The sequence below is a fragment of the Rhinatrema bivittatum genome, chromosome 3 (genome assembly GCF_901001135.1).
Source record: "Rhinatrema bivittatum chromosome 3, aRhiBiv1.1, whole genome shotgun sequence".
Lineage (NCBI taxonomy): Eukaryota > Metazoa > Chordata > Amphibia > Gymnophiona > Rhinatrematidae > Rhinatrema > Rhinatrema bivittatum.
This window is the reverse complement of record NC_042617.1, coordinates 293921006-293993094: the sequence shown is the minus strand read 5'-3', so window position 1 is coordinate 293993094 and position 72089 is coordinate 293921006. Positions and strand designations below refer to the sequence as shown.

The 72089-nt window shown below is 46.8% G+C and overlaps 1 protein-coding gene and 1 long non-coding RNA gene across 5 annotated transcripts; one reads left to right on the top strand and one right to left on the bottom strand.

The window, feature by feature from the left end:
- The first annotated feature begins 2295 nt into the window (after window positions 1-2295).
- On the top strand, window positions 2296-9749 carry LOC115087596. 3 transcript variants are annotated; one of them, XR_003855551.1, is made up of 4 exons: window positions 2296-2449; window positions 6002-6202; window positions 7593-7755; window positions 9278-9749. It is a non-coding gene; the product is annotated as an uncharacterized LOC115087596 (long non-coding RNA). The 3 variants fall into 3 exon arrangements; XR_003855552.1 differs by lacking the exon at window positions 6002-6202; XR_003855550.1 differs by lacking the exon at window positions 2296-2449 and having other exon boundaries at window positions 5961-6202.
- A 17581-nt stretch (window positions 9750-27330) lies between these two features.
- LOC115087595 (methyltransferase-like protein 7A) lies at window positions 27331-55732 on the bottom strand. 2 transcript variants are annotated; one of them, XM_029594975.1, is made up of 3 exons: window positions 55229-55732; window positions 43591-43604; window positions 27331-27882 (listed from the first exon to the last, which is right to left on the bottom strand). In XM_029594975.1, the coding sequence occupies exons 1-3, from the start codon at window positions 55710-55712 to the stop codon at window positions 27649-27651; spliced, it is 732 nt and encodes a 243-aa protein (XP_029450835.1). In that variant the 5' UTR covers window positions 55713-55732; the 3' UTR covers window positions 27331-27648. The 2 variants fall into 2 exon arrangements, 1 of the variants encoding a protein (XP_029450835.1); XR_003855549.1 differs by lacking the exons at window positions 43591-43604; window positions 55229-55732 and adding an exon at window positions 34170-34268 and having other exon boundaries at window positions 27751-27882.
- Window positions 55733-72089: the final 16357 nt, after the last annotated feature.

Below are 72089 nucleotides of genomic sequence, written 5' to 3'. Positions count from 1 at the left end.
CTTCTCTGCATGCACGAGGGTCTTGCGATATATAATGCTGAAGTGACACTACAAATCGATATATTACATTAAACCGCAACAGGACATCAGTAACACATCAACCCTTTGCTTCCTTCCTGATGTAATCCTCTGTTTATTTCTGTTTTCATACTCCATTGTCCTTCTGCTTCTCCCCATCTCATGCTGCTCTTTGCAAGTCCATCCAGTAACTTGCACATGCCAGTTTACGCCACAATTACAAGTGCTTCCAGAAACAATTTCTGGATACATTTTTCAGATGGTCCGTAGGTCAATCAGGCCTACCCTACATAATTTTTCAGATGGTCCGTAGGTCAATCAGGCCTACTCTACATAATGCACCAAAGCCATATGCTATTATTGGGCTCATAGAATGGATGTGTCGACTTTTTCTGGGATGCAAGATAAAAAAAAATTCTAGGAACAAAGTTTGCAATATACTGCAATGCAAACTTTAGCCAGTCATTTTAATTATTTCCCTTCTTCCCTTTATAAGCCAGTGCAAGATCCTGCTGTGTGTCAGGTAATGCAATCTTGAAATACTTTTCAAAAACCAAACCAAAACCCAGATGATATTCTTGCTGTGGCAGTTGGTGGTTAGTGAGCTGACAGGGCAGCAGTCTCCAATACTTTCATTTTTTTTCCAGTGATCTGGAAGCGAGCAGCAAGAACCAAAAAGCAAGAGCCGTGAAGCTGGCTAAAACTGCATCCTTTCCCAAGCAACAAACTACCAAATGTTGCGATCCCCCCTGCTGCTGCGCTGCAGGAGGTCTCTTACCTTCTTCCAGAGGCCGCCTTGAAGCCAGGGCCTCGCCTGTGTTCCATCCGGGACTTGTTCCAGGGCCTGAGAGGCCTAGCTGTGCCGGTGGCTTGCAGCCTCAGTGTTTGGACTTCCTGTTGGGCGACGCCCTTCCCTAGGGGCTGGCCCGCAGCTCTCTACCCTAGTTATAGGACCAGCGGTGGGCGGTCCTGGCAAGCTCCTCCCAGGGAGTTGCCCTCTACCTCCAGTATTTAAGGACTTTCTGTTCACTGTGTCTTGGCCTTCGGATCGGGCTCTACAGTAGTCTGTAACCCTGCTGATCCAGGTCCTCCGTGGCGCCGACTCCTGCTTGTTGTCAGCCTGCCTTGACTCCGGTCCGTGACTCCAACTCCTGCTTGTCTTCAGCCTGCCTTGACTCCGGTCTGTGACTCCGACTCCTGCTTGTCTTCAGCCTGCCTTGACTCCGGTCCGTGACTCCGACTCCTGCTTGTCTTCAGCCTGCCTTGACTCCGGTCCGTGACTCCGACTCCTGCTTGTCTTCAGCCTGCCTTGATTCCGGTCCGTGACTCCGACTCCTGCTTGTCTTCGGCCTGCGGATCAGGTCCTACAGTCGTCTGTATCCTTGCTGATCCAGGTCTTCCGTGATCACTTATGCTTTGATGTTCCTGATGTCCAGTGTCTCTGCCTTGATGCCTGTCTCTGACCCTGCCTAGATGTTTGTTCCTGTGCCTGCCAGCCGTAAGGGCTTCGGATGTGAGTTTCCCAGCATCGGAGTCCTGTTCGCCTGGGTCTTCCCCGCGCCCTCCTTCTCAGCGTGGTCCGTGACCAGCCTCCCAGGGCTGTGTAGGGCGCGTCTGGGACAGGGTGGTCCGTGACTCAGTCCCACGGGTGGGCTGAGTAGGGCGCCCTGATGGACAGTGCAATGTTCCCGTCCAGCCTTGTCTCCAGTGTCTGCTTCAGCCCTTGCCCGGATGTCTTCCTGTCTCTACCTTGACCTGGTTCCTGAGCCTTCTGTCCTGTTGGGCCCTGGAGTGGCCAACAGGAGGGATTCGTCCCACGGGCTCTTGAGCTTCTGCCAGCCGAGGGGGCTTCGGATGTGAGTATCCCAGCATCAGAGTTCCTGCTCGCCTGGGCCTTTCCTGTGTCTCGCTTCAGCCCTTGTCCTGATGTCTTCGTCTTGCTTCTGCCCCGTCTGATGTCTTCAGTTTAAGGACTCTGTCTGCCCTCGCCTCTGTCCGGCCTGCTGCCCATTGCCGTTCCCTGCGGCAGGTCCAAAAGGGCCGGGAACAGTCGGAGGACCGTTCACTAGTCAACTTCCCCGTGTTGGCTACCATGGGCATGCAGGTCCGGCTGAGGGCCGGACTCCCTGCTTCTGTTCCTGCCTGCCTGGCTCACCATGCCTGCTCAGCTCACCTCCTACGGTGTGGCCTTGGGCTCCTCCTGGGGTCCTGCCGTGGCCCAAGGGCTCACCACCCGCCCGAGACGACCGCGCCCGCGCGCGCTCGTAACACCAAAGGAGTGAATCCAGGAGAGGAAAGGCCCACCTGCTCGGACAAGGAGCTGCAACAGGGGTGCATGTTGATGCCCTAAGTTGCAGAGATAGCATGTCAAGAGGTCAGCTGACAAATCGGTCAGCGGGGCACCGTAGCATTTAAAGGCAGTGAAAGGCAGGTATGTCAAACCAAGGTGGTCGACTGGCAGTTGGCCAGTAAATGAAGTAGCATTATTTGGCGACATGTTTACTCTCCCACAGGACAGTGTCCAGTGGAAACCAATGACTGAGTCTTTCCATTTCAAGAAATATCTAAGAGCACTGACTGTACAATCAGTCAAGGGAGTTTCTTAATTTGGGGACTGGGAGTGTTACTTTGAACATTAGGATTTTTTCGTCACTTGAATGTTTAATTTTGTTAATTAGATCTGATTATTTAATTCAATTGATTCTTTGACTGACAATTTCATTGGCCACTTACTGGATCCTGGATAAAACTAATTACAGTGAATTCTTTGCAATTGTTCTTAGCCAGTTCGTTACAATATTTCACAAGTCTGAAATGGTAGTCAGTCACAGGTATCGAGATTAGAACATAAGAACATAAATTGCCATACTGGGTTAGATCAAGGGTCCATCAAGCCCAGCATCCTGTTTCTAACAGTGACCAATCCAGGCTATAAGTACCTGGCAAATACCCAAAAACTAAGAATATCCCACGCTATTGATGCCAGTAATAGTAGTGGCTATTTTCTAAGTCCACTTAATTAATAGCAGGTAATGGACTTCTCCTCCAAGAACTTATCCAAACCTTTTTTAAAACCCAGCTACATTAACTGCACTAACCACATCCCCTGGCAACAAATTCCAGAGTTTAATTGTGCGTTGAGTGAAAAAAAGAATTTTCTTCTATTAGTTTTAAATGTGCCACATGCTACCTTCATGGAGTGCCACCTAGTTTTTCTATTATCCGAAAGACTAAATAACAGATTCACATTTACCCGTTCTAGACCTCTCATGATTTTAAAGATCTAGATCATATCCCTCCTCAGCCGTCTCTTCTCCAAGCTGAAAATTCCTAACCTCTTTAGTCTTTCCTCATAGGGGAGCTGTTCCATCCCCTTTATCATTTTGGTCTCCCTTCTCTATACCTTCTCCATCAAAACTATATCTTTCTTGAGATGCAGCAACCAGAATTGTACATAGTATTCATGGTGTGGTCTCACCATGGAGCGATAAAGAGGCATTATGACATCCTCCATTTTATTCACCATTCCCTTCCTAATAATTCCTAACATTCTGTTTGCTTTCTTGACTGCCACAGCACACAGAGCCAACAATTTCAAAGTATTATCCACTATGATGCCTAGATCTCTTTCCTGGATGGTAGCTCCTAATATGGAACCAAACATCGTGTAACTACAGCAATGGTTATTTTTCCCTATATGCATCACCTTGCATTTGTCCACATTAAATTTCATCTGCCATTTGGATGCCCAATTTTCCAGTCTCACAAAGTTCTCCTGCAATTTATCACAATCTGCTTGTGATTCAACTACTCTGAATAATTTTGTATCATCTGCAAAATTTGATTACCTCACTCGTCGTATTCTTTTCCAGATCATTTTATAAATATATTGAAAAGAACGGGTCCTAGTACAGATCCCTGAGGCACACCACTGTATACCCTTTTCCACTGAGAAAATTGACCATTTAATCCTACTCTCTGTTTACTGTCTTTTAACCAGTTTGTAATCCATGAAAGGACATCGCCACCTATTCCATGACTTTTTACTTTTCTTAGAAGCCTCTCATGAGGAACTTTGTCAAATGCCTTCTGAAAATCCAAATACACTACATCCATTATATACTATATCTATATGTTGTTTAACCCCTTCAAAAAAGTGAAGATTTGTGAGGCAAGACTTGCCTTGGGTAAAGCCATGCTGACTCTGTTCCATTAAACCATGTCTTTCTAGATGTTCTGTGATTTTGATCTTTAGAACACTTTCCACTATTTTTCCTGGCACTGAAGTCAGGCTAACTGGTCTGTAGTTTCCCGGATCGCCCCTGGAGCCCTTTTTAAATATTGGGGTTTCATTAGCCACCCTCCAGTCTTCAGGTACAATGGATGATTTTAATGATAGGTTACAAATTTTTACTAATACGTCTGAAATTTCATTTTTGAGTTCCTTCAGAACCCTGGGGTGTATACCATCCACTCCAGGTGATTTACTACTCTTCAGTTTCTCAATCAGGCCTACCACATCTTCTAGGTTCACCGTGATTTGGCATCTCCCTAACATCCTCTTTAGTAAACACCAAAGCAAAGAAATAGTTTAATCTTTCCGCTATGGCCTTATCTTCTCTAAGTGCCCCTTTAATCCCTCGATCATTTAACGGTCCAACTGACTCCCTTGCAGGCTTTCTGCTTCGGATATATTTTTTTAAGGTTTTTACTGTGAGATTTTGCTTCTACGGCCAACTTCTTTTCAAATTCTCTCTTAACCTGTCTTATCAATGTCTTACATTTAACTTGCCAGCGCTTATGCTTTATCCTATTTTCTTCTGTCGGATCCTTCTTCCAATTTTTGAATAAAGATCTTTTGGCTAAAATAGCTTCTTTCATCTCACCTTTTAACCATGCTGGGAATCATTTTGCCTTCCTTCCACCTTTCTTAATGTGTGGAATACATCTGGACTGTGCTTCTAGGATGGTTTGGTTTTTTTTAAACCATGTCCATGCCTCTTGCACACTTTTTACCTTTGTAGCTGTTCCTTTCAGTTTTTTTCTATTTTTCTCATTTTCAGTTTCCCTTTTGAAAGTTTAGCGCTAGAGCCGTAGATTTACTTACTGTCCCCCTTCCTGTCATTAATTCAAATTTGATCATATTATAATTACTATTGCCAACCGGCCCCAGCACCATTACCTCTCTCACCAAATCCTGTGCTCCATTAAGAATTAGATCTAAAATTGCTCCCTCTCTCATCAGTTCCAGAACCAATTGCTCCATAATATTGCCATTTATTCCATCCAGGAACTTTCTCTCTCTAGCATGTCCTGATGTTACATTTACCCAGTCAATATTGGGGTAATTGAAATCTCCCATTATTACTGCACTACCAATTTGGTTAGATTAGAGATGACAGAAAACTTGAAGGTTGTCTGGCAGGCCAAGTGTTAATTTCCACTGATTTATCCACCCCCTTAAACTTGTACATTAGAACAATTGGAATAGTTTCTGATGCATTACAAAAAAAAAATCTGCACAGCTATGAAGAGAACACATTAGGTATCCTATTTAAAAGGGAAATCCAGATTTCAACATATCAAAATATGGAAAAGAAATTCTGAATTCTTCAGACTTGGAAGCCAAAAAACATACCAATCTGTACAAACTTTCAGTCAATGTTTCGAAATAAAATCTAATTATTTAAGCATTTCCCCCCTTGCTTGAATGATCTCAGGATCACAGTGTCCAGCCTTTTCAAAAACTGCTGCACTTTTAACTCCTACTGTCATAATGTAATGCCTTAAATTTGATATTGCTTTATGATGTTTACGCTATGTAAATCTGAGGTTTCTTTTTTTTTGTGATCCACTTATGACAAATGTTGAAGTTGGTAAAATATTTAGTCAGATGATATGCTGTCTATAGTTGGTAAAGGAGCTTCAACGTCTGTCAGCCTGCTGGAGTGAAATTTCACTAACAGTGATCTGCATATTCTAGAGCACAGAATTCAGAATTTGTGACTATTAGTTGGTGCCCAGAATTCCAAGCAGGACGTCAGAAGAGCTTTTTGCCAGTGTGGATAGAAGAAAGAAGGTGTTTAACATTTGAAAAAGTAAAAGAAGCAGCTCTGCTTTTAGGTGGCAGAAAATACCTCGGGTCGCTGTCAGCTCTCAGCAGTTTCAGTGTACGACTAAAATGGTAATTTATCAAGTTTTCTAGGCTTTTTGTACAATTCTGGTCGCCGCATCTCAAAAAAGATATAATTGCGATGGAGAAGGTACAGAGAAGGGCAACCAAAATGATAAGGGGAATGGAACAGCTCCCCTATGAGGAAAGACTAAAGAGGTTAGGGCTGTTCACCTTGGAAAAGAGACGACTGAGGGGGGATATGATAGAGGTCTTTAAGATCATGAGAGGTCTAGAACGAGTAGATGTGAATCAGTTATTTACACTTTCGGATAATAGGAGGACTAGGGGGCATTTCATGAAGTTAGCAAGTAGCACATTTAAAACTAATTGGAGAAAGTAATTTTTTACTCAACGCACAATTAAACTCTGGAATTTGTTGCCAGAGGATGTGGTTAGTGCAGTTAGTATAACTGTGTTTAAAAAAGGATTGGATAAGTTCTTGGAGGAGAAGTCCATTACCTGCTATTAAGTTCACTTAGAGAATAGCCACTGCCATTAGCAATGGTAACATGGAATAGACTTAGTTTTTGGGTACTTGCCAGGTTCTTATGGCCTGGATTGGCCAATGTTGGAAACAGGATGCTGGGCTTGATGGACCCTTGGTCTGACCCAGTATGGCATTTTCTTATGTTCTTAACCCTGGATATGGGGAACACCCACTGCTTCAATGTTAGTGATCTTCTGGGCTTCGAAAACTTGAGGACGTTCTGAGTGCTTGCTACAGGGAGACTGAATACTAACAGCACATGGTTTGCTATCTCCCATGACTGCAATGTGGGATTTACATTTTTTGTTGGCCTACATACTTTATCTTTCTTTAAGCATTAAGATATCCTAGGGAGGAGGGAAGGGAGATAACATTCATACACACACATATGACGAGAATATTTAGTGGTATTTGTGTGTCTGTACATGTGTTAATTTCAAGATGTGTATACAAACGAATGAAGTGCTTGTCTGTGGGGAAGAAGGGCAGGTGAGTGAAGTGGTGTCAGAAGCACAGTGTTGATATCATTAAGGCATTCTGATTTAAGGACCACGATGACGGACAAATCAACCAATTCGTGTTTAGTGATGGTTTAGCACATTTTTGTGATCGCAATCTGAGTTTTGAAACAAGATCCTTACTCACCATTTTTGCATAGAAAATGATATGAGAACAAACCCTCTCCCCCCAGGAGTCTCTTTCTTGTGAGGGTAGCTTGCATTTCAAAAAGGAGACTGCAGTCACAAAAAAGGGGCATAAGCCATGGCCCAGGATGTGGATTGCTAGGACAGAATAAAACTGGTCCATTTCAATTCAACAACCTATTCATGTACCTAAATGTTCTTCATGCAACCATTATAGCAGCAATTAAATATGTAGTACAAATCACCCTCTCTCTCTTTTCTTCTTTAGAATAATAAAATACAAGATTTGGTAAGCAGGATAGAAATGGCTTCCCAAAACCTGTCCCAAGACCTGAAGACGATTGGACAGAAATTCCTGAGTAAGATTCAGGAACTCCCTCAGTCAGGGTTCTTCAACATTATTGCGTTTACCGTTCTTCTTCTGTTCATTGGTAAGTAGTGCTCCAGATACTAAGGAAAGGGTTTAAAGGGGCACATGCCACCTACAGGCCAAGGACCAGATATTAAATATACTTAATTTCAAAGAAACAGTTCAAAGAACATGTTCTCATAGATCAGTGAGGTCTGCTGTTTAGATGATATCTTGGATTTTGATACGATTTGGTATTTTGTCTGCATGGATGAATATGTTCTTGGGAAATAACAGTCAAACTAGTTCTAGGTGAAAACATTTTAATGGACTAACTCAGTACATCTGGGGCTAATTCAGTAGCCTGGAGAGCATAGCTCAGGAAAGCTAGTCACAGACGTAATGAGTTAGTTCAATATTTTGTTGACCTAATTTCTACATATTCACATGAATTAACATTGCGACCACAAGATTTTGCTAGGGAAATAAGTAAAGGCCTCCATACACATCATGCTTATGCCACATTACAATTTTGTCTAGACTTTATTTAATGAACTCCTTTTTCTTATTAAACTCTAAACCAAAGCTCCCCCGCTGAATAATGCTATGAGCTTCCTGGGATATTAAGTTCCACATTTAGCCTCCCAGGAACTTTAGTGATCTTGCCCCTCTTCCAGCGGAGTGGAACTTGGCTGTTACTAGCATGGAAGAAAAAATTATCCCCTCTCCCCCCACCACAATTCAGACAAAGGGATTGTGGAACTGGCTACCAGCAGCAGGTGTGATATAAGGAGAAATGGATGGTAGATCCACAATACAATGGGCACTGCCCAAATTTTATGCCCGAGGTTCAGTGGGAATGGCACAAAAGAAAGAGAAAGGAAAAGCTGCCCTGAAGAGCACCAGAGTGTATTACACGCTGCCGACACCACTCTGTGTGTTTTAGAGGGCAACTTTCAAAGCCATTTATGCAGACTAATAGTGATTGCCACGTGTACACTGGTTATCTGCAAGTTGCCCTACTTCAATTAAGGCCAACAGAACAAGGAGTGTTCCACAATGCTTGTACCATTAGCCTCATTTAGGGGAGGTGTTCTGGAGGGGTAGGGGAGGAGAATGTTTGGGACAGGATAGAAAACTAGCATGTTTAGATTATATTTTCAAGTCTACGTGCAATATTTTGCGAAGATGTTCTTACCTGGCACCAAGAGCAGTTGCAAGTGTCTGAGTACTTGATATCCATGACAAATTTCAAAATGACTATCACTTGCCCACAAACTTAAAGGTGATGCAGAGTCCTTGAGTAAAAAAGGCATCTACAGATTTGGCTCATGTGGAGAGTGTGAAAACTGCCCCCTTCCTCCCCCCACCCACCCACCAGCCCTTTCAGCTTGAGTTTATTGAACAGAGACAGCAGTAATGAAATTAGCCTCTCACATTTCTGTCTCTAGATGCCCCAATATGAAGTTAACACAGGCAGCAGCATCTTCTTCTTGCTGCTTTGATGGCAATTAACCTCTGTTTGTTTCCAGTAAACCAGAGTTTCTCTTTGCATGTTAAACAGAAGCTGATCAATTGCTCTCTTCTCCCATTCCTCTTCCTAGTTGCCGTGCTGCTGATGGTTGTAATCGCCTGCAGCTACTACTGTTGCGGGGTTAATAAGAAACACAGGCTCATCAAGGTTGAGCCAACCCCAGATGTATGAAGACCCACAGAAGATGTTCCGAGGAAGCAGCTGGTCCTACCTGCGTGGGCTGGCACTCAAAAGAACCAGCTCCCTACCACCGTCCTCCAATCACCACCGTTATGTCAGCTCATTCAAAGTCACCTTAGTAACACCATTCAACAGAAACAACTGGTGAAAGGGAAAAAAAAAAAAAAAAACCCAAAAAAACAGAGTCTCGTTGGGATGTCTGCCACAGTCCGTCTTTAGACCCCCCAAAAAAGAGACTGCTACTTTCTAAATGACTATGCGCAAAACAAAAAACAAACATTAACTTAGCATCCAAATAAAGAACTATAAAAAAAAAATGTTAAAGATACTGGAATAACTGCAAATAAAACCATATTTACATTTTCTTTGACAGCTAAAGAAAAGAACAAGCAGACACAAACTGTGTGGAGGAACCAAGGATGAATTTTATATCTCTGTCTTCCACTAGTTACATTTTTCACTTTACTATTTCAATCCCTTATCATCGGATTTTTTTTTAATTATTTAAAGAGACTGGAAATACATTTTATGGACATGACAACTAAAAACAGGATCACCTCTTTCAGTTCTGATTGTGGGGAGAAAAACTACTTTTTTCAGGAGATTGCAAACTGAATATTTCTTTTGAGATTTGTTTTATGAGGAATTCCACAATTTATTGTTCCTACTGTGTACTGTACATTTGGCAGTACTTATATTTTTATTGGTAAAATGGAAGAATTTTAAAAATATAAACAAGTTATGGATGCTAAGATCATCCTGACAATGTCATTTACTATTTCAATCCCTTATCGGATTTTTTTTTTAATTATTTAAAGAGACTGGAAATACATTTTGGGGTAGATTTTTAAAAAGAGCGCGTTCGCGTACTTTTGTTTGCGCACCAGGCGCAAACAAAAGTACGCTGGATTTTAGAAGATATGCCGGCCCATAGGCCGCCGGTGCGCGCAGAGCCCCGGAACGTGTGTAGGTCCCGGGGTTTTTGGAAGGGGGCGTGTCAGGGGGCGGGACCCGATGACGCAGCGTTTCGGGGGCGGGGCGTTTCGGGGGCGGGACCGTAGGCATGGCGCCGGCCCGGGGGCGTGGTCCAGGCCTTCGGACCAGCCCCCCGGGTCGGAGCACGGGGCGCGCGTAGATTTACATCTGCTTCTCGCAGGCGTAAATCTACGGACAAAGGTAAGGGGGGGGTTTAGATAGGGCCGGGGGGGTGGGTTAGGTAGAGGAAGGGAGGGGAAGGTGAGGGGAGGGCGAAAGAGAGTTCCCTCTGAGGCCGCTCCAATTTCGGAGCGGCCTCGGAGGGAACGGTGACAGGCTGCGCGGCTCGGCGCGCGCCAGCTGCCCAAAATCGGCAGCCTTGCGCGCGCCGATCCAGGATTTTAGAAGATACGCGTGGCGTATCTTCTAAAATCTTTGTTTTAGAAGATACGCCACCTACGCGTGGCATATCTTCTAAAATCCTGGATCGGCGCGCGCAAGGCTGCCGATTTTGGGCAGCTGGCGCGCGCCAAGCCGCGCAGCCTGTCACCTTTCCCTCCGAGGCCGCTCCGAAATCGGAGCGGCCTCAGAGGGAACTCTCTTTCGCCCTCCTCTCACCTTCCCCTCCCTTCCTCTACCTAACCCACCCCCCGGCCCTATCTAAACCCCTCCCTTACCTTTGTCCGTAGATTTACGCCTGCGAGAAGCAGACGTAAATCTACGCGCGCCCCGTGCTCCGACCCGGGGGCTGGTCCGAAGGCCTGGACCACGCCCCCGTGCCGGCGCCACGCCCACGCTCCCGCCCCCGAAACACCACGCCCTCTCCCGAAACGCCACGTCATCGGGTCCCGCCCCCCGACACGCCCCTTCCAAAAACCTCGGGACCTATGCGCGTCTCGGGGCTCTGCGCGCGCCGGCGGCCTATGGAAAATAGGCGCGCCGGCACGCAAGGCCCTGCTCGCGTAAATCCGGGCAGATTTACGTGAGCAGGGCTTTTAAAATCCGCCCGTTTATGGACATGACAACTAAAAACAGGATCACCTCTTTCAGTTCTGATTGTGGGGAGAAAAACTACTTTTTTCAGGAGATTGCAAACTAAATATTTTTTGAGATTTGTTTTATGAGGACTTCCACAATTTATTGTTCCTTCTGTGTACTGTACATTTGGCAGTACATGAAAATGAAGAATTTGACTGTTTTCATACTACCTGTTTGATGAATGTAAATATTCTGAACTGTTTTGTATTGTGATAGAGATAAGATTGTATATAATAAATATCTGAAATGTTGATGCTATCTGTTCAATTGTATTTTCCTGACTATTCTTTCTGGCTGTCAATAGCTTACTGAACTCAAGTCCTTTTAATGGCAGTATGTAGTATGGTAAAAGTGTTTTTATCTGATAATTTTCTTTCCTCGTGTCCTGCTAGACCAATCCATTACCCTTTGGATTTCCTCATTCCTCAGCTGCCAGTCACAGAGATCACACACCCCTTATGCAATCAGTCTTTTGCATAAAAGGGGGAGTAGTCAGTGGCCCTGGTCAGCAGCCTCAGTCAGAGCAATCAGACAAGAAATCTCAAGTATGCCCTTTCTTTCAGTTCTTATTACATTTTTTATGATCGCTTGAGATCATCCCCTCCTCAGGGGAGGGCAAAGAGGGAGCATGGAGAGAGAAAGAGAATTGAGGGCTAGGCCCTTGTCCAAGCCTTTCTGTAGAAGGTCCAAGATTTGCAATACATCCATTTTCCATGATCAGATTCCATTCTCTTGACAGTCCACCTCAAACAACCTCCAGATTCTGACATAGGCTAAGGAGATTAAGTTTTTACATGCTTTCAGCATTGTGGCTAGTATGGATATTTCTTGTGAGTATCCTGTTTTGAAGTCGTACCTTCTCAAGAGCCAGACCATATCCCAAAGATGGAGAAGGTTCTCCTGTCTGTACCAGGCCCTGTCCTGGCTACCCCTGTTCTCAGGGTTGCCACACACTGTCTTATCAGGCCTTCTTCTTGGTCAGACCAGTGTTGCCGCCATCATTTTTATAGGTGGCCTTATCTTCTTTATCCTTCCTTACGTATCAGTCACCAAGATGAGAATATTAACCGAAGACTGACCTTGTGTATCAGATGGAAGCAGGTCACTGTATCCTTGGATTCCACATTGCAATGACTGACTTCTAGGTCTGGCCTGCACCTCCTGACAAGATCCTTACAAATATCTTCTCTTCCTACCAGATGTCATACTGCTAACTGGGACCCAGACTGGGTTAACACATGTCTATTCTTGGGCCACTCATAGTCTTTAATCTTGGCCAGAGAATCCTCTGTAGTATTCTGATGACCCTCGATTGTGCTTTGTTCAATAGTTCTAGTGCTGCCTCTTTTAGCCCAGCTTAGATGGGCCAGTATGGCCAGAGATCAGAGTGTCCCTTGGGCGGTCATTACTCTGCTTTCCCTATGGGGTGATGCTCTGATACCAGGTAACCTCTTTTTCTCCCCATCCTGACTACTTAACAGTGTATATTAGGGTGCTTTGAAAAGGTTTTTTCTATGAAACCAAACTAATTGAGTAGAAAAATCATTACTGCACTGTGAAACTGCTCTAAATAGAGTTGTAAAACTATTCAAGATTGTTGGCATGCCAGAATAAGTTGAAATGCTAGAATGTAGGCCAAAAGCTAAAAAGTATGTTGAGTTCAATATGACATATCGTTCCTGCCTTTACATTTTATTTATTTAGCATTTTTTTATATATACTGAGGTATAGCAGAGTTGCCTTCACTTCGGTTTACATTTATAACAACCTGTTACATTAAAAAATTTAAAATGTAATTTTAACAATAAACTGAGAACTGGCATATAATGTAGTATAAACAAAACAAGATATACAAAAGGATAGGTACATTGAAATATCTGAGTTCAAATCATAAAAGGAGACATCTGTAGCTTGAAAGCAGGAGAGATTGTCATAGGGGGAGATTGAATGTTAGAAGGCTATGGGATTATATTTTAAGATCATTGTGCGTGCTGTCATTAATAGTTTGGCTGAGTAGCCAGGCTTTTAGGTCTTTTTTAAAAGATTTTATGTTTTCTTGAACGGTTAGGTAATGAGGTAACGAATTCCATAACTTTGGGCCAATGATGGAAATGGCTCTGTTTCTGGTGGAAGACAGTTTGGCATGTGGAAGTGATGGAATCACTAGTTGAAGTTTACTAGTTGTTCTTGTGCGTAGAGAACAATGGATATGTATGATGTCATCAAGGGCAGTGTAGTCTGCTTTATAAATTGCTTTATGAAGTATTGAGAGAACTTTAAATTCTATTTTTTCTCTATTGGGAGCCACTGTAATTGGTTGAGAACAGGTGTAATGTGTTCAGATTTTCTTTTACCAGTCATGAGATAAAATTATAATTCCAACCAATTAGGAAAATGTTATGCAAACAAACTAGCTTATTGGTGTGTAAATTGGATGTGGCTATCTATTTAATTTGGTGTGTATTTAATCTGGCAGTGCTCTCTGAGACTACTAGCAAGTCAATTCAAAACAATCTCACACTCTCCTGAAATATTACATATTTTATCTAAAATAAAGTTCTTTCTTAAGATGCCAGTGTTTAAGCATTTATTTATAGAACCATAACAAGGGTCCTCAGTCTGAAATGAGGCACCCTGAAGTCCCTGCTCATTCCTCTTAAATCTAGTATGGGTACATCATCTTTGCCCTTCCTTGGCCCCACAAAGTAAAGTGAACACACACTCTATCCCTTTCCTGGTGGCAGGATTGGAATTATTGCTTTAAGTCCTGTATCCTTTGCAGGGATGCTTCTACTACAAACACTCTGAACTGCCAAACATGGGGGAAAATAAAAAATAAATCTGGAGCTGGAGTGGCATCATTGTGCAAGTACACCTTTAAAGTTATATTTGGATAACATTGGCTCACTAAAATATGGGCCACTTCCAAGGAAAGTAGAGTTAAATTGCTGCCTTGACTTACTAGCGGAGGGGCTTAGAATATTTTATTGGGCAGAGTAGCTACCATCCACAGCTTCAGCTGGGTTGGACCTCAGCCTCTTGGCCCTACAAAAGGACTAGAATCTCCCTCTAGATACCTGTGACGTTACCGACCCAGCCTCCTTGCCCTTATGCTGGTACTTTTTTATTTTATTTTTATTTATTTATCGAGTTTTATATACCTTCGTTCGGTTTCGCCATCACAACGATTTACTGTTTTGATGTTTAACAGGATGTTTAAAAATTCACGTGCTTGTTAAAATATTTATTGTAGGCGTTATAAGATAGTTCGGTTGTTGAACTGTACAGGTTAAATTATGTGCTTTGGATTGGTTCTACATGTTTATATGGGTCGGTAGGGAGGAAGTTATAACAGAGTCATTGGCTGTTGGTAGGCTTTGGTGAACATCCTAGTTCTTTTTTGAAGGTTTTCTAAGTCCTCACATGTTCAAATGACCTCTTTCCTCTGCCTGCCTTTGTGGCTTGGTTTTGCCTAAGTCCTTTACTAGATTCTCTAACTTCACCAACAAGGAGCCCCCTCTCCGCTCCCAAATGGGAGCTTACACAGACATGCCTTAGATGCTGAGTCCGTTGCCCAATTATGGAGCCACAGTAGTCTTCTAATTGCCATCTCAAAGGCAATCGACCTTCAGGATAACTTGACCAGGTCATTCAATATATGTGCCAAAAAGGCTACCGCCAATTCTCTGGTATTGTTGAACACAGCTTAGGGTAGCTTGAGCTAATAACTCCAGAAAATAGAGTCCTGAATTGTCATGTCCACTGTGGCGAAGGCCTGCTTTAGAACCGCCTCTGTCTTCCTTCCTGGGGTCCCTCAAGGCCCCCAGGAAGGAAGGGCACCTTCCTCTATGGGATGGTGGTTTTGCAAGCCATAGCTGACATGAGCATGTCCACTCTTGGGACGCGCAGCAGCTAATTCTTCTCATCCTCAGGGAGAGGATATAATCACTCCATTATCCTGCCGCCTTTGAGCCACCCTGAGAGAAGTTCCATTCTGACAGTACCATCCATCTTAGGACCTCATTTAATGAAATAGTTCTTGTGGGCTTACTAATGACCTGTAAGATATAGGTTGCCCTCCGACATGTCCTCTGTTTTAGTGTTTGCTGTTTTCAAGGCTGTCTGAATGCTGGTGATGAAGTCTGCAAGTTCTTCCTCAAAGAGCACTGTCCTTCCTGAGAACTCCTGGGTACACGCGGCGCAGATCTGACTGCCAGCCATCCTTCTCCTGGAGTCTGGCGCGGTGGTCATACCAGGCAAATCCCTCCACTTCCACGTCTCCTGTGAGCAGTTAGGGGCTCCAGTTCTGTTCCCCAAAGATCCATGGTCTAGGGATTTTGCACTTGCCATAAAGCCCATCTTCTACATAGCACAGAAAGCCTGGTATATTATGAGGACAAAATCAGGGGAAAACCCTCTAGGGTGAACTCCTGCCGTATCCCTAAGCTGATTCTAGAACAAAGCCCTGCTATGAGTCTATCATACTGCTCCTTTGGGCTGCTTCAGTTTCCCCTTCCACAAGAGGAGCTACCAAGTCTACTTGTCCTGGAATGAGACCTTTTTTCCCTAGGGTAAGGGAAGCAGCATCCATCCATAGCTGATGTTTCACCCCTCCCGAAGCTCTTCCCCTACATGAGAAGAGATACAGTTATGCCCTTCCCAGGTGTCCACATCCGGTTTGCCATCACAAGATGGGCAGAAGGAGCCTACCTTACTGGGCACCTTCCAAGTGCCAAGGAGCTGCACCTGCAGCCACAGAGTATGTTTTCAGCTGTTAGCGTCTCACTGTATCCAGGTACAAATTGTACTTATATAGAGAATCCCCACAAATCCCAGCTCCAAATCCTCTGCCCAGATAGCTTTAGCATTTCTAAATAATTGTAGCAAGTTTTTCACTGTGCCAATAGTTAGCTATTCTAGCAACTGCATTTTTTTTTTTTGCACAATGCGGTGCTACCGCTGGTGTACAGGCCTGCCTTAACCCCTGCTGTGGCTCGGTGCGGCCTACACTCTCTTCCTTTTCATGTGCTTCACCCTCTGGCTTACTCACCACCTACCTAATACCGCTGCTCAATGCTGCTGTGCTTTAGACCACTGAAGTCCTCGCTCATATGGTGTAGAAAAACTCTTGCTTTTACTTAGTTGTATTCATCTCAGTCTGAGCAAAGCAGAACACTCAACAACCAAAAAACGGGGTGTCAGGGAGTCAGAGACAGCGAGCGTGAGAGAGCTCAAGCCCCAGAACAAAACTCTTTTTGATAAAGGCAAGTCCCTCAGGATCACCACTTACTAGGGAAGGAAGTCAACCTAGGAGGGATCCTCAGACCCTCGCAAACAAGGATCCAAGCCCTAGGTACCTACAGCCAGAAAGAAATCTCTGGGAGACAGCTGCACTGGGAAAATCAACCCTGAGAGGTTGTTATCCCAGAAGCTAGTAAACTCCACCAGCCAGGGTGCAACTGATGAATCTGGGAGTAAACAATGAGTTATTCTACCCATGTTTGCAGCTACCTCTGCCTACTTTCCCTTTTATGCAAAAGAGTAACATCATAAGTGGGGTGTGACCTCTGTCTCTGAAAGCTAAGGAATGGGGAAAACCCAAGCAGGTCTAGCAGGAAGAAAAGGGACTGCTGCTCAGCCACCAGGCTGACCCTGCAGGTACACTTTCAATATTAGTGCTCGGATAGAAACTTGGATTCTAACCTTCAAAAAAACATACATGAGCAGGCACGATTTTGAAAATCTAGAATCAAAAGTAAATATCATTGTGTAGTAAATAATGATTTCTCCTTTTTCAATGCAAAAATAAAAGAAAAAGAGGTTATTTGACTTTTCTTCACCTGCCAACCAATGGCAGTGCAAATGAGGTGCCACTTTCAGCCCATAAAAGGCTGACAGTTTCTCCAAAGCACGGGTGGGAGAAATCTTTTGGACCCAATGGCTGCACTGAGGGCCCAGTTCAGGTGTGTGGGGGAGGGGATGGAGCCAATGAAGGTCCCTCCTGAGTTTCATTCCAGTTTGAGGAGTTACAACTGCCCGAGAGTCAAGTGGCGACACCACTTCCAGATGTGGATGTCCCTTTCGGGCAGCAGGGACATGCTGTTGCCACTGTGTTTCAGGCGCAGTCTTGCTGTTGCAAGCCAGATCAAAGCCTCCCATGAACTGGATATGACCTGCTGGCTGTAGATTGCCCTCTTTAACATGCAGATTTTGTGCTTTTAGCTGTAAAGAATGTGAGTATAAAGTACTACTTGTAGATCCACAGTTAATTTTAAAATTGTCCCCAGTCTTAACATACCTGAAAAGAGTGATTAAAAATTCAAAGTGAGCATAAAGTCAGATGCGAATGGAGACTGCTCTGAAGGGCTGGGGGGAGCTGAGATTTTGTGCCAGGGATTTAAAAAATAATTCAAATGCATATTGGAGTTAATATTTCAGGTTTCAGACTTACGAGAAACCACCTATGTCTACAATCAGAATAAACCTACCCTTCATATCAACATCCTCACAGTTCCTCTCTGCTCCTCCTCCTGCATCAGGTCATGTGATGCACTCCAGTCCACCATCTGTCTTTCAAACACACACACACAAAACCTCCCCTAAATACAAAGGAGGCAGGAGAAATGGTAGGGATGAGGGCGAGACCAGAATCCAGCACACTGGGCATAAACCAAGCCTTTCAATAGCAACTATCGCACATAGGGCCTCTGACCTGCTAAGCCTCACCCACAATTCTGAAACAGTGTCGGCCCTGCAAGGTAATAATTGACTAGGGCACAGACAGAGATTTGTTTCTGGCATTAGGAACTTGCAGAGGCTTTGCATATTTTTAACCAACAATTCAGATAAAAGAATCCTCAGAAAGTCCGACTCTTCTGTGGAAAAAGAAAACAGCAGGAGCAAAAGATCACGAGCAAAGACAGTATCTTTAGGTAATAACAGAATGCTTCTTGTCTTTGATTGTTTTCAGTGGAATATGGCAGCTTTCCAAGCAGCTCCACCAGCCTGCAGTTGTCGTCTTTGACTCCTTGTGTTGTACTGCTAATATGGTTGCTGCCATCACTTTGGACATTTATAAATCGGGGATCTGTGTCCAGCCACCTCGGAGTGCGGGGAGGAATGCTAGTACAAGGGTCTGCCCATTCAGCCTGTGCTTAAGCGGTGTCTTACGAAGCTGGAGATTTCACTCTGCTTATCTTGGTTCTCCCTCCGTCTGGCACCACTGAGGATCCAAGGAATCCACGCAGTTCATTTCACGCTCACAAAGCTCCGCTGGTTTGGAATCCTTACAATGCATTTCATCGCCCCTGATTGATTCTACCCCCAAGCCCTGAACACAGTAACTGTTATTGCTCAGCTGCTGTAACTGAGCAGAACATTTAAATAAGAATCTAATAAACAACTTTCCTTTCCTGCACACATTGACTCCAGCTTGGGGACAAGGCAGGTCTCCTTTACTGCACCCATTGACTCCAGCTTGGGTACAAGGCAGGTCTCCTTTCCTGCACACATTGACTCCAGCTTGGGGAAAAGGCAGGTCTCCTTTACTGCACACATTGATTCCAGCTTGGGGATAAGGCAGGTCTCCTTTCCTGCACACATTGACTCCAGCTTGTGGACAAGGCAGATCTCCTTTACTGCACACACTGACTCCAGCTGGGGAAAAGGCAGGTCTCCTTTCCTGCACACATTGACTCCAGCTTGTGGAAAAGGCAGGTCTCCTTTACTGCACACACTGACTCCAGCTGGGGAAAAGGCAGGTCTCCTTTCCTGCACACATTGACTCCAGCTTGTGGAAAAGGCAGGTCTCCTTTACTGCACACATTGACTCCAGCTTGTGCCAGGGTTAGGGCAGTGTGTGCAGGAAGATCACAACACCCCTGGTATCATGGTTAGGGCACAAGTTCTAGTCACATTGACTGATCACATTACTTTTTTTGTCACGCTACCAACTGTTTCCATTTCCCATTCCCCATATACTGTCAGTGGGAACCTTGGTAACATGAATAAATAAGAGGGCAGCCAATAGGAATACATATTCATTCCTAAACTGACCTTAACTGACCTGAAAAGTGTCAAATTGTATCATTTTCTGTTAGTTTTTTCCGATTAGTGCGCACTAACTCCCGTTAGTGCGCACTAATCGGAAAAAACGATTTTTAACGATTTTTTAACTAAAAAATTGTGCCAAACACGATTTTCTTCTCCTGCCAGACGATTTCGATCGTTAAGACGATAGCGCACACGATTCACATCCCTAGAGATTTGTCATCTAGTTCTGGCTATGAACACAGCATACCCTGTCTATTCACTATCTATAGTCTTCTCTACAGCTCAGCAACCCTGGGATCGCTGTTCCTCTCGGGACTCCCTGCTGGGAGTGCTGTCATCTGTCATCAGCCCAAGGATTCACCTATTTTCTGTCTGTCCAGCTGAGCACCTTATCCAGTACTCCGCTGGTACAAATTGCCAACTCTGCAGTCTTCATCATATCATATTGCCATTCCTTAAATGACCCATAGGAGGCAGTTCACTACAGATTGCTACTCCTGCCCTTGGGGAGGGGATTCTATCAGACTGTTATTCTCATCTGCTAGCTCCTCCCATCCGCATAGCAGATCTACAACAGATTGCCAACCGCTAGCAGAAGCTGAACACTTCTCTTTTTGAAAAGCTTGTTTAAAGAGCCAGGTTTTTAAACTTTTTCTAAAGGTTTTGCTGTCTCTTTGTAATCTTAACTCCAAGGGCATGGAGTTCCATAGTATGGGTCCAGCCAAGGATAGCGCCACTTTGTTTGTGTATTTTCTTGCATGAGTAAGTGTCAAGGTTTGGGAATAGGGGCACTCATTCCAGAAAGCATGATGAAGACACCTTCATCTAGTGAAGCAAGGATATAGAGCAGTGATGCAAAAACATTCCTAACGGAATTGAAGAAAGCATGCAGGGGGGTCAACTTGCTGGTGCGGTGGTTACTACCCTTAGCTGAAGGCATTGAGATTACTACCATCCACCAATAAGCCTTGATGCTTTTAATGCAATTGCAACAATTGCTTCAATGGCAGGGGGAAAAGGGGAACTGGATTCACACAACAACAAGAGTGCCCTGACATACGTTCTGGGGTACTGATACACAGGCATAAGGGAGAAAACACTGGACTGCTTCTATGGCAAAGTTCATAAGCAAAGCACATCAAGCAGCATTGTCTGAATTTTCAAGGAAGCTTTTCACCCAGGAAAAAAATGTTGCTAGCTGCAATTTTATGGGTTATCATAAAGCTTGAGATCTGCACGGAGTGGTAGTTACTATCCTTAAGAGAAACATGGGAGTACCCTGCACAGAGCGGCAGTTACTGCCCTAAGTGACTTGCTGGGCAGACTGGATGGACCTTTGGTCTTTTTCTGCTGTCATTACTATATTATGTAATACAATATATAAATTGTAGGATTCCTGAAAAGTTCAATAGAAGAAGCATCAAGAAATTCCACCCAGAACTAATGGGAGTCTACATTTTTGGGTCTCACACACACATCCATGGTTTGTACATATGCATGGATCCAAAACCCCCAGCCCATCGGAATCCACATGTTATCTTGACCTATCTTCTAGATCAATTACCTATTTGTTGTATTTGGTGTTGTTTTGTGGAATTTTAATAATTATGTATGTAATAATAATTTTAATAATTATGTATGTAACATTGGTTACCTGCTGTGAACACAGGATTGTTAGGATCCATGGCTGTGGCCGCCCGCGGACGGGTCCCCTTACCTCTGCCAGGAGGCTCCCAGGCCTGGCTCTCCCCCATTGCCGCCTGCTGCGGCCACTGCCGACCATGCCAATGCGACCTGCCCTCGCTGCACGGCCCGCCATTTTCCCGGCCTCTGCACTTGCTCCCCTAGGTGCGCGCGCTGTCGCACTCAATTTAAAGGGCCCGTGGCGGGAATGTCCCCTGCGGCTCCTGAAGATGAAGTCAGCTAGGGCGGGTATATATACCCGGCCCTGACGCCAACACTTTGCCTTAGCAATGGGTCCTGCTCAGATATTGAGTGCGTAGTCTGCATTGTTCCAGCCTTGCCTTCCTGATCCTGTGCTCCTGCCTCAGTTCCGTTCCTGCTCCTGCCTTGGACTTCTGCCTGGTCCTTCGTCTACGCATGAGCTCCGCCTGCCCTGACCTCCAGCTTGTCTCTTCGTCCCTGCTACCTATCCTGATCTCTGGCCTGTTCCTGGTTTTGTCTGTCTGCTGCCTGCCTCATCCTTGCCTGCCTGACACCATGCTGCCTTCTCCTTGGACTCCTCGATGTGAGAGACCCGCACCTAAGTCCTGCCGGCCCCAGCACCCAAGGGCTCAACCTGCAGGGAACGTGGGCTGGTAAAGGTGAAGCTCCAGCTGGGTCTTCTCAGCCAGCAACACCTCCCAATGACAAGGGCCACTAGGGGCCTCCCCTTGGTGGCAGTATCAACCTCATCTCAGCTCAAGGGTCCACATACACAAGGATAGATGCAGGCTATACATATTTAAATGAATAAATAAATAAACTATTCTGAAAATTTGGTGAGGCTAGGACACCAGATATAAAAGTTAGTAGGGACACACAGACATCACAATTTAAGAAACCTTTTGTTTGGGAAAATAGGTTAAAAAGAGGAAAGAAGGATGGGTGAAAAGGAGAAAAAAGATGACGTATTTGGGAAGATGGGAGTTATAGAAATTGCTGGAAAGAGTTAAACAAGTTAAAATAAAGACTACAGTGTGAAGTGAAAAATGTAGTGTGATTGTTCAGTTAGCCCACGTGACAACGTGTAGAAATAAAGATCAAACAGTTGTGACATTTTTATCGACTAATTTAATACATTTGTGGCTAGCTTTCACACTTTGAAAAGTACAATTTTCATAATACAGTTAATTACATTTCTTTGTAGTTATAACTTAAAATATGTCATGAATCCTGCCCGCGGGCTTCCCCGCGAGCAGGCTCCTCACCTCCATGCTGCTGCCTTCCCGATGCGGCCGGACGCCGCCGACGTCGGGCCTTCTCCGCGGCTGGAGACGCGGACTCTGTTGCCTCTCGCGGCCTGGAGGCCGCCCATTGTGCTCCTTTTCCTCAGCGGCAGGGAGCCGCAGACTGTGCTTCATCTTCGCGGCCTGAGGCCGCAGTCCCCAGTCTCGTGTAGCGGCTGGAGCCGCCTTCAAGTCCTCCTGCAGCGGCAGGAGCCGCTGCCGATGTCGGGGCCTGCTCCTCGGCCCAGCCCTGCTTCGTCCTCTTCGGCATCTGTGCAGGACTGCTGACCATGGTCCTACACAGCTTCCTGTTCCTGCTCCTAGGCACGCGGCCGCGCATCTTTGCAAGATTTAAAGGGCCCACGGCCGGATATGCCCTGGGCCCCACCTAAGGACTGTTTCCTGTGCCAGCCCTATATAAGAGCTGCTCCTGCATTTCACCCTTGCCTTGTATCGGAGTTACTTCACTCCTGGAAGTTCCTGTCTTCCAGTGCTCCGTCAGGTCTCTGTTTATCGTTGGAGCTCCATGTCTCGTCTGCTTCCTGTGTTTCATGTCTTCGTCTCCTGAGGTCCCTCGTCCAGGCTTCCTGATGTTTCACTTCCCGATGTTCTTCTCCTGCGCCTGTAACTTCTCCTCACCTGCCGGCTCCTATGGTTCTCCGGATGACACTCGCTCCGTCATTGGAGTCTCCTCGCAGCTGGATCCATTTCCTGTGCTCCCAAGTCCTCCTCACCTGCCAGCCCCTGTGGTTCTCCAGATGACACCGGCTTCGTCATTGGAGTCTCGCCTTGGCTGGATTCCCTTCCTGCGCTCGTCCTGCTCTCTGCGTGGTCTGTGACTAGCCTCTTCAGGTTGTGTAGGGCGCGCAGTGGAACAGAATGGTCCGTGACCAGTCCCGCGGGTGGACTGTGTAGGTCGCCCTGAGAGACAGTGCCAATGTCTAATTTTCCCAGCTTCTTGTCTCGTCCAAGAGTCTTCCAAGTTCCCCGTCTCATTGAGAGTCTTCCAAGATCCTCATCCACTTCCAGTGTCTTCACGTCGTGAGTCTTCTGTGTCACAAGGCCTCTGTCTGCCCTCATCCTCAGTCTGGCCTGCTGCTTCATGCCGATACCAAGCGGCAGGTCCGAAAGGGCTGGGAACGGTTGGAGGACTGTTCATATACCAACATCAGCTTGTTGGCTCCGAAAGAATGCAGGTCTAGCAGAGGGTCAGCCCTTGTCTTCGTCCATGCTGGGACACGCCACCAACCCTCGGTTCGATCCTGGATTCGTCTGGGATCGGGCTGAGGCCCAAGGGCACACTAAAATCCCCTCAGCTGGGATCGCTCCCTAGCGTTCCCAAAATATAACAAAATGCAAGGCCTTCCTAGGCCATCCAAAACCTAACAAAATATGTGAGCTAAAGAAGTAGATACTAGCAAAGAAGGACCTTTTGCTTCACCCATTCTGCCCATTTATCTTTTCTTGCACTACTTTGCCAGTCATCATCTTCCCTTGTCTTCTCCATGGCCCTCCGTATCTGTAGCAAACATGCTTGAAGTCTGTTACAGTTTTGGTCGCTATCACTTCTGCTAGTAGGCTATTATAGGCATCCACCACCACCCTCTCAGTAAGAAAAGTATATCTGAGACTCCTTCTCTTCAGCATCTGCTCTGGGTTCAAATCTCAGACACTGGGATTTTAGCCAAGGGACTTCTACCTGCACGCCCACAGGACTTTGTACCTTGGGAGCCTATCCGAAACACATACACACACTCTGACTCAGTACATCACAGTTCCAGGACTTTACGATAGGTTTAATTCAACAATAAGATAACAGAGAAGAGTTAATTGCAGATAATATATATTTTATGTGGTGAATAAAATTGTTTTAATTAACTATAAGGTACTGGGATCCTGCCAGGTACTTGTGACCTGGCTTGGCCACTGTTGGAAACAGGATACTGGGCTTGATGGACCTTTGGTCTGACCCAATATGGCAAGTCTTATGTTCTAATTAACACAGTGCTTCATCTATATATTTATTTTATATACATAAGGTTGTGGAAGCATTTAAATTATAGGTTGTACACTGTCTATCATTTTCTCCATCAGGTTTGGAAAGTGATATAATTTCTTCTTGGTTTTCTCTATATTAAAAACTGGCACTTACATGGAAGTGATGATCCCTCCCTCGAGGTATTCTTGTCAGTTCAGAGCACATCTGTTAATACTCTCTTTGGCTTCGGGCCTGGTGCTGCCCAGTTGTTTACCTTCACACCTTGGAACTGCTGGCTCCAACTTTCATAAGCATTTTTTTAGCATTTCATAGTGCAAAGCTGTAAATATAAGTTTACTGAGAAGTTGGCCAAACTAGTCTCAGTTCCTAGTACACAGATACCTTCCATTTCAGCTTAATATCATGACCCCCTTGCCCTTAAGCTTCTTTTTCAATGGAAAATTATATCTTGTGCTTTATTGAAGCCTGATGGATATTTGATTGTTTCTGCTTAGCACATCTATCAGTGCAGGTGATTCTTATGATAGCTTTGGGCGCTATCACTTAAGAGGGTAACTTTCAAAGGATTTCTACAGGTAAAAACGGTCCTTTAACCACAGCAATGGCCTGCCCACCCGGTATGCAGGTAAACTTACATGCATATAACCTCTATATGTATACCTGTGAGCAGATTCATTCCTAGAAATAGGGATGAGGAGTTGTTTGCACTTAGACAGTTACTTTTGAAAATGGAAAAGTATGTGAGTACATCTCCCCCCAGAATATTTCTGTGCACAAATTAACAGGTGCAACTATTCGTAGGTAGTTTTTGTGGGATAATTCTCAAAGGTAAATTATGTGCATATTTTCTATTTGAAAATAACTCAAAAGTTAACTGGCTAAATTAATATTTGGGCACATAATTGGCTAAATTCTAGCTAGTTTTTTATCCAGCTAAAATTTGGCTAGATAAGTCAGGGCATTCTGGGGTCATAACTGGGAGGAGTTGAGTTAACCAGATAAGTTATCTAGCTAACTATGATATTCAGAATTAGCCAGGTAAGTTATTTCAGCTAAGTCTGGTCATCCCATAGACCTGTCCTTATCTGGCTAACTTTAGGATAGCTGGATAGATTCAGCGGCACAGCCGCATTGATGAATATGTAGGCTAAGTTTGTTCAGCTAACTTGTCATTCCACACAGTGGCAGAATATGGGGCACATATTCGGGAGAATCTAGCTGCCCAAATACAGAAAAATTATATAATTTTCAATATTAATTTTTACAAAAATGTATTTAAGCAAAATGCATATCAAAACCTATCTAGACAATTAAAACCTATCCCAAACATACAGCACCCTTAAAAATTTATTAACACTTGAATATATATTTTACATATTTCATCCCACTTTTTATAGTCCCTCTTCTTTTATATTCCACACTCTTTGTATTTTATTTGTGTTTTCTATTCTCAAAACTTCATTATTTCATCACGTCACATAATAATGTGATCCTCTCTCTTTATGGTCCAACAAAGATCTCTGTTTCACCCTCTCTCATAAGGGCTTCCTCAGGGACTAACCAAAACTATTCTTAGATGATAATTCTTCCAATCATGTCCTATAATAACAAATCTTAAATTATTCCTTAACCCAAGGGTTCTCTCCTAATGTCTCCAAAATATCCCAGCTTACCATATACCAATACTTCAAACACAAATCCGTCACTCAGTGTATATATGTTTTTTTACTCACAATGGCAACTCTCAACAATTTAAATCTCCTTCATCTCTTCAATTTATCACAAATACCAGTTTCTATAATCAAAAAACACACAAAGTTAAAATACCTTACCCACACTATATATCCGACTCTTGCTGCCATATTCCCCCTTACATTTTACCGAACCGATGTTCTCTATCGCTGTTTTCTGTACATCACCACAGACTATCTCCTACCTCCTCTTTATAAAGCTAGACTAATAAAAAAATCATTTGATGACAATATACACCTGAATCCCATTCATTCATATTCAAAATGTTGCTATATTGCAAAAAATTTACTAAACCAATCTTCACTACCTCAACCCATCAAAATACTATGTAGTAAACTTTTATATTGCCATACGACATCTGTATTTCAATATCTGCCATAGAATGCTGATCCACCTAATAAAATTACTTCATAGGAAGGCATTCCATTCAATAGGTCCATTAAGACCCTGAGGCACTGACGTGAGCCAATTAAAAATAAAACGTTCGATTTTCCTTAACAGCGATGATAAGTCTCCACCATTCTTTAAATGTAATTTTTTAATTACAAAGAATTTAATGTCCTCCAAAGTGTGATGTAATTCTACCCAATGTTCCACCAGTGGGGCATATGCCCTCATGGACTTTATACGACTTCTATGTTCAATGATTTGTAATCTAATCGATCTCACTGTTTGTCCCACTTATATTAAACCACACGGGCATAGTATAGTGTAAATAACTCCACTAGTATTACAAGTAAACAATTCTGGTAATCTATATGTCTGATCTAAATTTGGATGCTGAAAGTGTTTTAACGTCAAAACATGTGGACATACAGAATTAGGCAGCTAAATCCCACAAGGGAAAAATTCTGTCTTCACAGTGGCCAAATCTAACTGCTGAAAAGTGTGTTGCCCCCACAAGTGGTTGAGTGGAAGGGACTTAAGCCATCAACCAACGGCACACAAAAAGCAATCCTAAATCTAAGCAACCAAATTCTGGCAACCTAGATTTTGGCTAATTTTCAAATTTTGCGTTACTTAAATTAATCCTAAAATCACTGCTTAGGATTGTTAGCTGGTGATCTTAGGCACTTGGGATCAGCTCAAAATCAGCCCCTAGCTAATCAGAATTTTGGACACTCTTTCCACAAAGTGCCAGATAAGATATGGCCAAATCATATAAAGCACATAAAAATATTATTTATTTATTTATTTATTTGGAGCTTTTATATACCGAGGTTTAGCGAATGCCTTCACCCCGGTTTACATTGGAACAAACAATTATACATAGAACATGTCGTAAAACACAAATTTATGCATAGAACAGGTCATGGAACAGGTTGTAACAGGTTATAACTGAAACCAATTAAAGGGAACGAAAGTGAAACAAAGAAGGTAGCTAATAACTAATACAAAGAAGGTAGCTAATAACTAATACATGTTTTACCAATCCAATACATTTAAAGGAAGAAAAAGAAACATTACAACCTGCTTAACAATGCATTTAACCCAAAGTTATTTAATGGCATATCCAATAATATGAGGGCTAATGAGCTTCATTAATGGAGCCTCAATGTGACGTAGGTTCAACTTGGAAAACTTGGCCTTTTCAAGGTTCTTCCATATCTCTCTGGTCAGATCACACTCATCGAACAAACATTGCCAGTTTGGGCTGCACACTTGTTGAAAGTAGTAGTCCCAGCTGGCACGGTCTGCAGCCACATGTTCTATGAAATAATAAGCTCCACCCTAGGAGAAAAAAAGAAATTCATTAGGACATGTTTGGAATCCAGGATTCCATGGTGGGCACCCCTCCTTGGAAAGGGTATTCATTGTTACAAGAAGTACTACAAAGGGGGCTTTGGAGACACTAATCCATGAAAGATTGTTTAAACTGGGTTTATTTTCTTAAGAAACAGACAACTGAAGGAGGAATTTAATTATACTTAAAATATATCAGTGGGATGGATTATCTGGGAATTTTATAAAATTATGATTGGTCAGGTATGTTCCTCCCTAGGAAGAATGTATAAAGCTCTTTTAACAACTGTGGCATTTCCCTTAGTGGCTGTGTTAGCCCCTATAATAGTTCTACATAAACCAGGTCGGGACCCTTTACGATCTCAACACTTAAGAGGGGCATTTAACATTTTGCTTTAGGGTGTTATCGTGTGTATTAGTGCCCTAATGCACATGATAATATCCTGGCAACTGTGCTGTTCATACTTCTGTATATCTAAAACTGCTCCCCTAAAACCTACCCTACTCCCCAAACCTCACCCCAAGTTACTAGTTCCTTCTTTTACAGTGGTTTAGTTAATTTATGTGTGAGTCTCTCTCTCGCGATAGATTTCTCAGCTTGTGATGTCAAAATACAGTGTTGCAAAAAAAAAAAACCAAAACCAAACAAAAAACAAACCTTTGTTACACCCTCTTTAACACAGGCACTATTTCTGCTATATTTATAACGAAATAATGAATCTAGGGCTAAGTCTTATGTTAGAAATCACACTAAAAAACAAACTGATAACTTAAGAAAATCACTTTTATTTATTTTTTAAAAGCAGAATAAAATGTCCTTGCCTCCCTCCCCCATGGCTGTCCCTACAGTTTGAATCCTTCTCTTTTATTTAAATCCTTCCAAATCCAATTCTTCATCATTGGAATATCCGAATAAATCATGGATCTGTTCTTTGGGGATACCATCAACATAAATGTCTTCGCTGTCTCCATCTGTTGAATCAACATCCAATGCTGATTAGTCTTTGGCGTCATCTTCTGATTCATCCATAGCATTGCTAATGCCACATTTCAGGAATGACTTCTTAACCATTTCTGGTGGAATTGACTCCCAGCTTCCTTTACCCATTTCACTACCAAATCAATGTCTGGTTTCATCAGGTTGGCTCCTTTCGTTAATTTTGATTGACCAGAACACAAATGCCGCAATTGTTCCTTGAAAGGCTTGTTAAGACAGACATCTAACAGCTGGAGCATTGATGTCAGACCTCCTGGAATCTCTGCTAATGTGGTCGCCATTTTCTTTGCATTGTCCTTCACATCCTCTATTATATATGCGCAGAACATATCCCACACCAATAGTGACGGTTGTTTTCTTAGCCCCATGTCTGTTCGCCTACTCCACATATCACACAGCCACCATTTCATTCCCTCCTCATCCATCCAGCCATTAGGATGAACCCCAACAGTTACACCTGCTGGAATTTAGGGTCTTTGGCATCGTTTTCCTCTTGAATATTATCACCGGACGCAGTTTTATGCCATCTGCCAGGCAAGACCGGACCATCTTGAAATGGGGTCTTTTCATGACCAGTTGTTTTTACAAGTATGGTACAAGTACTTCTCACCAACGCCAGCTACGGTGTGATTGCCAGGCATATCAAATATCAGTGTTATTCATATTGAAATGATTCTTTAACCTCTGCTGAATAATTTTTGTGGAATGAACAGATCTTGTCATCAAGCTCTTTAGGAAGTTTGTGAAATCTTTGTGCACTGATGAAGGCACATTCCATATCGGTTCATGAACCACAAACACCAAACAGACAATGCTGTAAATTCTTTCAGACTTTTTCACTGAATATTTTTCTTCTTTTGTCATTTGAAGGGCATGAATGCTCAAGTTAGCCATTTTGTCTGCATTCCATTACCCAGTCATTCAAATCTTTTTCCATTCGTTCAAAAGGCACAATTTTGAAATGTAAGGGTCTCTTTGACTTTGGCATTTCTAGCAGCTTTTCTTCATTTTTTCTCCAATCTGACGTTTTTCACTAATATCAAATTCTCTTGTAGCTACACAATTATTGGCTTCCTTTGCATGTTCTATAACCTTCAGTTTCAGCGATGTGGTGTAAGATGCTCTCTTTTTCTTCTCAGTACTCATTTTCCTGAGGGTAAGATGTCATTATTCTAAATGGCTGCCCTCCTTGTTCAATCTTTCTTCCCCCCCCCCCCCCATGGCTGCCCTGTTTCAATCCTTCCCTCCATCCCCTCCATGGTTGCCCTCCCTGTTCAATCCTTCCCTCCCTCCCGACCCTCCCCCCATGCAGGAGCCTTCTTATGGATCCTCCTGGAAATACTTTCCTCCCCTCCAAAGCCTTGTTAAGCCACCATTTCAATTGCCATATAATCCACTGCAGTAGCAATTTAAAGGACTGCCCACTGATTTCTAAGCAATCTACAATGATCAAAAACCTGGTCTTATAAAAGGAAGAAGACTTCAATTCCTCATAGGCTGCCCTCCCTGTTCAATCCTTCCCTCCCTCCTGACACCCCCCTCCCCCCCAAGATTCACCCCAAATCTCTGGTGGTCCAGCAGGGGGCCCAGGAGCAATCTCTCGCTCCCAGGCCATTGGCTGCCAGTAATCAAAATGGCACTGGAGGCCCTTTGCCCTTACCATGTGACCAGGGCTACTGGTGCCATTGGCCGGCTCCTGTCATATGGTAGAAGCAATGGACGGCCCCTTCTTTCTAGCCACATTTGAAGAGAGAAGATTTCAGCCAGGCCAAGTTACCTGTGTAAAATGTCTGTTCACCCAGGTAAATAACTTTAAAAACTGTCCTTCTGATGTTAAATCACCTTCCCCTCAATTACAATGTTAGGGACCTAAAAGAAACTTGGACTCCCATTACATTCCCACCAAATATGAAAGGTTCTTTAATCACCACATTGCCCCCAACAAGTCTCTGCCACATTAGAATAAATGTTATGAAGTCTATCTGGAGTAAGATGCAATCTGAATAAAAGTTTATATCCATTTTCTAGGATTAATGTTGAAACTGATGTTTTCACCATGAATGCAAAACAGCTGTTCCATTCAACTTCATCCAACTCTATATTTAGATTCCTCTCCCAAAGAACTAGTCAGCATGGTTCTTAGCCAGCTCTGGATTTAATAGTACATAAAGCTTAGATATAAGCCCTTTATCTTATCAAGCTTTCACACATTTTCAAAGGAAGAATTAATTCTTAATAACCCTGTATAACTTCTCTATTCTCAATAAAATGCTGAATTTGTAAACAAAATCTATCCTTATTTGATAGCTCAGAGGTAGGCAACCTTTTTGAAATAGTGTGCCAAAATTTAAATCGGGAGGCAGGCAACCTTGTTCCTCAAGTGCCACAAGCCGGTTAGGTATTCAGGATATCCACAATAAATATGCATGGGATGCATTAAGTGGAGGCAGTGCATGGAAATATATTTCATGCATATTCACATCTCTACACAGAAACTACACATTAGCTAGCAGAATACCTCACTTCAGTCACACATGCAGAAGAACCTCACCAAATACAGAATAAAGTGACTATAAAGTATAAATAAAAATATGCAGAGAAAAACTAAATATACTACAACAATAGAAAAACAGATTCATAAGACATCAAACAAGAAAATCAAGAAATATAAAACATCATTCATAATAGTAAAACCATACCATTAAAAACAAATATTTCAAAACATCCAGTAATTAAAACTCATATATACACTTTTTTAAATTTCCCAGACTCATCAAATAATACCCAATTAAAACTAATAAGGATTTTTTTAAATCCCCTGCTTTCTATACTTGGAAATTTTTGATTTCCAGTTACTCTAAGATTGTCATAGGTTGAGGTTCAGGTGGCTTTTTGGAACATTCTTATGAGAAGTTTAAGTATTTTGTTGTCTGGGCCCAATTACATACAGCCTACATCACTCAAGATTCATAATGCCTTCTACGTCTCATTACTTAAAGCTCTCATCTTATCAGAATTTTCCAAAAAGCCACCTGAACCTCAACCTATGATGTTGGAAGAGGACATCACCTATCAGGTACAGGACATCCTGGATATACAGAAATGAGGAAGACAATGGGAATATTTGATATCGTGGGAGGGCTTTGGGCCTGAAGAAATCAGCTGGAAGCCTGCGGCTAACATCCTCGATAAAGAATTGATCAAGCAATTTCATATGTCTCACCTGAGAAAACAAACCCCCGAGGAGGGGCCTTAAGAAGGGGGGTACTGTTACGCTCCATGGCTACGACCGCTACTGCTCACCTCTCTTTCTACTACTTTGGTTCCATTGGGCGAACTCGCAGCTTCTGCCAGCTACCACAGGCCTTACAGCCTCCATTCCCAGGCCTACCTGGGTAGGATGGATGCTACCAACCGCCATCTTGACCTCGGGATTCCCTAGGCACAGGCACGCTCTCCGACCTGCTTTAACCACATCATAGCGAGAACCTCAGGGGAGTCTCCATCAGATGATGTCATGCAACTCCGATATTTAAGCTCGCCAGCCCAGACAGCCGACGACTTGGCAACGAGTTCACTTGCTGTTCCTACCTACTCTCTTCAATGTTGTTTTGTTCCTGCTTCCGTGGTGTGAGACTATCGGGTACCCACTCCTCAGGGGCCCTTCCTTGTCTCTTGGTTATCCATTCCTCTGAGGGCCTTGCACCCGGATTCCTGCCTGCCTCGCTCCCCGAGGCTTTCTACAGAATTTTTACTTGTCTCCAGTCACTGTGAGTACCACGCTGTATGTGTTATCTATGTGGAATCCCTCTCCGGTGCAACCCGCTCTGCGGACCATTGCTGTGAGGAGCCACCTCTAGGTCTACCCTGCTCTAGGGACCCGCACCGTGACACCACTAAGAGGAACCCTCACCGGTGTACCCTGCTCTGCGGACCACTACCGTGATCTACCACCGAGGAACCCTCGTGTACCATCTCTACTAACCAGTGTACATCAGAGACTGTAACTACTTCCTGGCACCCCCACTCCTCGGGTTGTGCCGCAGCCTTTGCCTGACTCTAGTCATCTGCTGAGTCTGACTGTGCTGGCACTCCATGGCCCACCTCCTGGGGGTCACTCTGTCCTCTCCATACATAACTTCTGCTGTGTATCATCCCGCAGCCGAGGCTCCGCCTCCGATGGTGAGGCTCAACAGGGCTCCTCCCCTGGGCAGTACCACCTCTCACCTCAGCCGAAGGGCCCACATACTGACATTTCCTAACACTTTTCTTGCAGAATATCAAACCTGCGAGCCACCATAAAAAAATTGGCTCAAACACCTCAGCCCTTTATCCTTCTAACTCTTAAACTCTTTGAACTGCAACCACATACAAATTCATTAATTATAACCATTTGGTGATAGAAGAGAGTATTCTGTATCAAAATCTAATCTACAGCTAACTGAATCCCAAATTTTCATAGACAGCTGAGTGAATGGATTTCTTAGCATCCTAGGCAAACTCACTGCCCTAGGTAGTCACATATAATACCTCTATAGGACTGTACCCATAGACCATTGCTCTGTCTGAATCTATTACCTAAAAACTGGTTTAGCCTGCCATGTAATCAGAGCTTGAAGCTGTGCAGCCAAATAATAAAATTTAATATTCTTCATAGCCACTCCTACTTGAGGTTTCCTTTGAAAGAGTACATAAAGGGGAACTCTCGGTGGTCTATACTTATACGTCCAAATAAAGCTGAAGATTTTCCCCTTTAATGATTTAAGAACTTTAGCTGGAACCTCAATTGGTGGTGTTTGAGATAAATAACATAACTTTGGTAGCTAAATCATTTTTACAGCTGCAGAACATCCAAACCGCAATAAATGAAATTGTATTCAACTGTGAGGTTGGCTGAGCAATATCTTGTGGGCTGGAGCATTAAGCACGCTGACTCCAGCCTCTCTCTTATTGTGATGCGGTCCCAATGCCTCTCTCTCTCACTCTCTTCTGGAAGCTCACTTAACTGGTTTCGCAGCCCTCTTTGTGATCACAGATAATTATTTATTTGTCCATGGAAAGTCTCAAGTGTCCTCCCGACCCGGGTTTTGAATCCCCTCTCCACAGTAAGCCCCTTATCCATGGAGCCACCAGAAACCTGTGGCTTAACATACTCTTACCACCTGGTTGTTTCACAGGCTAGCAAATTTATAAGTCTTTTAGTCTCAGTCTACAATTTCAGAAAATCCAAACAGAAAAGGGAAGAACAAATCCCAAAGGAAAATAAATGTCAGCAAACCTTGTTCTTTTCTTTAGAGGATCAAGATTCTTGATCCAGCCAGTCTTTACTGCTCCAAGAGTTCTTTCCACAGGGAGACCTTGTTGCCTGCTGAGCCTCTCAAGGGAGACTGAAGCAGGTCTCCCAGAAGATCCCTTTCTATAGGCCCTCTGCCCCTCCCCTGAACTATCCTGATTGGCCCAGTTGTCCTGCCTGCCCCCTTCCCACAGCTGCAACTGCTTTCTGGACTCTCTTGGTGAAAGAAACCACTCTCCCCGAGAAAGGCTGGTTCTCTTCACCCTCCCTCTTGGGTTTTCCCCGATTGATTCTTTGGTTCTCACCCTGGGGACATACACTCCATCATACTTATACATTTTCACTTTATTAACTTAAACAGCAAATAATATCCACAATATCTACCTACCTTCGCAGAACTCTTTACAACTCGAAACATCCCAGAGAGGGTCAGGAGCTCCTTGGGTTGGAGACAAGAGGCCTCTCGATCCCAGCTGGACTGACAAACTAATTCCCGTCCATCTGGTCCTGCCCTCAGGACTCTCCTTGCCCAGCAGGGATCCACCCATACAGCAATCTCCCTCTATGGGCATTAAGGTGGACCAGGCATCTAGCTTAGTCCTGCACAGGCTTAAAGGAGGAAATAGGCGCAAACTGTCGCACCAGAGTTCTAAATCCCTTGACAAATTTGAAACCAATGGGGTATAGTTGAAATAGAAAAGCTTATTCCAATTAGATCCTATCTTTATTCCCAAGAAATTCAAATTCTTTTGCCCAATTAAAGGAGAATTTTTCTTTCAGACTATTCACCAGGGAAACACATACGTTTACTGCATATTCAGCACTTACAATGTTCCCATATTAACTTTAAAGCCAGACACTTTCCCAAAATCCTGCAATTCCCTAATCAAAACCAGAAAGGAAATTCTTGGACTACTGAAAGTAAACATAGTATCATCCACAAACAATGCACTTTTATGCTCTCTTGTCCCCACTGCAATGCTCCTAATATCCACATTGTGCTTAATTCTTTTTGCCATTGGTTCCATTATCAAAGCAAACAATATAGGTGATAAAGGATAACTCTGATTCCTCTATCAAAACAAAACAACTCAGAGTACCCATCCCCCCATTATTATTAATACATGCTTCAGGATATGAATATAATTTATGAACCCATATTGTTACACTCAGGCGGAGTCGTGGACCCTTGGGCTGGCCTGGAAGATGGTATAGGGAAGGCCGGTAGGCGGAATTGGTGAGGACTGGCAGGAGTCTTCACCCGCGCGGTGCGGTACCTCCCAGGAGGCGCACGTAGGGACCAACTGCGGGGACTTAGGCGAGGGACGTCGGAGGAGGCTGGTATAAACTGGAACAAGAGCAAGGGAGAACCAGCAACAGGAGTGCAGAGTCTATGATAATCCCTGGGAAGAGCAAGAGGGCGGATGGAGAGTCAGGCCCTGGCTGGCAACAGAGATAGGTGGGCGTGCCAAGCCTAGTGGTCAAGGTCCAAGCAAGGCCAGAGTAGGGGCCAAAGGCCAGCAGGGAAATCAGGAGCAATCTGAGGTCGAACCCCGGGGTCAGCAGCAAGGCAGGAGTCCAAGGTCAGCAGATAGACTGGGGTCGAAGCAGGCAGAAACCAGGAGCGTCAGGAACCAGCTGGAGTCAAAAGGCCAAGAGTCAATGACAGAACTAGAGTCCAAAGTTGGTAGCCGAACCGAGGTCGGGTCAGACGGCAAGCAGGAGCGTCTGGAACAAGCCGGGGTCAAAAGCCAAGAGTCCGCAGCAGAACTGGAGTCCAAAGTCAGTAGGCGAACTGAGGTCGAGGCAGGCAGCAAACAGGAGCGTTGGGAACAAGCTGGAGTCGAGAACCAGAGATCAAGAGCGAGACTGGAGTACAAACAGCAACTCAAGGCACAGAGGAACTGTGTGAACCTCGTTGCAAGGCAAAGTGAGGAAGTCTGGAGTCTGCTTATATACTCTAGCTGATGAGTGACCTCACCTCGGGGGCGGAGCAGCACTTCCGGGTACCGGGGCTGAAGTACCCAGCCCTCGCGCGTGCGCGAAGCCATCGAGGTGGGCGGAGTCTGGAGAGTCTTCGGTGGCGTTTTCGTGAGGCAAGGCCGGAGCCATGTGGCTGGACCCGGGCGGACCAAGGCGTCCTTCTCCGTGGACAGGGAGAAGGCAAGAGAATCCAGGCTGAAGTGGAGCGAGGCCAGAGCTGCACGGGGAGTCCTCACGGGGACATACAGGAGCCATGCGTTCCGGTAGTCTGGAAGCAGAATGTCCCCCTCCGCGGTCCCCGGGAAGGTAAGAGGCCCCGAGCCCGACGGGGGTGGAGGCGGTCGGGACCGCAACAGTACCCCCCCCTCTATGCCCCCTCTTTCGAGGTCCAGGTTTCCCGGGATGTTCCAGATAGAATTGTTGGAGGAGGGACTTGTCCAAAATGTTTCGGGCAGGTTCCCAGGTGTTCTCTTCATCTCCACAACCCTCCCAAGCTAGGAGGTACTCCCAACGTCGGTTGTAGAAGCGGACGTCTACAACCTCGCGGACTTGGAACGTTGTATCATCAGTCACCGCGGGGGAGGTGACTTCTGGAGGCTTACAATGGTATCGAGAGAGCAATAGTGGTTTCAGCAGCGAAACGTGGAAAACGTTATGGATACGCATAGTAGATGGAAGTCGTAGTCGATAGGATACTAGTTCCACTCTCTCGGCTACATGAAAAGGCCCACAAAACGTGGGAGCAAGCCTTCTAGAAGGCAGTTTGAGGTGGATATGTTTGATGCTGAGCCAGACACGATCTCCAGGCTGGAAGGTTGATGCTGGGCGTCGGTGCCAATCAGCAACTCGTTTAGTAGTGCGAGAAGCGGCAATCAGTTTATCTTGGATGGTTTTCCAAAGGCCTTGTAGGTGTTGGGCCGATCGGTGCTTACTCCCACAAGCTGGCGAGCTTGTGGGAGTAAGCAAAGGTAAGGGCGGCTTTAATTGTCGTCCATAAACAACTTGAAATGGAGAATCTCCTGTGGCTGTGTGGGCCTGATTGTTGTATGAGAACTCAGCCCAAGGCAAGAGCTCGGCCCAATTATTCTGCTTCTCGTTTGCGAAGGCTCGGAGGAAGGTTTTTAAGGAATGGTTCATCCGTTCGGCTTGGCTGTTACTTTGGGGATGGAAGGCCGTGGAGAAGCTAAGCTGGATCTTAAAGCACTTACACAAGGCTCTCCAATACAGGGCTGTAAATTGCGGCCCTCGGTCCGAGACGATATCCAGAGGCAGCCCATGCAGACGGAAGATGTGGCGAGCAAACAACAGAGCTAGCTCGGGGGCTGACGGGAGTTTAGGCAAAGGCACAAAGTGGGCCATTTTAGAAAAGCGGTCGACTGTGACCCAAATTACGGTGTTCCCCAGAGATGAGGGTAGGTTCACAATAAAGTCTGTCGCTATATGTGTCCAGGGTTCCGTGGGCACCGGGAGTGGTTGTAACAAACCCCAAGGAGCTCCGATTAAGGGTTTTTGCCTAGCGCAGGTGAGGCACGAGCTGACGTATGTGCGCTCGTCTCGGCGCACATTGGGCCACCAACCGGCGTGGCCTCCCGTTAGGGAGTTGTGGGCCCAAGTTAGCACCTTCTTGCGCAAGCGTTTGGGCACAATGGTTCGGTCTTGAGACTGGATGGTTGTAGCGGCTATGTGGACCTTGGCAGGGTCCAGGATATACTGAGGAGGATCAACATCTTCTTCTGGTTCTGAGAGCCTCGACAGGGCGTCTGCTCTGACGTTCTTGCTGGCGAGTCGGTAGTGAAGGGAAAAATTGAATCGACTGAAGAAGAGCGACCACCTAGCCTGTCGAGGGTTCAGTCTTTGTGCTTGCGAGAGGAATTCGAGGTTTTTGTGATCAGTGTAGACAGTAATGGGATGGAGTGCCCCCTCCAGCCACGGTCGCCATTCCTTGAAAGCAAGTTTAATTGCGAGGAGCTCCTTGTCTCCGATGCTATAGTTACATTCAGCGGGCGTAAATTTCTTAGAGTAGAAGGAGCAAGGTAGTAGTTGACCCCCAGGTGAGTGTTGACTGAGTACGGCCCCAACAGCGAGATTGGAGGCATCCACCTCCACTATGAATGGACGCTGGGGGTCAGGGTGGCGCAAGCAGGTGTCAGCAAGGAAGGCTTGTTTGAGGTTTTCAAAAGCTTGGATAGCGGTGTCGGGCCAAGTCTTCGCATCTGCTCCCTTGCGTGTTAATGCTGTGAGGGGAGCCACGAGGCGTGAGTAATGCGGGATAAAATGTCTGTAGACGTTGGCAAACCCCAAAAATCATTGCAAAGCTTTAAGTCCTGTTGGCCGGGGCCAGTTGAGAATGGTGGAGACCTTTTCGGGGTCCATCTGAAAGCCGGTTGAGGATACTATATATCCCAGGAATGGCAAAGACTGACAGTCAAACATGCATTTTTCTAACTTGGCGTACAAATGATTGTCCTTAAGGACTTGAAATACCCAACGCACATCTCTGTGGTGGGCCTCTAGGTCCTTGGAGTAGATGAGGACATCATCGAGATACACTATAACATAGGCGTTTAACATCTCTCTCAGTACCTCATTCATGAGGTTTTGGAAGACGGCCGGAGCATTGCATAGTCCAAAAGGCATTACCCTATATTCATAATGCCCGTCTCAGGTATTGAAGGCTGTCTTCCATTCGTCGCCGGGGCGAATGCGGACCAGGTTGTAGGCCCCCCTAAGGTCAAGTTTGGTAAACCACTTGGCTCCTTGTATCCTGTCCAATAGTTCCAGGATTAATGGAAGGGGGTAGCGATCCTTCCTTGTGGTAGAGTTCAGACCCCGATAGTCTATGCACAGTCGGAGGGACCCATCCTTTTTGGCAACGAAAAAGAAGCCCGCTCCGGCAGGCGAGCGAGAGGGGCGAATAAACTCCTTGGCTAAGTTCTCCGTAATGTACTGTGACATAGCTTGAGTTTCCGGAAGCGAGAGGGGGTACACGCGACCTCGAGGCGGAGTTTTCCCAGGCAGTAAATCGATAGCGCAATCGAAGGGTCGATGTTGGGGGAGTAGCTCTGCTTTCTCCTTGGAAAATACCTCAGCTAAGTCTCTATAGGGTGCGGGTGGTAGTACCGCAGTATTAAGCACCGAGACTTGATGTGATTGGAGTCCTTTGAGGCAATGAGTGAAGCAGAACGGACTCCACTGCGTAAGTTGAAGGGTGTCCCACTGGATAACTGGGGAGTGACGTTGAAGCCAGGGTAACCCGAGGACGATGGGGTGCACAGCTTTCTCCAGCACGAGGAGCGTAATCTCTTCAGAATGAAGAATTCCAGTCTGGAGCGTCAGGGGAGTAGTGATTTCAGAGATGATCCAAGGGAGCATAGTGCCGCGGATCGATGCGACACGGAGCGGCGGGTTTTGGGGTGTAGTGGGCAAATTCAACTGCCGTACCAAGTCCTGTAGGATAAAATTCCCTTCTGCTCCTGAATCAATGAAAGCCATGGTGTGGAAGTACCCTCCGGGGTATATCAAGGTTACTGGAATTGTGGATCGAGGAGCTGAGCCCGCAAAGCCTAGGAGTAGCCCCTCGGTACCTCCTAGACTCGGGCGTTTTCCGGACGTTCCATGCATCGTGCGAGGAAATGTCCCTTGCCGCCGCAGTAGAGGCAAAGTCCTTGGGTGCGGCGTCTGGTTCTTTCTTCTGGCGAGAGTGGGGAGCGACCTACTTGCATGGGTTCCTCCGGGGCGGGAGCGGCAGCGAGCATCTTGGGCAGAGATCTGGGAAAGCGTGGTCTAGAAGGCGTGGGGGCACTGGTGAGAGGCTTGCGGAATGAACAGTCCTCTCTTGCCCGTTGTTGGAGTCTCCGGTCCACTCGACCTGCCAAATCGATGAGGTCGTTCAGGTCATCAGGAATATCTCTTGCAGCTAGCTCGTCCTTGAACCGACTTGCTAGGCCTTCAAAGAAGATACCCTTTAGACTGTCCTCACGCCAACCCAGTTCTATGGCAAGCGTGCGGAACTCAATGGCGTATTCCGCCAAAGAGTGTGAACCTTGCCGCAGCTGTAGCAGGTCAGAAGCGGTGGTCGCCAAGCGAGCAGGGTCATCAAAGGCTTGTCGCAGGTTTAAAACAAACTGTTCCAAATTGTTCAAGAGGGGGTCGCCGCGTTTCCACATGGGCGAGGCCCAGTGGAGCGCTTTTCCATCGAGAAGGGAGAAAATATAGGCGACTTTTACAGAGTCTGAGGAGCAGGCAAGAGCGAGAAGCGGACATAGCACTGGTTGAGGAAACCCCGGCAGGCTGTGCTACTCCCAGAGAAGCGAGTAGGAGCAGGGAGCTGTGTGATCACTGCTAGGCTTGCAGCTGGTGTTGGAGGTGGAGAAGGAGGCGGCTGTGCAGTGCCGGCGACCAGTCGAGTAGTGAGCTGTTCCACGGTGGCAGTCAGTGTCTCAAGGCACTGTTGCTGCTGCTGTAGTCGCTGTGCCATGCCTGGAATAGACTGCAAGCTAGGCCTCTCCGCCGGGGTTTTACCTTGCAAACTGTTACGCTCAGGCGGAGTCGTGGACCCTTGGGCCGGCCTGGAGGATGGTATAGGGAAGGCCGGTAGGCGGAGTTGGTGAGGACTGGCAGGAGTCTTCACCCGCGCGGTGCGGTACCCCCCAGGAGGCGCACGTAGGGACCGACCGCGGGGACTTAGGCGAGGGACGTCGGAGGAGGCTGGTATAAACTGGAACAAGAGCAAGGGAGAACCAGCAACAGGAGTGCAGAGTCTATGATAATCCCTGGGAAGAGCAAGAGGGCGGATGGAGAGTCAGGCCCTGGCTGGCAACAGAGATAGGTGGGCATGCCAAGCCTAGTGGTCAAGGTCCAAGCAAGGCCAGAGTAGGGGCCAAAGGCCAGCAGGGAAATCAGGAGCAATCCGAGGTCAAACCCCAGGGGTCAGCAGCAAGGCAGGAGTCCAAGGTCAGCAGATAGACCGGGGTCGAAGCAGGCAGAAACCAGGAGCGTCAGGAACCAGCTGGAGTCAAAAGGCCAAGAGTCAATGACAGAACTAGAGTCCAAAGTCGGTAGCCGAACCGAGGTCGGAGCAGGCGGCAAGCAGGAGTGTCTGGAACAAGCCGGGGTCAAAAGCCAAGAGTCTGCAGCAGAACTGGAGTCCAAAGTCAGTAGGCGAACTGAGGTCAAGGCAGGCAGCAAACAGGAGCATCGGGAAGAAGCCGGAGTCGAGAACCAGAGATCAAGAGCAAGACTGGAGTACAAGCAGCAACTCAAGGCACAGAGGAACTGTGTGAACCTCGTTGCAAGGCAAAGTGAGGAAGTCTGGCGTCTGCTTATATACTCTAGCTGATGAGTGACCTCACCTCGGGGGCGGAGCAGCACTTCCGGGTACCGGGGTTGAAGTACCCAGCCCTCGCGCGTGCGCGAGGCCATCGAGGTGGGAGGAGTCTGGAGAGGCTTCAGCGGCGTTTTCATGAGGCAAGGCCGGAGCCATGTGGCTGGACCCGGGCGGACCAAGGCGTCTTTCTCCGTGGACAGGGAGAAGGCAAGAGAGCCCAGGTTGAAGTGGAGCGAGGCCAGAGCCACGCGGGGAGTCCTCACGGGGAAGTACAGGAGCCATGCGGTCCGGTAGTCTGGAAGCAGGGTGTCCCCCTCCGCGGTCCCCGGGAAGGTAAGAGGCCCCGAGCCCAACGGGGGTGGAGGCGGTCGGGACCGCAACACATATGACAAAATTAGAACATAGTCCTGCCTTTCTTAAAACATTAAAATGGACCCAACTGAATGCCTTCTCAGCATCAATAGTTAAGAGTATTGCAGGAAAATGATCTTCCTGAGCAATCTGATTGTTATGCTCATCAGTCGCAGACGGCTGCGACCACTAATGCTTACCTCTTTTCTGTTACGTTCTGTGTGTCTTGAACTAATAGTGGGCCCTTGGGTCGTGGCAAGTATAGACTCTACCTATAGGGAGGAGCCCTGTGGGCACTCACCACAACAGGTGAGATCTCAGCAGTGATGGACAACAGAGGAAACAACTTTATTATACAGTCAATGGTGATCCAAGGAGCGGATCAATAGAGTTAGTCCAGAGAGTATGACCTGCAAGCTGGTCCGTCTGATAGTAAACCACAGCGCGGAGTAGATTGGTGAATACGTTCTCTAGGCATAGCTTATGCTGGCAACTCCGGTAGTGGTCCGCAGTGCGGGATAGGCCAAAAGCCGGTGGTATACTTGCACAAGACAGGATGGATCCGGTAGTGGCCCGTAAGTGGGGTAACCCGAGAATCCATGCCACGAAGGTAGAGCAGCAGGTTCTGTACTCACACCAAATCTGTGGTAGTAGACAGACAGTCAGGCACCGAGGAAACCCGGAAGTGGAACAGCAGGGGTTTTCCGAGAACGTTGCAGGAACTCACTGGTAACGAAGTGAGGCAGGCAGCAATGGCTCTCCGAGGAGCGGTTAGCCCTAAGTGCGGCAAGGCCCCCGAGGTGCGGGTACCTAGGTCACCCAGACAGGACAGCGAGGCGAAGTCCTAGAATGTCGGAAATAGCAGGGCAGGTATCCTTGCTAACTCGTATTGCAAGAAGTCAGCTGAGCTTAAGTATGGTATACAGATGACGTCATGTGGTGGAGACACCCCCGAGGTTCCCGCCATGAAGTGTTTAAGAAGTGGGCAGGTGCGCGCGCATGTGCCTTAGGTAACCCTGGATGTAAGATGGCTGCCGGAAGCGCCCATGCCGTCCCAGGCACGCCATGAGGTTCGGCGTGTGGAAGCGGAGATCACCATCCTTCCCAGACTCAGAGCTGTATAGAGAAAGGAGGTGAGCAGCAAAGGTCGCAGCCACCTGCGACCGACGGGCGCAACACTTTCTTTGCTGCCTTGATATCTTTGGGGACAATGGCGCCTCCACAAGCTACCGCCGACCTGCCTGGCGTTTCCAGTACAATGTGGGCGCTGGCGACCACCATCTTACCTCTGGGATCACCTAGGCGCATGAGCACACGGGCCAGTCTTGTACACGCCATGGCAGGAACCTCGGGGGCGTCCCATCTGGATGACGTCATCTCTCTGCCGTATTTAAGCTGACTGGTCCTGCCTACTTACGAGTTAGCAAGGAGTTCCTTCATTGCTGAATCCGCTCCATCTTTTCGTATTTCCTGTTCCAGGGACTGCACTTTGGCGTGACCGCTCCTCGGGGCCCTTCCTCGTCTCTGGCTATCTGCTCCTCGGAGGGCCTCTGCCTAGGACTGCTGTCTGTTCCCATTCCCCGGGACCCCTTCTGGAATTTCCTCTTGTGAGTACCTACTCTATGGATTTCCACTGTACCAAGCCTTGTTGTGGGAACCACTCCGGTGTACCCTGTGCTGCAAGCCACTACCACATCACCATCACAGAGAGACTTCTTCGGCGTACCCCGCTCTGCGGGCCACTACCGGCTCTAAAACGTCTGAGAGATAATCACCACTACAGAGAGACTTCCTGGCATACCCCGCTCTGTGGGCCACTACCAGATCTACATATCTGAGGTATTGTTGCGACCATCGCTGCCCGACGTATCCACTACGTCCCCCTTACCTCCTCGGCGACTCCCTCTTGCTGATTTGGAAGTTTGGCTGTCACGGCTTCCTCATGCAGTTCTCCTCTGGCGTCCCCGGACTGGCTAGACGCTGCACTCCACCATGTTTCCCCAGAGCCTAAGGGCACACGCGCGGCGTGGCCCCGACTGAAGTATTCTATTTTATCCTTAAAGATTCCTAGGCACAAGATAATTCTGAGTTTTCCTGTGAAGCAGACAATGAAATGGGAGAGTCTTGAGGGATTGTGCTTTCTCTTGAAAAAGGTGTTTCATGAGATTGAGAATAGATTTGAGCTTGAAACTTTGATATAGTGGATTGAGTGTTCATTTGGAAGCCATAGTATTCAGAATTGCAAGATTTATTCCAGTGAGGGAGGAAAAGGAAAACCATACATATCCTTAAAGTATTTTGTCTCAAATTCCAGCCACATTTTTTCCACAACAAAATGATCTGATCCTGCTGGAAGAATGTCTGGGGAAGGGCTGCCTAATTTTGGGACCAGAATTGGCCTAAGCAAAGGAATTTCCCATTTTGTAGGTGTAGTTCCCATCTGGTTTCTTTGTTTCCAAAAAGGCTTTTGCTCTGACAAGTTTCCAGTGCCTGTACTAGTGGAAGTTGCTGGTGGAATATCTGCACCAAAAAGAGATTCAGTTGGCACTGTTGGTCTCCACGTTGATCTCTTACCATGCGCCATAGTGGACTTCTTGACCTCTTTTGCATTAATGAATCTGGTTGGCATGGTTTAGTATCTCTCCGAGTCAAACTTATCTCCAGTTTTAACAGGAGAAGAATTGCTGAGACTGCACAGAATCATGGCACTGAGCATGAGAGGATACTACATTTTTTTTTTAGTTTTGACAAAGGTCTGTCAGCTGAAGATAGTTTCCTCTTGATCCCTGAGGTTAAAGCCTGAAGGGACTCAAAAAATTCTCAAAAAGCATGGCTCATTGATGTTCTGGTCCTGGTGACCTGTAGGCATTAATGGCACAATTTGGCACATTGTGAGCAGGACACAGACATCTAACACACCAATCATGTTTGACTATTAAAGACAATTTCTGGGTGCAATAAGGACATGTCTTGATTTCTCTGACTTCATGAAGAGGACTGAAGTTGGTCAAGCTCAATTTTGAAAAATTAAACATTTTTCTGAGCCAATCCAATTTTTTCTTTTGGAGACTCACGAAGCAAAAACAGAAAAAATCTAACAGAGTAATTTTCAAAAGAAATTGTAAATGTAAAAGCCTTTGAAAATCATAAGAACATAAGAAATTGCCATGCTGGGTCAGACCAGGGGTCCATCAAGCCCAGCATCCTGTTTCCAACAGAGGCCACACCAGCCCATCAGAACCTGGCAATTACCCAAACACTAAGAAGATCCCATGCTACTGATGCAATTAATAGCAGTGGCTATTCCCTAAGTAAACTTGATTACTTAGGGAATAGCCTAAGTTAATGGACTTCTCCTCCAAGACTTATCCAAACCGTTTTTGAACCCAGCTACACTAATTGCACTAACCACATCCTCTGGCAACAAATTGCAGAGCTTATTGTGCGTTGAGTGAAAAATAATTTTCTCCGATTAGTCTTAAATGTGCTACTTGCTAACTTCATGGAATGCCCCCTAGTCCTTCTATTATTCGAAAGTGTAAATAACTAGGGGTGTGAATCGTCTTAACGATCGATTTTGGCTGGGGGAGAGGGAAATCTGATCGTCGTGTTTTTGTTTTTTTTAAATCGTTAAAAATCGTAAATCGGGGGAGGGCGGGAAAACCGGCACACCAAAAAAACCCTAAACCCACCCCGAACCTTTAAAACAAATCCCCCACCCTCCCGAACCCCCCCAAAATGTTTTAAATTACCTGGGGTCCAGTGGGGGGGGGTCCCGACGCGATCTCCAGCTCTCTGGCCATGGCTGCGTTGAGAAATGGCGCCGGTAGCCCTTTGCCCTTATCATGTGACAGGGCAAAGGTAGCGCCGGCGCCATTTTGGTTCCTGGCTCCCAACGTCACGCGTGCAGATCGCCCCCGGACCCCCGCTGGACCCCCAGGGACTTTTGGCCAGCTTGCGGGGGCCTCCTGACCCCCACAAGACTTGTCAAAAGTCCAGCGGGGGTCCGGGAGTGACCTCCTGCACGCGGGCCGTATTGCCAATCTTCAAAATGGCGCCGGCGCTACCTTTGCCCTCACTATGTCATACGGGCGACCGTCGCCCGTATGACATAGTGAGAGCTGGAGATCGCGTCGGGACCCCCCCACTGGACCCCAGGTAATTTAAAACATTTTGGGGGGGTTCGGGAGGGTGGGGGATTTGTTTTAAAGGTTCGGGGTGGGTTTTAGGGTTTTTTTGGTGTGCCGGTTTTCCCGCGCCCTATTAACGATACAATACAAATGCCCCTGACGATAAATCGGGGGCATTTGTATTTTATCGTGCACTCTAACGATTTTGGACGATTTTAAAATTATCTGACGATAATTTTAATCGTTCAAAAACGATTCACATCCCTATAAATAACCAATTCACATCTACTCGTTCAAGACCTCTCATGATCTTAAAGACCTCTATCATATCCCCCCTCAATTGTCTCTTCTCCAAGCTGAACAGCCCTAACCTCTTCAGCCTTTCTTCATAGGGGAGCTGTTCCATCCCCTTTATCATTTTGGTTGTCCTTCTCTGTACCTTCTCCATCGCAACTATATCTTTTTTGAGATGCGGTGACCAGAATTGTACACAGTATTCAAGGTGCGGTCTCACCATGAAGCGATATAGAGGCATTGTGACATTTTCCGTTCTATTAACCATTCCCTTCCTAATAATCCCTAACATTTTGTTTGCTTTTCTGACTGCTGCAGCACACTGAGCTGACGATTTTAAAGTATTATCCACTATGATGCCTAGATCTTTTTTCCTGGGTGGTAGCTCCTAATATGGAATCTTACATCGTGTAACTACAGCAAGGGGTTATTTTTCCCTATATGCAAAACCTTGCACTTGTCCACATTAAATTTCAATCTGCCATTTGGAAGCCCAATCTTCTAGTCTTGCAAGGTCCTCCTGTAATGTATCACAATCTTGCTTGTGATTTAACTACTCTGAATAATTTTGTGTCATCCGCAAATTAGATAACCTCACTCATCGTATTCCTTTCCAGATCATTTATATATATATTGAAAAGCATTGGTCCAAGTACAGATCCCTGAGGCACTCCACTGTTTACCCTTTTCCACTGAGAGAAATTGACCATTTAATCCTAACCTGTTTCCTGTCTTTTAACACCAGTTTGTAATCCACGAAAGGACATCGCTTCCTATCCCATGACTTTTTAGTTTTCTTAGAAGCTTCTCATGAGGGACTTTGTCAAACGCCTTCTGAAAATCCAAATACACTACATCTATCGGTTCACCTTTATCCACATGTTTATTAACCCCTTCAAAAAAATGAAGCAGATTTGTTAGGCAAGACTTCCCTTGGGTAAATCTATGTTGACTGTGTTCCATTAAACCATGTCTTTCTATATGCTCTATGATTTTGATCTTGAGAATAGTTTCCACAGTAGCTTCCTTAGCTTATCTTCACACTGCTTCCCTAGATGATCTGCTACTTGGGCTTCCATTTATATGTTCACTGCTCATTACTGTCCAGAAAATGCTTCCCAGCATGACAGCCATTTTGCTCAATCGGTTTCTGCAAAGCTTAATATTTAATTCATTCCTTCAACTTCTTACTCCATCCTTTGGCTTAAATTATGGATTAAAATGATTCACTGAAATGCAAAATAACAAACCAATCATATGCAAGTCTCAGCTTGGAGCCCCTACTTCTGTGGCTGAAATTATCCTGCGAGTCCACAGAGAAGCTAAATTGCTGTACCTGTAGCAGGTGTTCTCCATGGGCTGCAGGATAAATCTGCCACAAAATCCCACCTTAGAGCTGAAGTTTAGCTTGCTAGTAAGTCTAAGGAGACTTGTGCAGCTGCTGGCTGTGCAGGAAGGTCCGCAGTGAAGTCTTGGTCTTTCTGTGCTCTGAGAGATCTATTTCCATTTTAGTACCGACTGGATAATATCACCCACTTGTGTGGCTGATTTATCCTGCTGTCCACAGAGAGCCCCAGTTACAGGTGAGCAACTTAGCTTTACCCACTCTAAGTCTTATTGAGATTTGTGGAATCTAAATGTGAAATGTAATTCCATGCTACAAGAAATAGCATATTACCACATATATATGGGCAGGGGTTTTGAAAATGTATTCACCCTCTTGAATGGGCCAAGTGCATTTTCTCAGATAATGGGCCTGGGAGTAGATAGAAGCATCTTTGGTCCATCAGGGTATGGGTGCAGCAGAAAGCAGAAACGTCTCTGGCATCAATTGTGGTCCTGGAGTGGGGGGGGATGGTAGCATCTTCCTATCCAGTTAGAGCTCTGAGGAGAAGTGAGAAAAGGAATGAGAGGGTTGAGGGCAATTTAGAGGTAAGAGGTCTGCAGGGGAGGGGGGAGAAGAAGTAGTGGGAGAGTCAGAGGTACGAAAATAGGGCTGCAGTGGAGGGGGACTGGAGGAGGTAAGAGAAGACTACTCATGGGTGGTGTGGACAAGAGGGAGGGAGATGTAGAGTGAGGATGCAGCAGGTTGTGATGGTGGAGCATGGTAACCATCGGGTCAGGCAAGCAGGTTGATCCAGTGCTAGCTTTGCCCCATTAGTTGCATGGATGTGTAGTTCTGATTTTTTCCCATTGATTTCAACAAGAAAATCAGAACGACACATTATGTATGCAATGGGGCAAACTAGGATTGGATCAGCCTGTTTGGCTGACCTGGAGTGCGGTGGAAAAAAGACAGTGAGAGAGCTGCTCTGGGGTGAAATAGGGGAGGGTGTGCAATTCACCAGGAAATAAATCACTATGGTCTCCCTGCTGCCAACAACCTTCCCTCACTACAAATAAATTATTGGAGATTGGGCCAGGTGGTGGGATGTTACGAGACCGGGCCGTGCCCTGGTCCCTCCTCCTACCTCGGGGCCGGCCCAGCCCGCACGAACTCTTCTTCGGCCGTATAGGCCCAACCAGCCTCCTGCCGCAGCTCTCCCTGCGCGAGGGAGAAGCCACCGACCGAAGTGCTTGGCCCCGCCCCCTAGGCGCGCGCGCCCGGGGCTCAAGCTTTAAAGGGGCCAGAGCGGAAAAGGAAGAGGACGCCCTCAGATGACGTCAGACGCTGCAGGGTATTTAAACCCTGCAGCTTGACTAGGACATTGCCTTGCAACGAGGTTCACTCTTCGGAAGTAACTAGTGTGCTTCCTACTTCCTGGTTCCTGTTTGTTCCCGATGTCTGACTCCTGGCTCCTGACCTTGCTTCATCTTTGACTCCGGCTTCAGCTTCCATCACTGGCTTTGGCTTCCGACATCTGACTTCTGGCTCCTGACCTTGCTTTGTCATCAACTCCGGCTTCAGCTTCCATTCCTAGTTTTGGCTTAGACTTCTGACTTCTGGCTCCGACCTTGGCTTGTTCCTGGACTCCGGCTTCATCTCTCTCCGCAGGTATCCTGTTTCTTCTCCCGCCCGGAGGTTCTCCTAAGTCCCAGTGGCTCGGGTCCTCACGGGCTCCTCCGGGGGGATGAGGGCTTCCAAGGGTGAAGTCTCTTCCGATCTCCTGGGCACCATCTCACCATCGAACTACCTCGGCAGGCTGCTCTTCTGATCCTTGATCGCAGAGGATCCACCTAAGACCAAGAGGCCGGGTCCTACGGGCTCCTCCTGGGGGGACCTCGGGCTTCCAGTGGTGAAGCCTTCTTCGGAGTACCTCTTCAGCACCGCCTCCCGGCTGCGACGTCCACTGTGGGTCTCCACAGTGCAACACCATCAGTCTCAGCCGGCCCAAGGGTCCACCTCCCTAACATGGGAGTAAGAATGCATTCCCCCTTGAATGCATTTTGGCCCTGGCAAGCAAGTCCTGGAGAAATTTGAGAATTCATTTACAGTTCTCTTTCTAATTTTAATTTAGACATCTTATGGGCAATATGTAATCTCCCACTGATAACCTGGGCTGCCATGTATTTTTGCACCTGCCTTGAAGCAGGTTCAAAAGTACGCACAGGGCTTTCAAAAAGAAATCCCCCATGTGTGCTCTCTACTTCTCCAAGCTAACCCTGCCCATTTTACCTGCAGCGAGGGCATAACCTTGAAACGCCCCATTTCCATGGGTGAACTGCTTTATACCTGCAAACATTAGATAAGGAAGGGTAATTTTCTAAGTATACACTGTGGTATATGATTAGTGTCTTCAACTTCACAAGATCAGTTCTTGGAATCCAGATTTGCATCAAAGCTACATTGTGTCATATAAGCAAAAAAACCACAGATGAAAAGAATTAGTAATAAATCATCTATTAATGCAATGAGGTTTTACATATATTATTAGTAGCAACATGGTGCTCTGTAGTCTGAGGAGCTGGCCAGCATTCGATCATTAATGTTTTAAGGTGTGCCATCTTGGGTGTATCACTTAAAGCAAAAAGAGAAACTAGGTGCCACCAGCATACATTGTGTAATTTATTAGTTGAAATTCAAACATTTTCCGCTCAAAACCAGAAAACTATTGCAGCCCAGATTTCCCCTATACCCCTCCTGGTGAGAAAAGAGTAGTGCCCGTTTCTTTGAACAGCTCGCTCACTTACTGCCCCCAACTTGTGCTTCTCACTCATTCCCCTATGCCCTCATTCAATCCTCTACTCATGCCCCTCATCATGTAGCCCCTCATTCCCACATTTATTTATTTATTTTTATTTATTTATTTTTATTTATTTAACACTTTTTTATACCGGCATTCGTAGGACACATCATGTCGGTTTACAAGTAACTGAGAAGGGAAATTACAATGAACAAGGGAGGGGCCTAACTGTGTAATATGCAAATACAAAGGAAGAGAGTCAACAGCAGAATTACAACTTTTTTGCATTCAAGTTAGGGTTAAATATGCCAAAAGAACTTATAAACAAATTTAAAATATTTGTATACCGCATATCAGGATTTCTGTGCTTGGCTTTGTTCCCTTCACCTCATTTAAAGGCCGATACAGTACAGTGCGCACTGTTACCTCGCGTTTGGACGCGCGTTTTTGACGCGCTAGCTCTACCCCTTATTCAGTAAGGGGTAAGAGCGCGTTGAAAACGCGCGTCCAACCCCCCCGAAACTAATAGCGCCCGCAACATGCAAATGCATGTTGATGGCCCTATTAGTTATTCCCGTGCAATTCAGTAAGTAAAATGTGCAGCCTAGCCACACATTTTACTTTCAGAAATTAGCGCCTGCCCAAAGGTAGGCGCTAATTTCTGCAGCACTGGGAAAGTGCACAGAAAAGCAGTAAAAACTGCTTTTCTGTGCACCCTCCGACTTAATATCATAGCGATATATTAAGTCGGAGGTCCTAAAAGTTTAAAATAATTAAAAAAAAAAATTTAAAATTGGCCCGCGGCTTGAAAACCAGAAGCTCAATTTTGCGGGCGTCCGATTTGCGAACCCGTGCCTGTCAGCGGGATCGAGAACCGACGCCGGCAAAATTGAGCGCCGGCTGTCAAACCCGCTGACAGCCGCTGCTCCTGTCAAACGTCCCTAGCGCCTCTTTTTACCACGGGCCCTAATTTGCATGTTTGTCCCCCCCTGAATCGTGCGCACAGGAGAGTGGCCTGTGCGTGCGCCGGGACGCTCTCCCGCAACCTTTACTGGATTGGCCTGTTAGTGTCCTTCCTCCCACTTTGTAGTGCCTCTCCCTCCCTGTCGGGTGGGCTGAGTGCAGTGTCCTGCAGAAGGACTACTTTGGGCTGAGGTGGCATTGACTATAATAAGTCTCCGAGTTTGCTGCTCTGGGAAAGGCAACAGTGCTGGCTTGTCTCCTCTTGCTCCATTTCTCTGGGAGCTCCTCAGCCACCACCTACCTAGCAGGGCGCAGCACTCACCTTCGAAAGAAGAGCCTGACTCTCTTTCTATCTCTCTCCGAGTTAGAGATGAAAAAAAATTAGAAACTTTGGTAGATGAGTTGAGCAAGAGCTGAAATATGACTTGACTGCAAGAGCCAAACACACAGGGCTGGTTTTTGGGGTGTGGGATCTGTGCGATCAATCACACAGAGCGTCTTGCACTAGGGAAGGCACCACTATTCCCTCCCATGACAGCCAAAGAAGAGCTATCTCCGCCCTAAATACAGCCCTAGGGACTGAAGAGCTGCTGCTCCTGCCAAGCCCTCTCACCCCCCCCCCCCCTCCTCGCATGACATACAGCGCCCAAGAGCTTTTGCTGCCCGGCCTCCTGACTTGGCCGGGGGAGCTGAAGAACTGCTGCTACAGCCCTCTTCCTCCCTCGCCGCAACCCAATTGACAGGATCAGAGCATCTTATCTCCTCCTGCTGCTGGCACTCTCACATGATTCAAAGAGCTGATCTGTAAACTGAACTGCCCGGGAGAGAGAGGAGGAGATTAGAAGCAGACTGGCTAGGTCCTCTTGTCATCAGGCTGCCGGGGAGAGGGGGATGGAAGGTGGTGAGGGTGAGGGAAAGTGGCAGTGAAAGGGAAGGGGGAGAGAGAGAGAGAGGGGAGAAGGAAAGGGTTGACTTTAGAGTGGGGGGGGGGAGGGGGGCTTTGTTCCCATTGCTTGCACAGAGCGCCAGCTGGTGAAAAAGCAGAGCCCAATTAATTATCACAGAAGATGCTGGCCCCATGGACTGGCCGTAGTGCTGCAATTTTGGCTCTGTGCAATTTATGGTCCATCTCTGCTCATTTTCTCTTTTCTTGCCTTTCTTCATCTCAGTTTTCTATCGCCTTATTCGTTTTTCCAAACTCACTGTTCTCTTTCTCTAATTTCCTCAACTTCTTCTCTCTGTCTCCTTTATCTTTCCTCTCTGGGGGAGACCACACATTCAGAGAGCGAGAAAGTCAGAGATTCATACACATAGGGCCGGATTAAAAAAAAAAAAATATGGACGCGCGTCTGTGTGCGCGTGCTACCCGGCATAAGACAGAAGCTGAAAACAAACTCGAAACAAGAGGCTTGGGGGGGGGGGGGGGGGGGGGGAGGAGAGGAGAGGAGGAGGTGCTGTGTATTATGTGTGTGTGCTGCCTAGCTATCTAGGCCCTGCATACTGACCATTAATTCCCACACTCTGGGACTCGGGCTGCAGCTAGGAAGGAAAGGCATGTGTGACTGCACATGCGCTCAGAAAGGAGCCACTGCTGGTGTCTCTTGCTGGGAGGTGCTGAGTGTACAGAGTTCAGGTCCTTGGCTGCAGCTCATCATCAGGCAGAGGTGACTTTCCTGTGGCACACCTAATCAGCTCTGATGGCACGCCAGTGCGCCATGATACACTGGTCGGGAAATACTGACGTAACTCACCCCACCACACACGCATACCTGTTCCCTTATCATTTTCCCTATTCTTAGCCCAGCCTATCGTTTCATATTTTCCCTCTTTCTCTCTGCATCCCAGCTTCTTTCCCTTTATCCACTCCCACCAGGGTAATTCATTTATTTATGCAAAAATATGTATATCCCCCCCCCCCCCCCCACATCCATCATTCTAGGTGGGTTACAAACTGCATTCATAAAAAAAAAAAATAATAATAATATTAAACACAATCATCACAAATGAAACCAGACAATAAAACGTCGACCAGTGACAACCAAACCAAGGCTCATTCACTAAGATCACAGGACTGGCACAGGAGGAGAAGCAGCAGAACAGGTTCCCTCTTGTCTGCTCCTAGATGAGTCGTGCATAGGCCTCTTCTTTTATTTTCGATGCTGGTGGATGGGGGTCCACTGGCGGCTTCATGGACCTGTTCTTTCATCTTTCATTTATTAGTGAGACTTAATATCCCGCTCGATCAAACAGTTACCCAAGGAAAATATCGTAAAGATAGGCTGGGCTAAGAATAGGGAAAAAGAGAAAGGAACAGGTAAGGTATATGTGTGGTGTGTGTGGTGGGGTGGGGTGAGTCACAACAGTATTTTCTTTCCTTTCTTGGGACCTTTCCTCACTTTCATCTCGCCACTGCTGCTGCCCCCCTGGGTATGCCGTCCTGAAATTGCATAGTTTGTACACTCAGTGGCGCTGGGCCTCGGCTCGTGTCTCCTCACTCAGCTCCTCTCCCAGCCCCTCTCATCCTTTCACAGACTGTGTCTACTCCTCTCCCCTCCCACAACTACACTATTAGCCCCCCCCCCCGCCTCCTGCCCCTCTTCCATTCACAGTTCATATCCTCCTCTCCCAACCAGAATTCCTTCTTTCAGTTCCTCTCCTAGAACCCTCCCTGCAGTATTCTTTCTCCCAGCCAGTATCTCCTTTTACAAACCAATCTTTCCATCTCCTAGCCTGCATTCACTCTCCTTTCTCCCATCTCCCAGCAATAAGAACATAAGAAGTTATCATACTGGGTCAGACTGAGGGTCTTTCAAGCCCAGCATCCTGTCTCCAACAGAGGCCAAACCAGGCCACAAGAACCTGGCAAGTACCCAAACACTAAATAGATCCCGCGCTCCAGATGCCAGTAATAGAGTGGCTATTTTCTAAGTCAACTTGATTAATGGCAGTTAATGGACTTCTCCTCCAAGAACTTATCCAACCTTTTTTTTTTAAACCCAGCTGCACTAACTGCACTAACCACATCTCTCAGTCCCCCTTTCCCTTCCCAGTCCCTCTCTCAGCCCCCTCCCCCTCTTCACTACACTTAAGGAAGACTGCCTGTCCTACACTGCTGCTGCTCTCTGGTCCCCCTCCAGCTTATTGATCGGGCATTCCACAGCCAGCCATAGGCTGCAGGGGGAGACAAAAGCATTTCCATACTGCCCACCCCTGTGGTCCTGCAGCATGGAGCTCTCAGCTCCTAATCTGCAGGAGGGAGGATACAATCTGGGAGGTTGCTCAAGCACCCCGGAGCTGGAGCCCATGACCATCTGCATAGATCTGGTAGCTCAACAAAATTTTTGAATAATTTTATCAGAGGGTGCCATATATATATATATATATATATATATATATTATATATAATATATATATCTATATAATATATAATATATATATATATATGTTAAAAAGTAAAGATTGCAGAAATTGACAAGTGGTTGTGGTCCCCCCTCCTCCCACGAGTTGACAAGTAGCTGCTGTTGCCACGGCCTGGGCCACCAAAATTTCAGAAACGCCATCCTGCAGAGGAGAAAGTAATATCGGGGGTCGGGGGGGAGAGCTACTTTGGCTGTGTAGGGCCAAGGGCAATTGCCCCAATTCGCCCTTACCTCCAAAGGATGGCCCTGGTAAGGGGAAGGGCAGCCAGCTGTCCACATATCTAAGGATAGCAGGGCTATAATCCACCTGGTTAATGGATAAATGACTTTGCTGGAAATGGGTGTAAAACTATGTTGTTCTGAAGGCAGGAAAATATGTTAGTTTCTAATTCTACAGCAGATAAGACAATTAAATCATTTTCTGTCCTTCCAAAATACTCACTGACTTGAGCACTTTTTGATCTCCTCAGCACGGCATCCACATTGTGCACAGAGCACAGCACTAAGGTACAGACCACCACATCCACCGAGGCGGTGGCCACCTGGGACATCTCCTCCCCGGAGGCCACCAGGAAACGCTGGCACTGTACATGCCTGTTATCTGCCAGGCTCTTGCTCAGGTAAGGCTGGAAATTGGGGTTTGGATCCACACAGATCACCTTGCACTTCGGAGGATAAAATTCAAAGTTGGAACAGGTGCCACAGCCAATCTCCAACAGGGTGACCTCCCCCGAGGGGCCCGTGAAGTCCTCCAGGTTACTGAACAGCTCCTTCTTGTACTTATGCATCTTCTGGTTGTACATGATAGATATTTTTTCCATGATGGGTGGGAATAACCTTTTCCTCAGTGGGATCCAGAGTCCAAGAAAGTCCAGTAGATAGACTGGCAGTATTAAGAGCCTAGCACCCATCTGAAAGAACAAAATTAACAGCTCCATGACTGCAGGAAGTCATCAGATTGTTTACTGAAAAGAAGGTCTGAATGTACATGGGTGGAGACAAGTGCCTAGGTTGTTAACATTACTCTCCACCCCAGACATCCCATAGCTCTATTCAAATTATGACTCTCTTCCATGCTGTAACTTTGGCTTGAGCTGGCAAGAAGTTGTTTAGTGTACAATGAAGGATGAGTAAGAGCTGAAAGTTATTTAAAAAGTGGTTGAAAAGAATCAGCATTGTGATTTCTCAGAAAGTGTTATTTGGTCAAAAGTCTTTAAAGTAGCACTGCACTTTAAAGACTTTAAAGACGGTTTACAGCAAGGTTAACCGTTGTGATAATCATCACAACGGTTTACCTTGCTGTAAACCGTTGTGATGGTTATCTAACTTAACGACGGTATAGAAAATGTTTTAAATAAATAAATAGAAAGGCAATTGAAACAGAATCTAGACATCCTGAGACTTTATACCTAATGACCAAAAGCTGTCATCACAGTATCCTCTAGCGGCTAGAGCAGGGGTTGGTAACCAATAGCTTGTGAGCTGCATGCAACTCTTTTTGGTGCTTACCTATGGTGCTCAGTAGCAGACTTCTGTGAGTCATGCTGGCCACAGAGAAATGATATTATCAGCATGAATGAATCAGTGAACATGTGTGTGAGAGTGTGTGTGAACAAGAGAGAAACAGCATGCAAGAGTCAGCATGTTTGAGAGCGAGTGTGTGAGCATGAGAGCGCATGCATGAGTCAATGATCATTTATACGAGTATGTGAGAAAGGAAAATTGGTTTTACCTGCTAATTTTCATTCCTGTAATACCATAGATCAGTCCAGACAAGTGGGTTTTATTCATCCCTACCAGCAGATGGAGGTAGAACAAAACTTTGGGCACTGCCACATATATGAGAGTGTCACCTGCAGTCCCTCAGTATTAATCGATACCCAAGCCAAGATAAGAAATTAAAGAGCAAACGAGGCTCCCAACATGGATACCCCTGACCAACTAGATAACCATGCAGAAAACGCTAAACCTAGAAATTGAAGCCAAAAAATGGCAAATATGCTTTGCAAATAAATACAGCAGTAGACCAAGCAGTCTTTCGGCAGAGATCCTCAGGGCAAAGCCTCTGGACTGATCTGTGGTATTACAGGAACGAAAATTAGCAGGTAAGAACCAATATTCCTTTCCTGAACGTACCCAGATCAGTCCAGACAAGCGGGATGTACCAAAGCCCTCTTACACTGGGCAGGAACCCGAAAGACCCGCTCGAAGGACACTCTCTCCAAAAGGGGGCCGTCTCCGGGGCCCGCACATCCAAAAGGTAATGCTTGGTAAAGTGTGCATGAAGACCACACCGCGGCTCTACAGATCTCTTGGGAAGACACCAGATGACACTCAGCCCAGGACAGAGCCTGAGCTTGAGTCGAATGTGCTCTAAGACCAACTGGAACCACTCTTCCTTTTGATACATAAGCTGCAGAGATCGTCTCTTTCAACCAACGAGACAAGAAGCCTTAGACACCTTTTCGCCCTTTTCTGCTCCCCCGAACAGGATGAACAAATGATCAGAACGACGAAAAGTGTTAGTGACTTTCAAGTAATGTAATACCATCCGTCTCACATCCAAAAGGTGAAGTTCTCATCCCATCGAGGGATCGTGAACCCAATCTGGAAATCCGGGCAACTCCACTGATTGGTTTACATGAAAAATCAACACCACCTTAGGAAAAAACAAAGGTACCATACACAAGGACACCGTATTGGATGATATCCGGAGAAACGGATCATGGCACGAAAGCCCTGCAATTCCGAAATTCTTCTAGCCGAACAGATAGCTACCAAAAAGACTATCTTCAGAGTCAGGATCTTCAAAGATACCCGATTCAGAGGCTCGAACGGCTCCTCACAAAGGACCCGTAGCACTATTTGTTTATTTAAAAACTTTTCTATACCGTCGTTAAGTTAGCTAACCATCACAACGGTTTACATAAGGGCACAACAATGAAACAAATGGGTGGTATAGATTACAACTTGGTTATGTGCCATCATTGCATTCCGGACAAATGCAACGTAGAGGTGGACGGAGATGTTAGTCTCCTCGTAGAAAACGCACCACATCCGGATGGGATGCCAAGGCCTTCCCCTGGACTCTCTGAGACAACCCAAAGCGGAAACCTGGACCCGAAGGGAACTATGAGTCAATCCTTTGGATAAACCCACCTGCAAAAAAGACAAAATATGGGACACCGACACCTGAAGAGGGTCCATCCCTGTTGTCCACACCAGGTCTCAAACACCTTCCATACCCTGGAATAGGCTAAAGAGGTAGCAGGGCATCTCACTTGGAGCAGCGTGGTAATTACTGGTTCTGAATGCCCCCTCACGCACAATCGCCTCCTCTCAAAAGCCAGGCCGCGAGACAAAAGCGATCCTCCGATCAGAAATATAGGAACCTGACACAGGAGATCCGATAAATGGGTCATACACGATCCACGAACCACAGATGGCGAGGCCATTCTGGAATCACCAGAATAACTGACCCCATGTAGCCCTCTACACGCCTGAGTACCTTTGCTATCAGCAGCCTCGGAGGAAAAACATACAGGAGGACTCCAGTCAGCTATGGACATACGAGGGCATCGAGCCCCACTGCCCCAGACTCCCTCTGGTGGCTGAAGAACCTTTGTGTCTTGGTATTGAGACCCGTTGCCATGAGATTGAACTGGGGTTCCCCACCTTTCGCAGAGAAGCTCTCAGACCCTCTGAGAGAATGCCCACTCCCCCAAATCCAACTGCTGCCGGCTGAGGTAATCCGCCTGGACGTTGTCGACTCCTGCGACATGGGAGATGGCGATTCCTTCGAGATGAAGCTCTGCCCACTCGAACAGCAGCTGAGCCTCCTGCGCTACCGTGGCACTCTTCGTTTCCCCAAGGCGGTTGATGTGAGCCACTGTGGTCGAATTGTCCGAGAAAACTCACACCATCCGATCGTGGACCAAGGGTAGAAACTGTCCCCCAACCCCAAAGACTTGTATCCGTGGTGACCACCACCCACTCTAGGACCTCGAGAGGCATCCTCTTCTCCAGATTGTTCCACGTGATCCACCAGGAGAGACTGGCCTTGGCCAACTCCATCAGAGCCAGGGGCAAGAAATATTGTTGCGACAGAGGATTCCAACTGGACAACAAGGATCTCTGCAGAGGCCTCAAATGGGCAAACGCCCAGGGCACCAGTTCCAATGTGGACGCCATCGAGCCCAGGACCTGTAAGTAATCCCAGACCTTCGGCACCTGTAGAAGAAGAAGATGCGCTATCTGCCCCTGAATTTTGTTCACCCTGTCTTCTGTAAGAAACACTCTGCTCCGCAGGTGTCGAAACAGGCTCCAAGTATTCGAGGAAACGAGGGGACCAGATGGCTCTTCTGCACATTGATAAGCCAGCCTAGAGATTCCAGGAGTGACCGAATCCGGTCCACTAGAGGACTGCACACATTCCTCTAGTGACTTCGCCCATATCAGCCAATCGTCCAAGTACGGGTACACCAGCAATCCCTCCTGTCGCAGCGCCGCCGCCACTACTACCAGTTGCGTTCGTGTCTGTTTCTCGCCCTCGCTCCACCCTCTCTACCTTTGTGGCAACTCCTTTCGGGTCTGACGGACAGATGCTGCTGCGGCTTCTCCTTGCCTCTTCTCTCTGGAATCCCCGGGCTGGCTTGACGCTGTGGATCCGCCATGCTCCTGATGATGTAAGGGCGCGCACGTGCGCTCCAGAGTTTGTACCAGCAAGGGCGCGAACCTTGGGGGCTTCCCCCATAGTGACGTCATCCGCTTCCAACTTAAAAGGTCTCTGCTTGCAACTACGAATCGAGTTAGCAAGGGGAATCTTTCTCCGCTGCTCTGCCTCCACAAACATACCTAGGGGCAGTGGCGTAGCCAGAATTGATTTTGGGTGGGCACAAGGTTAACATGGGTGGGCTGCAGGCATGCAGGTCTACTAGTTGTTTTTTTACTGATAAATAATGCCAAATTATGCAGCATAGCATTCACATCTACGCCTAAGTATGAGGTTTACTTAATGATACAAACATAATTCACGGTGATTTGTGGTACTTTAGCCTTCTTATTATTACGATTTTATACACGGCTCCTACCTGTCCATAAATTTGAGAGAGCGGTTGTGTTGCTTATATTTAAATTGCTAACATCTCAAAATATAGATATATTTTTACCTTTGTTGTCTGATCTTTGTATTTTCTAATCAGTTGGTCCTGGTCTCTTTTTCCCATTTTTTCCCTTATAGCTCATTTCCTAATTCCTTTTCAGTGTCTTTCTTCTATCACTGTCTTCTTCCCTCCCACACACACACACACACACACCCACACACACACACACATACACGCTTTCTCTCACAGACTCCCTCTCACACACTCAAGCTCTCACTCTCATATGCTCTCCCCCCCCCCCCAAGCTCACATTCTCTGCAGACACACATACAAGTTCTCACTTTCTCACCCCTCCCCAGGCTTATATTCTTATGCACACACACATGCACATCCAGGCACCCATTCTCACCCACACACATAAACCCAGACTCCCATTCTCACCCACAAACCCATGCTCCCAGTCTCACCCACACATATTCAAGCTCCCATTCTCATCCATACATATACACATTTAGGTCCTATTCTCACCCACACATACACACATTCAAGCACCCATTCTTATCCACATATTCAAGCTTCCATTCTCACCCACTCACAACCCAGGCTCTCATTCTCACCCATATATACACACATTCAAGCTCCCATTCTCACCCACCCACAAACCCAGGCTTCCATTCTCACCCACACATACACACATTCAAGCTCCCATTCACCCACACAAACCCAGGCTCCCATTCTCAACCACACATACACACATTCGAGCTCCCATTCACCCACATATTCAAGCTTCCATTCTCACCCACATACACACCCAGGCTCCAGTTTTCACCCACACACACACATTCAAGCACGTGCACAGCTTCCGCTTCCCCCCCAAAGCAGGAAGATCAGCTGCCTCTCCTGCTGCCACCGGACTCCTGCTATCTTCAGGCGTCGGGCCGTACGGCCCGCCGAACTTCCTGTCGGGGGGGGGGAGCGGAAGCGCAGCGCACAACGTCCGCTTCCTCCCTCCCCCCCAAGCAGGAAGATCGGCGGGCCATACGGCCCGAAGATAGCAGGAGGCCGGTGGCAGCAGGAGAGGCCAGCTGATCTTCCAGTTTTGGGGGAGAAAGCGGAAGCTGTGCGCGGCGCTTCCGCTCCTCCACCCCAAACAGGAAGTTCGGCGGGCCATTTGGCCCGAAGATAGCAGGAGAACGGGTGGCAGCAGGAGAGGCCAGCTGATCTTCCTGCATTGGGGGGAGGAAGCGGAAGCTGCGCGTGGCGCTTCCGCCCCCTCCCCCCTCAACAGGAAGACCGGTTGGCCATACGGCCGCAGCAGCGCTTCCCCATGTGTGCGCGAGGCGTGGGTTCTCTTGTTCGCTGTCGCGGGGATGGGATCCCACGACAGCCTTGCAGTTCCGGTGCCAGTTGGGTGGGCCTGGGTCTAAGTTGGGTGGGCACCTGCCCACCCAGGCCCACCCGTGGCTATGCCACTGCCTAGGGGTACCTACTCCTCGGGGGCCCCACTCTCTCTTCTTGATTTCAGATTGCTAAGATGGGATCTGGTACTCGCTCCTCGAGGACCTACGTCCCTGAATGCTCAGAAGACTCCTTACTGCCTGGAAGCGATTGCAGACGTGAACACTGTGAGTTCTATTATAGATAGGAACTGGTACTCGCTCCAAGAGGGCCTATGTTCCTAATCCTGAAGAAGACTCCCTTCTGTCTAAGACGTTATCGCAAGTACGGAGATCACGAGTTATTATTGCAGATAGGAACTGGTACTCGCTCCACGAGGGCCCATGTTCCTAAAACCTTTCAAAACTCTCTTCTATTGCAGACGCTATCGCATACCTGTATCTGGTGCATTACTAGTGCAGATTGCAGATAGGAACCTGTACTTGCACCACGAGGGTCTATGTTCCTAAAACCCTCCAAAGACCTTCTTCTATTCCAAAGCCATCTATACACAGATATTGTGAGTTCTTATTCCAGACTGCATATAGGAACCAGTACTCGCCTATGGCTCCTGTTCCTGAATATATGAAGACTCTCTGTTGCATAGAAGTCTTTACAGATATATACAATTGGGAGTGTATCATCTAATTCTGGTTATGTATCCAACATACCCTGTCTATTCACTATCTATAGTCTCCCTACAGCTCAGCAACCCAGAGATCGCAGTTCCAGTATCTGAAGGACTTCAGCCCTGCCGGCCACATCAGCTCACTACTGCCACCTCTGGTGGTTCTACTTCCTGTCTAATAAAGAACTATCTGTGTTTGTCTCCATACTCCAGCCTAGCCTGTGGTCCCTCTTGGATATCCTCCTGGGGACGCTGTCATCTGCCATCGGCCCAGGGATTCACCAGTTTCCATTAAGTGTTATTTCCTTACACTACTAGAGCGGTATCATACAAACTGCCACTCTGTGGGAGCCAACCCACAACAGATCATTAACTCCACCTATGGTGTATTAAAAAAGTGCTAGCTCCTCCCCTTGGGGAGCAGCATTGAACACTACCATCACCTTGTAAAGGTGCACGGGGCGGTGGCCAGCCGAAAAGGCAGCGCTTGAAGCTGATAGTGCTGACCCAGAACATTGAATCTGAGAAACTTTTATTTATTTATTTATTTATTTTATTTGTTATGCCGACTTTTATGACAAGAATCACATCAACCCGGTTTACAATTAACAATGTGAGTAAGGCAGAGAGTAACATAGTAATCAATATTCAAAATTGATGGATGGGGATATACAGATAAGCCTCATTGAGATCAAGAAGTGCCAAAAACTCTCCTCCCCATACCGCCGCAATTACGGTGCACAACGTCTCCATCCGAAAACGTGGTACCTTCAAACTCTGGTTGACTTCTTCAGGTCTAGGATAGGTCGGAACATGCCTTCCTTCTTGGGCATCACGAAATAGATGGAATATCTGCCTTGTCCCTGTTTGGACACTGGCACCAGTACAACTGCCTCCAGACTTAACAACAGCTGAAGCATTTCCTAGATCGCTGCCCACTTGCTTCGGGAAAGACGCGACTCCAGAAAGACCGACCACAGTGGGTGAGAAAATTCTAAGGCATAGCCGTATCTCACCAAGCTCAACACCCACCGGTCGGAAGTGATCTTGGTCCACTCCCCGTAGAACTGGGCCAGCCTGCCCCGATTACCAGAGACGAGGAGTGGACCTGCCGGATCTCATTGTGAGGACTTATTGCCACCCGCACCCTGGGTGGATCCGCCTCTAGATGAGCTTCCAGCCCCTCGAAAGGATTGTTGCCTGTGCGAGGACTGGCTTGGGGCCGAGGCCACCGAGGCCTTGTCTGACGAAAACGTCTGGACTCCTGAAAGCAAGGCCGAGAAGAGAAAGGTTTCCGACCAGACTTTTGATCCTCTGGCAGCCTATTGCCCTTTGTCTCTCCCAGCGACTTCATCAGACGATCGAGATCCTCACCAAACAGCAGTTTCCCCTGAAAGGGCAGATTACAGAGCTGCGATTTTGATGACAGATCCGCTGACCAGTTGCATAGCCACAAGTGTCATCTGGATGCCACCACCGTCACCATAGCATGGGCTGTGGTTCTCACCAGGTCATACAAGGCATCCGTGTCATAGGCAACCCCTGCCTCCAGGTGGGACGCCTGGACTGGGGAAAGAGTCCCGGAGGCAGACTGTTCCTGCGGCTTTTGGATCCAACATTGACCCAACCTTGACCCAACCTTGACCCGAAGGACCCTAACAACTTCCGCCCCATAGCTAACCTTCCATTCATCGCCAAGATCATGGAAAAACTAGTCAACTCTCAACTCTCAAACTACATCGAAGACAACAATCTTCTCTTCGCCCCACAACACGGATTCCGAAAAAACCGAGGCACAGAATCCCTCCTTATCTCATTGACAGACCATATCCTACTGGGCCTTGACAAAGGAAATTCACCTATTGATCTTGCTAGACCTTTCCGCAGCGTTCGACACGGTCAACCACGCCATCCTCCTAAACCAGTTGTCATCCATAGGAATCAGCGGCACCGTCCTTTCCTGGTTTAAAACCTTTCTCAAATAGAGGTTACAAAGTTAAACTCCAAAACAAGGAATCTTCAAGATTTAACTCTGCCATAGGAGTCCCACAAGGTTCGTCTTTATCTCCGACTCTATTCAATATTTACCTTCTTCCTCTCTGCCAACTTCTCACTGACCTCAATCTAAAGTTTTTCCTATACGCAGATGATATTCAAATCATCATCCCTATCAAAGACACATACTCTAATACTCTTGATTACTGGGAATCATGCCACAAAAAAATCAAACAACTACTAAACAGCCTACACCTCATCTTAAATTCCTCTAAAACTGAAATCCTACTCATCTCTCCTGAGAACAACACTTCCAACAGTTCTCTTCCTACCAATCTGCCTATCACACAAGCTAGAGACCTAGGAGTAATAATAGACAACCGGCTAAACTTCAAGGCACACATCAACAAAACAACCAAAGACTGCTTCTATAAACTCCAGGTCCTGAAAAGGATAAAACCTCTTTTCCACGCTCAAGACTTCAGAACGATCATCCAAGCAGTCATTTTTTCGAAACTAGACTATTGCAATTCCCTATTGCTAGGTCTACCTTCATCATACTCCAAACCCCTACAGATGGTTCAAAATTCAGCAGCCCGAATCTTGACAGGCGCAAGGAAAAGAGACCACATATCCCCGTCTTGAAAGAGCTTCACTGGTTACCCGTCTACTTCCGCATCATGTATAAAGCCATAACCATCACCTACAAAACTATACATCAACTCACCACTCTCGATCTTCAATTCCCTCTCCAGGCACATAATTCTACCAGACCCACTAGAAATGCTTACAGAGGCTTCCTCCAAGTTCCCCCAGCAAAAACGACCAGACACATTACCATAAGAGATCGCGCCACCTCCACAGCTGGCCCTCTTCTGTGGAATTCCATACCTACAAACCTCAGACAGGAGCCCTGCCTCCTAACTTTTAGGAAAAAACTTAAGACTTGGTTATTCAAGCAAGCTTTCCGGACAAACCCAATGACACATTCCAATGACTCCTAAAAACACCATTCCTCTTGTTTATAACATTTATTTGTATACTATATTTAAATTATATTGTTTAACCTCTTCTCTTCTGTCCTCTCTTCTTCCTTCTCCAAGTTCGGCTACCCTTGTTAAATGTAACTGTACCTTCGATCACCTCAGTTCTAGTTTTTTGTATATAATGCACTCCTGTTCGATGTAAACCAGCAAGATATGTTCTCATGATTGCTGGTATATAAAAACTCTAAATAAATAAATAAATAAATAAATAAAACATAAATAGGCCTGTTGCATCAGACTTGCACATACCACTGCCCACAGGCCGAGCCCCAGGACCTCAAAAGCTCGCTTGAGATGCAATTCCTGTTAGGAAGCGCTAGGACAGAGGTTCCGCTTTCCAGGGGAATGTGTGTTCTTGGACCACAGCTCAGCCCCAGAGAACTCTGGAGAGGTGCCGCGGCAGGTGAGGCATGCCGAGCATGGGCTGGACAGGAGCGAGGCTGGACTGAAGACAAATGACTGAAGATACTGACCCTCCTCCGGACCTGCAGGCTTCGGGAAGACCCTCAACGCAATGGTGGTTTTATGAACAGTCCTCCGTCTGTTCCAAGCCCTTTCGGACCTGCCGCAGGGTACGGCAAGAAGCGGCAGGCCGGATGGAGGCCAGGGCAGCAAAGACCGGAACATGGAGATTCAGACGAAGACTCAGGAACGAGGTACTTGAATTCACAGATGAAGACTCAGGAAAGAGGTACTCAGAAGGTACAAGGTATTCAGAAGAGTCAAGCTAGGCTCAAGGGATTCAGGAGACTCAAGCAAAGTACTGGGTTGAGACTGCGACACAGAGCGCCCTACACAGTCCACCCGCGGGACTGGTCGCGGACCACGCTGGACTCGAAGTAGCCTCTAGACGAGATGTGGAGTAATGAAAGGAACATGTCTCAGAAGCTGTAGAGGCCTGCACCGGGGCGCACCCTACACAGCTGCCAGTGGCTGGTCGCGGACCACGCTGGGACAGCACAGGTTCTGGCAGAGTCTTTAGCACAGTCAGAGCAAGTACAAGGGACTCTGTAGACCAGGGACAAGGATACAAGCGAAAGTCTCCCGGAGGCTTGTGCTGCAGAAGTGAGGAAGGCATTGCACCATGAGGCGCCCTACATAGCCCGCCCATGGGGCTGGTCGCAGACCACGATGTGGCACGCCAAGAAGGGTGGCGACGAGGAACCAGGGGTTCAGGACAACTTGACTGGAACACGAACATCAGGAACCGGAGACGAACATCAGGACTGGATCACGGATATCAAGAACTGGAAGACAGACAACAGACTGACCGTGGACGTCGGGAACAGAAGGCAGACATCAGAACTGGAACATGGACAACAGGAACTGGATCACGGACATCTGGACGAGACATGGAGCTCCAACGAAGAACAAGGAACACAGGACCTCGAAGAAGAGCTGGAACAGGAGCGACTCCTGGAGCGAAGGACAGGAAGATCCCAGGAGCATCTAACTCCTTGCGAAGGCAAAGCTGGAATGAATGCTGGGCCCTTTTGTAGGGCTGAAGAGGACAACACCCAGGGAGGAGCAAGGGGGGCCACACCTGGCTGGCCCTTGAACAGCAGGAGAGAGGCTGGCGCCCGCGCCTAAGGAAAGCTGGAGGAAAGAAGCAGGGTCGATGGTGGTGTCTGCCATGTGGAAGGCCTGAAGAGGAGCAAGGCAAGCTGCAGGAGCAGCCCTGCCATGAAGCTGGAGTGGAGGCAGGCTGCAGGAGCGGCCCATGCCGCAAAGAATGAAGCAGGAAGAACAGGAAGGCTGCAAGCACCAGCAGGGATGGCTTCTCTGCTGGCTGAAGACTCCGGCATTGGCGAAGACGGCTCCCTGCCATCCGAGGACCCTGGAAGGAGCAGGAGCGGCTTCAGCCACATGGAAGGCTCCTGGCTGTTCAGCCCTGCCGAGGACATCTGCGGGGGAGCCTGGAGGCAACGGCAGGCTTGCCGCGAAAAAAAAACTTCGGCGGCCCGACTGGCCACAGGAGGTAGGGAGCCTGCCCGCGAGGAGCACGGGCAGGTTCACAGCACTTCCAACTTCCGATCCTGAGCATCCTTCAGAGCTGAAGCTCCAGCCACCGGAATAGTGGTCTTCTTAATGACTGCTGAAATTGCTGCATCCACCTTCGGGACCTTGAGCACGTCCAGATGGTCCTGCAAAAGCAGATAAAGCTTGGACATCGCTCTGCCAACTCGCAGACCCAAGTCGGGGGAATCCCACTCTCGGTTGATCGATTTCTGGATTTTCTTCAGAATTGGGAAAGCGCTGGGGGTCTCCGTAGGCCATCCAGAACCGGATTAACCCCTTCAGCATTTGAATCCTCTAGGATGAGCTTAATCCCCAGCTCCTCCAACACCTGAGGTATAAGCAGGCAAGCTCCTCTCTCTTAAAAAGCCGGATCACCGCGGATCATTGCCTTCAGCCTCCGGACCCTCCAAGGTCCTCTCGATCCAGAGGGGGACCCCCAATCGGGTCCCCATCCTGATCGGCCTCCAATGAGACCTCATCCTCCTTCTTAGACTCTTCCGAATCTTCTGAGTCAGATTCCAATCGCACTAGCCGTCCCTCTGGAGGCAGTGCTTGCGGGGGGATCTTCCCCCACTTTACCGAACCATTGGGCCTTCTGTGACACTGCATTTACCTGCCTGCTTAGCCAGAAAGACCTCGTGCAGTAAAAGTATGATTTCGGGCGAAACCCCCCCCCCCCGGGGCTAGGGCCAGAGACATCCGGACCTTTTTCCATGGGAGACAGGAGCGGTGGGGACCCCCGGGAAGAAGCCCCCCTATCCAGCTCCGCTTCTGCGGCCATAGCCACTCCCTCCTGTGATCCCAGCGCCACCGCCGCTGTCCGCGAATGCCTCTGTGGCATTGCTTGCCTTTCAGACCCTCATCCCCGCCTCCAGCACACTCCATGCAGAGGAGGTCATTCAGGCCGACCGACGGGCTACGACAGGCCCTGCAGGTCTCTCTGAGCTGCTTGTCTGTCATAACAAGCACCAAGAAATAAAGCAAGGCAAAATAAAAATCCAAACAGGCAATCCTATGCTTGCCGCGCTTTCCAGCGGCCAGGATCGTGAGGGGGAGGGACGCACCACTGTCAAACCCTGAAGAGAGCGCACTGCCCCAAGAATTTCCCGCCAGCATGATGAACAGGCCGCTGCCACGACTGAAACCATGCGGCTCGTTCGGGAGTACAGCCAGCCCCCACTGGAGTGAATCTGCCCCGACCGGGACCACCCTCCTCCGAATGATCCCCCAATCTGCCCACTTACTGCCCGGCCTGCACCAGATGATCTCGCTGAGGATTTCAACCTGCTAGGCCGCACAGCCTGCCACATGCTTTTGCTGTTGCAAAAGCAGACAGCTGCTAGTGACTTTTTTTTTTTTTTTTTACAACAAAGATTTAAAGGTCCAGACATAGGAAAGCACAAAAATAAAAGTAAAAGTACTTCCCTGTCCTGGTCAAGCAGAGGGGCTTCCGGCCCACCAAGGGAACCAGACCACTGGCTGTCGGGGGTCCCGGGGTTGCAGGCTAAAGCTGGCCAGGGGCATCCAACCCCCCATTTGCCCGGCTCAACCTGAGGGATGGCCCTTCTACAGGAGCCTGTCACCTCGGGGAGCAATTTCCTTAAAATATCCAGTCAGTCAGTACTGCAGGGTTAGCACCTCTACCATCTGCTGGAGGTAGAGAAATACTGAGGGACTGCAGGTGACACTCTCATATATGTGGCAGTGCCCAAAGTTTTGTTCTCTACCTCCATCTGCAGGTAGGGAAGAAAAAACCCGCTTGTCTGGACTGATCTGGGTGTTACCGTCTCTTTTAGTCAGTAAGGAGGCCCAGACAACTGATCCGTAAAGATAGACTTTTATTGCCAGCAAGATGCAGCTAAGACAAAGGCTCAGTACAACTGCATGCCACGCCCCCTTAGGAGCAAACTTTTATGCACTTTACAACTCTTATCTTTCACACATGCGTTCTGGTTTTGCTGAACAAACAATTTACAAACTGCTGAACAAGCATTAGCTAGCGTGGTCCTCTAGTAGGTGTAGCTTATGATCAGACTATTGTTTCGTCATTTAATTGACGTGTTAGACATTTTACAGCGGCGTTCGTATTAATACAATACAAATTATTATTCCAAAATGGAGTCACGTTACACTAAATGTTAGTGCGTAACTGCGTCACTACGCATTATGTGCCGTTTGCGTTGCAAATATTAGTACATTAAAAATGGCTGTGCGTTTCACTGCTGGCATGGTTAGACGAGAGGCTTTTCAGTTGTTCAGTCTTCAGAGGTTCACGAAATTGAACTCCTTCATTCCCCCCTTTGATACTTCAACTTCGGCGGAAGGCGGAAGTATCACTCTTATCTGGGAAGTAACTGAAACGACAGACAAGAATTAATACTGTAACAGTCAAGGTGGGCCCTAAGATGTAGCCAGGTGGTTGGTTTCTTCACGGGTTTGAGACGGGTGGACCCTATTGGTGTCACCCCCCTTTGTAGCCCGGCTTACCCTAGCTAACAATGTGGCCCAATTGTTAGGTATTAAGGTGCATTAGAGGTTAGTATCAAGGTATTCATCATCAGAATTGACATCAGAATCAGAGAATCAGATGAGGGAATGAGGAAACTGACACATACTTATTCATCATCATAACATGAGCAGCCGCTCTTCGATCAGCAATGTTTTCAATCATGGAACGTAAATTTCTGAAAATAAGAGGTAGACAAGAGGAAATAGAATACAGGTTAGATAAGAAACACAAAGGAATGAAGAGTTCTTCAGCCCTGGAATCGAGGAGCCAATTGGCAAGGAGGCTGTCCAGTCAAGAACTCCTGTCCACGTCTGTACAGGAACATGGGCTAAGCGTACCATTCGATCAGTGATCTCTTCGATGACCTTACTTTTGTCATCCACCTGTAAACAACAATTAGAGAGATTAAACTTTCCACACACACCTCCTTCCTGGGCTAGGAGGTAGTCCAATGCTAAACGATTTTGGTAAACAGCTGTGATGATTTTTGTGTTTTGTTTGGCAAGAATGTTGAGAGCCAGAGCAGAATCATTGGTCAGGAGTTCCAACACTGCTTGTAATCTGATGATATGATTGAGCATATAAATAGGGGTTCTATATCCATAAGAACCATCTTCAGCCCACGTGGCAGGGCCATAATATTGTACAATTCGTTCTGGAGGCCATTCCTGGTCCTTCCAGTCTCCAATAGAAACTTTCTATTTCTACGACGTTTGTTCGGTTTCATGGGACTGTACCGGGACTCCTACGTCTCCAGCAGTGATTGGTAAGAGAAGAAGCTTGGTCGGATTGTTGCCAAGAAGCAGGTGCCATACCAGTGTGTGGGAACTGTTCATAAGCCCTTCGCCCGCAAACAAAATAATATCCATCTGGAGCGGCGAAGGTGGTAGTGGGCAGTCCTGCAGCAGCCATGTTTGTTTAAAGTAATTCAGTCCAAAAGGTAGTGGGCATGGTAGAATTTTCAGTCTGCCACCATGTGTGGTTGGTGATTAGCAGTGAGAACCCCTGTACATGGGGAATTTCCAACAGTATAGTATATACGTGAATGTTGTCGAGATATACATCGTCTGCCAATCACATCAGTCTGGAGAGCCCACTCATATGGATTGTTTTCCGTTTATAAGTTACAGTTGTATTCAGGATTCGAGGTCAGATTGGAATATCTCCTTGGCTTCCCAAGGCCATTGCTCTCCTGTCTTTGTACCTCCACATACAAAACAATTTTTAACTTCCAGAGAGAGAGCTATTTTCAGCCAAATTCACGAACATATTCTTTGCTTGATGTGAAATGTGTTTTTTCAATTCTTCGGTCACATGGATATTTCATCAAAGAAGGATTGATAACCAACCACAGTGGTCTGGTGGATGATTGGACGGGGTTTGTCTTCGCGTGATGGTAATGTAAGTCATGGGTCTTTTCCAGTTCCGTCGATACCAAATCCCCAAGTATCTTGCCAGGGAGATCCTTCACTTCTTATTGGCCATTGCAATGACACAATGTTACCAGTTACTTCAGTTAATCTGCCTATCCGTGGCAGCCATGGTAACCTCCTCCAGTGTAGTCGCAGACCAGGCCCAACCGGACAGAGTCAGGTCCCCTCCACACGGTACCAGCTGGATGGATTGGCTGCTCGATTGTAGGGACAGAGGTATTTATGGTTGTAACGTATGAAGCTTTCCAGGATTGAGATCCACAATGGAGTGCGTTTGGATGTTTACCAATTGCTTCACATGCATCGAAGGTGATTGTAACGCTAGATCCGCCTCCCATAAGGATCTTAGTTGAGTTGATATAGTACAAGATCCCTTTTCCTTCTGGGATAATGCTGGAAGTATAGCTTTTGGCAACCCGGCAGTGAGGGTAATGTTATAGTACTTAGGAGTGGTTGGTGTATGACAAATGACTTTGTCACCCTCTAGACATCGATGAAACGACTGATATCCTTGAGTTGTTCAGTGCACAAGCAGGTTGTGTTGCACACGAAGTAGGAGGTTGAGATTGGTGTATGATTGTAGAGACAATTTGAAATCCATCTTGAGTTGTGGTACGTATTAGTTTGATACATTCTGTACAATTCTTGCTCAGGGCAGAATAAGAGATGTAGTTGATGTGCAGGAGATCAGTAGTAAAATCTGTAGAAGTCTTGCCAGCTGAGGTACCAGTTAGAGGCTGTGTAGGTCTGGAAGTGTGGCTGGGCGACTCCCATTTCAGAATTTTTGAAAGTCTGGACATTGCCTTGTTAGGACAGTTGATTTCATAAGGTATCGAGTCTGAAAGGAAGGAAAGAAAGAAATGTACACGTTAATATTCTTTAGCAAGTTACTGAAGTCTTCTACCCAGGACTAACTGTGCCTGCCTTGAGTGAACTTCAATTTGTGGTCCAATCCTGGAGACTTGCCAATTAGAGGCGGCTGGTTTTAGTCGAGTCCAGTGAATCCATGAAGGGCATCCAGAGACTTTCACAGCTGTGGGAGTGGTTAATAACACGGTATGGCCCCTTCCATCGAGGTTTGAGGAAGTCTGATTCATCCCAGTCCTTCACCCACACAGAATTTCCGATTTGGAATGGATGAGTCGG

Bases quoted from the DNA above. Each gene is read 5' to 3' on its own strand.
- LOC115087595 (XM_029594975.1), bottom strand. From the start codon at position 55,712: ATGGAGCTGTTAATTTTGTTCTTTCAGATGGGTGCTAGGCTCTTAATA.